At 40.9% G+C, this 71,907-nt stretch overlaps 4 protein-coding genes and 3 non-coding genes across 7 annotated transcripts; all 7 read right to left on the reverse strand.

The window, feature by feature from the left end:
- Nucleotides 1-16,209: 16,209 nt before the first annotated feature.
- RNASE6 (ribonuclease A family member k6) lies at nucleotides 16,210-18,926 on the reverse strand. Its single transcript, XM_036241532.1, has 2 exons — nucleotides 18,681-18,926; nucleotides 16,210-18,310 (listed from the first exon to the last, which is right to left on the reverse strand). The coding sequence occupies exon 2, from the start codon at nucleotides 18,301-18,303 to the stop codon at nucleotides 17,839-17,841; it is 465 nt and encodes a 154-aa protein (XP_036097425.1). The 5' UTR covers nucleotides 18,304-18,310; nucleotides 18,681-18,926; the 3' UTR covers nucleotides 16,210-17,838.
- Nucleotides 18,927-25,920: 6,994 nt separating this feature from the next.
- On the reverse strand, nucleotides 25,921-28,254 carry EDDM3B (epididymal protein 3B). Its single transcript, XM_036241364.1, is given in 2 exon segments — nucleotides 25,921-26,387; nucleotides 28,152-28,254. Coding segments are annotated over 2 exon segments (570 nt in total).
- Nucleotides 28,255-29,208: 954 nt separating this feature from the next.
- On the reverse strand, nucleotides 29,209-47,830 carry RNASE4 (ribonuclease A family member 4). The gene is made up of 2 exons (XM_036243353.1): nucleotides 47,720-47,830; nucleotides 29,209-30,152 (listed from the first exon to the last, which is right to left on the reverse strand). The coding sequence occupies exon 2, from the start codon at nucleotides 30,133-30,135 to the stop codon at nucleotides 29,698-29,700; it is 438 nt and encodes a 145-aa protein (XP_036099246.1). The 5' UTR covers nucleotides 30,136-30,152; nucleotides 47,720-47,830; the 3' UTR covers nucleotides 29,209-29,697.
- Nucleotides 36,219-47,829, reverse strand: ANG (angiogenin). The gene is made up of 2 exons (XM_036243367.1): nucleotides 47,720-47,829; nucleotides 36,219-36,799 (listed from the first exon to the last, which is right to left on the reverse strand). The coding sequence occupies exon 2, from the start codon at nucleotides 36,779-36,781 to the stop codon at nucleotides 36,347-36,349; it is 435 nt and encodes a 144-aa protein (XP_036099260.1). The 5' UTR covers nucleotides 36,782-36,799; nucleotides 47,720-47,829; the 3' UTR covers nucleotides 36,219-36,346.
- Nucleotides 47,831-48,306: 476 nt separating the features above from the next.
- On the reverse strand, nucleotides 48,307-48,378 carry TRNAP-UGG. Its single transcript has one exon. It is a non-coding gene; the product is annotated as a tRNA-Pro (tRNA).
- Nucleotides 48,379-49,443: 1,065 nt separating this feature from the next.
- TRNAY-GUA lies at nucleotides 49,444-49,533 on the reverse strand. Its single transcript is given in 2 exon segments — nucleotides 49,444-49,479; nucleotides 49,497-49,533. It is a non-coding gene; the product is annotated as a tRNA-Tyr (tRNA).
- A 1,065-nt stretch (nucleotides 49,534-50,598) lies between these two features.
- Nucleotides 50,599-50,671, reverse strand: TRNAT-UGU. Its single transcript has one exon. It is a non-coding gene; the product is annotated as a tRNA-Thr (tRNA).
- Between the last annotated feature and the right edge of the window lie 21,236 nt (nucleotides 50,672-71,907).

A 71,907-nucleotide genomic window follows, 5' to 3' on the forward strand; every position in this document is an offset into this window, starting at 1 on the left:
GACTTTCTAACTAAACTTGAGCTTGTATTTGAGTTTCTTGGCTCTGAATTTTTTCTTAGCTGAACTCAGGAACTGAGGTCTAATGTCTGGTGCTGTTTACTGTTTACATGTGGACAATCCTACTGTCTTCTTCCTCTTCTGGCCTGCCGATTTTCTCCTGCCTCTCTTTGTGGTAACTTTTTCCCTCAGTTCCAGCAATCAATAGTCGCCTGGTCCAGTACTGCATTAACAATTAAAATGGGTCCTTCGATTAACAGTAAATGATAATCATATCAGTTTTCCTTCCAAGAGCTGCCTCATCAGTATTTGCATGTTGAGCTTTCTCTCTCTGGAATGAAGTCCTGTTCCCAATCCCCACAATCACCTCCTTAGACTGATTCAGACAACTCACAGCAAATGGGATTGCTAGGGGCTCTTAATCTATTCACTCATGTCATAAAGCACTTTAATATTGCTTTTGGGAATTTATCATAAAAGTCAACTCTCCACATACATAATTCATGATTTATGATGGAGGTCCTACCTGGAAGGTATGTTACTGATATGTTTGTGTGAATCTGTGCTTAAAAAAAAAAAAAGAAAGAAAGAAAGAAAAAGAAAAAGAAAAAAGGCCAATATTCAAAATGTCAAAGTTTGAAGTAAAAAAACTGTTAATTGACCAGGAATGTCTAGCTCAAGAAGAATGGGGATGGGGTACCTCATGGCTTCTGCAAATCCATGGTAAGAAAAGCCAGAATTTAGGTGTCTATAGCTAGGCATGACAGGCATCAAAGGAAGAGCAAGAAATTTCTAAATCCCTTTGTTCTCATCAGTTCGCTGACCCCACTAAATTGAGTCCAGTCTGGAGACTCCTGTAAATCTTTGATAAAGTCTCATTACTTTGTACATATTTCCCCACTCCTTTGGGAAAGGATCCTAACTAGGGGCTGCTCTTGTAAAAACTCAGGCCTCAAGCAGAATTCCTGTAGTTAATTAGCATATCTATAGCAGGATCTGTTAGCCTGAAGGCCAAGGGAGAAATGCAGGAGGCTAGAATTAAGATAGTCAGAAAGTGCAAGCATTTCATTCTATATCAGGTACAGAATGAAAGTGTAGCTCCTGAAGACTAGACAGTGGCACACTTGAAAGCATCTCAACACTGTTTCCCAGAAGCCGTGTTCTGGGGGTCAAATCCCATAATAGCTCTTTAAATCATTCAGTGAATTCACATGTACTTTGTGGCTTGCAGGAAGTATAGGTGGAAAGGTATTTTCTTACCTTCCTCCCTCCATGCTTATCTTCCTTATTAGCAATTAACAACAAATAAGGCATTATTCATCAGAATGGACAGTCTCACTGTTACCACCTTAAATGTCAGGTTCTTGAGTCTCAATGTCACAGAAATAAGCACTGAACTCACTACAAGTACAAGCAGATAGATTTTACTGCAAACAGATTTTGGGCAAGGGAGTGGACCAAAAAAAGAGAAGTTGAGTTCTCCGAGGGGTTCTTGTGGTTTATTTGAGCCTTGGTGTGAGTTTAGGACTTGGGAATGAGGATGATCCTGGGGAGTCATAAGATGTTTTTCATGGTCAGTGGACCACTCAAAGAGCCTGTAAATAATGCTTGCATAAATATTCTAGTTACTGAGGCAGGTCTCAAGACTGTGACCCACTTGGGTTCTTTGCTTCATGTAGGAAAGAATTCAAATTCAAGCATAAAGTTTAAAGTGAGTTTACTAGTGAAACAGTGAGACAGAATGGACTATTCCATAGACTGAGCAGCCCAGAGCCCCTTTAGAGGAATTAGCTTTCTTTATTGAGGTTCATTTATTCTGGAGATAGGTGTATTCAAGTAAGGGGAAAATATTAAGGATCTTTCCAGGAAAGGGATGGAGATTTCTGAAGATGAAGGACCCTGCTCTCTCTATCACTCTCTTGAGCATGCCCACACCTGTCCTTCCCCCTTCTTCCTTAAGATGCATTATCTTTGTTTTCTTTCTCCTAAACCCTGTCAGCCATTTTGTGTACTTTATGGGCTTTCCATTTCTGACTACATGGCTGGGGGCATGTCATTTAGCCTGCTAATGTATGATAATGAGCGTATAATGAGGCTGAGATTACGGTTAAGTGAAATTAGTCACCATGTTGAACTCTGTCAGTTTTAAACCGTAAATCTGGTGGAGGGTGGTCTTACTATCTTCTTGACAGTTCTTGTAGGTCTTATTGATTATAGCTATTGCACCACATACCCTATCTCATCACCATTTAATTGACAAAACAACTATTGTGCAGAACATGGTGTTAAAAAAAAAAAAGATGTTATTGTTGTACACTCTTTTTGTTAGAGGCTCAAGGTTCATGTGCTCAATGTTTCAAAAGAAAAGCCTATATTCAATAAATCAGAGTTTGGAGCAGGGAAAGATTTATTGATCAAGGAGGTCTATCTCCAGAACTTATTCTCAAATCATTCTTAAAAGAGTCTGAAATCCAGGCATCTTATATTGTCAAGGGGAGGGAGGAAGGGTAAGACAAGGGGTGGGTGCTGGCCTTAGACTGATAGGCAGCTAAAGGGATTCTCGAAAGAGTGTGAAATGTCTCAGTCCCTGTGTTCCAGTTGGTCTGATCCCACTGATGTGAGTCCAGTCTGAAGAGTCCTGTGAATCTTTGCAAAACAGTCATTACTTTGTGCATATTTCCACACCTTTTTGCTGATGAGGGGGCTGCTCTAGTCTCAAGCAGAATTCCTCTTGTTAACTGAGTTAACTATATCAGGAGCTATTAGCCTGCAGACCATCAGAGAGAGGAAGCATTTTATCCTGTTACACTTTAAGGATGCAGTTAGGTTAATTTTAACTATGGAATTTTACTGCAAGCGAAGAGTCATAGTCAGGCCTCTAAGATGGAGTTCTTTCAGTCAAGATGGAGCCTAGATGTTACCCCTGTACTGTCTCATCACTAGGCATGTTTTATAAGTGACTGTGGTGACTGTACTTTAAAGCTCATCACTACTATATGTCATTCTCTAGTTTCTTCTTGCTACCTGTCTGGGCAAAGAGACTCTCAAGGTCAATTTCCATCCTTTTCTGCATTCCCTGACTATGCAGCGGGTGGGTTATTGTATAATATTTTTATTGTGGTGATTGTTATGAGTGTATAGATATGTCACAACTTATCAGATTTCACACTTTAAACATATATGTTTGAAAATATGAGAATTAGCCCGGCGGGTGTGGCTCAGTGGATTGAGCATCAACCCATAAACTGAGACGTCCCAGTTCTATTCCCAGTCAGGGCACAAGCCTGGGTTGTGGGCTAGATCCCCAGTAGGGGACATGCAGGAGGCAGTTGATTAATGTTTCTCTCTCACATCAATGTTTCTTTTTCTTTCTCTCTAAAAAAATCAATAAAAACACATTAAAAAAATAAAATATGACAATTAAATCTCAAAAAAACTATTTTTTAATTAATTAATTTATTTTCTTACAGATGTTTCTCCTTTTACAAAAAAAACTATTTTTTAAATGTGCTTCCTAAACCAGACCTCATCCCCTCCTCCACCAAGGGAAAAATTAGTTTCCTCTATGTGTATTTAGACGTTTCATAGTTGCTCAGAATGCAAGACCAGGATTGATAATAAATAAGAGAACGTCAAGAGAAAAACATTATTTAGAAGGAACTAATTCAAAATGCTCGGTTACCACAGCAGTTTTTGTAAAGGCAAAGTAGCTCAATTCCTTGGGGAGAGAGGGGTCTATGACTACAGACTATAGGGAAAACCCTGAGCTCCTCTGCTTCTCTCCTTCCAGATGATTGTGGCCGGCTCCCCACTCTGGCTCCTTGTCTGCCACTCCAGAGTCCAGTGTTGCCATCCTTCAACTCTCAGTCTGAACACAGTGCAGGAATGTCTGTGGCATTGGCCACTTGACACAAAGCACATTGGCTTCTAGCCAGCAACAGGGGTACTGACTGTTCTCTGATCTCTTTGGAGGGGTGTTAAGCAATGGTTGCAACATTGATATTTTACACAGATCTACCGAAGAAGTGCTGTGGCAAGTCACTGTCTCAGGGTGAAAAACAAGAAGTTGGGAACTGGCTAGAAACTGGGCTACTTGAGAATGTTTGGTTTTGAAGGAATCAAGTAACTTTCCTCAAAGTTTGTAATCATTCAAGGGGAGATAAAACTAACTTTATGATGTACCAAAATTTTTATTAAGCCCAATTTATATCTATACTAATTCATTTAGGTCTTGAAACTGCCCTGCGCTGGCCGGTTTTCTCAGTGGTTAGAGCGTCAGCCCACGGACCAGAGAGTCCCGGGTTCAGTTCCCACTAAGGGCAGTACCTCGGTTGCAGTTTGTCCTCGGCCACAGTTGGGGTCGTGTGGGTGGCAACCACTTGATGTGTCTCTCTCACATCCATATTTCTCTCTCTCCCTCCCACTGTCGGGTGAGGATAAAAACAAAACAAAACAAAAAAAACTGCCCTGACAATTAACACTAATCACTCTTTATTGAAAATTCCAGTTTTCTTATTTGTCTTTTGCACTAAATAGAAAGCTGTTAAGAGAACAGAAACCAGGCCTTCTTACCCTTGTATGACTGGTGATTTGTACGGTGCCAGACTAAGTAGAATTTAGCAGATTTAATCAATCAACACGAGTAGGTATAATGTCCTGTACTTAATGAGGCAGGATATCTGCAAAGCTAAGTAACTTGCACAGGTAGTAAATGTCTCACAATACGCCAGAGGCGCAATGGCCATTGTAATGACATGGTATCTTCAGACTGAAGAACGATGCAGGCAACTCCATAGAATAGCACAGAATTTATTAAAGGGTAATTGACTTACATGTTGGATCGCAGCAGACAGTAGTTTTGCACAAATTATTCAGACCACTTTTATAATACTTTCTTAATAGTATAATTCAGGTACTAATGATTAACAAGACAAAGGGACAAAGAATGTAGTACTCAGCAGGGGCCATACTTCCTGATGGTCTTGTGAAAGATGATTGTTTCTCATGGCTACCATTACCAGCTTGATACTTGTTTTGTTTTTATGCCATTTTGTGCATTACCAATAAAGGGATGAAACTTTTGCCCCCGTAAGCTGCCTTTTTGGGATATTGATTTTAAGATGTTTATTAAGAAACAAAAGACTCACCTGGTCACTGTGGCTCAGTGGATTGAGCATCGTCCCATGGTCTGAGAAGTCCCAGTTTGATTCCTGGTCAGGGCACATGCCCGGGGTTGTTGGCTCGATCCCCAGTAGGGGGCGTGTGGGAGGCAGCTGATCAGTGTTTCTCACATCAATATTTCTCTCTCTCTCTCCCTTCCTCTCTCTCTAAAAGAAATCAATGAAAACATAATAAAATTAAAAGAAAGAAAAGAAACAAAAGACTCAGAAAGAACCTTTGACCATTTCCCTTTTCCATCCCAAAAGATTCAGATTGAGAAACTTGCTTCAGAAAGGAGATCTTAGGATGCTGATTTGACTTAATTTGAATTCAGTGTAGCAACCAAGGGAGCTTCAGACCAGGAGCTGTTAGCTAGATTCCCGCTGTGTCTCCTTGTTCTGAGTTGCTCACAAGGATTTCCATACCATGTATGTTCTGTTCTTCCTAAACTACCCGCAAATCACTCATTCTCACTTCTCAAATCTAATATCCTGTTCCCCCTTTTCTTTCTTGTCCAAAAAATGTCTTATATATGCAATGTTACCTCACTGTCTTTGGAATTGTTATGCCTATGTGAATTCCCCATGCACATGGATTGACCTTAGATTTTCTCCTGCTATCTATCTCTGTTAATTTGGTTATTAGTCCAGCCAGAAGAACTTAGAAAGTAAGAAGAAAAGTATTTGTATTTTTTTACCCCTACTATTTGGTGAACCAGCCAGAATTACTGGCTGGGACATTGCTGACTTCCTGGACAGCTGCAGCTGAGAGGTCATGGGTGTCTGACCACAGCCTCTCTGATCTCTTGTCTGCAGGGTTCGGTGAAAGTTGGAAGTGGTAGTCTTTTTCTCTCTTCTAAATTTAGATTGGAAGGAGAAAATATTTGTGAACCTAGCTTCTTGGGGTTAATGATTCTTGGGGATTTTTAATTAAATTAACTTTTTTATTGATTCTTGCCTCCCAGAGATCGTTATTTTGTTTTTCTATGTCTATGTCTTTTATGTCATTTTGTCATAAAAAAGAAATAGCATTAGGTTAGAACACAGGCATAGACTCCCAATAAGCCTGTTCTTTGAGCTGGATTCACAGGTTGGGGAATTAAGTGGTTCTCTCCAGACTGGTGTCTGTCCAGACAAACATTGCTGTGAGTCCTTATGTAAAAATCAGATGAGGTTTTATTGTCCATCTGATTTTATGTGCTAATAGATTTGCTTGTGACTGGCGGAAATATTTTCTCTGGTCTGCCTGGTGCCACAAATGAGTGGGTTTGTGGCTGGAGGCATCTCACATTTTGTAGGAAACTGGAGATACAAAGTGCACGCTTCCATTCTGACCACCTGTGTAATGAAGGTCTGTGCTTTCTCTGACTTGCTTTGAGAGTGATCTTTTGCATCTATGAGAGCTGCATCTTTTGCTCTCTCTTTGTGTAAGCCTTTCTGCTTCCTTGGTTAAGCTGTAAAAGGCTTATTGTTGGGGTGACTATTAAAATCCTATTGTCACTGACTAGGTGGTTGATGTTTTGAATTGAAAAATGTTTAAATGAATAATTTTAGAGATCTCTCACACCGAAATAATAACTAGCCATTAAAATACCCTGGCAGGTGTGACTCATTGGTTAGAGCACCGGCCCATGTACTGAAGGGTGGTGGGTTCAATTTCCAGTCAAGGATACGTACCTGCATTACAAGCTGGATCCCTGATCCCCAGGGGGCCACATGTGAAAGGCAACCAATTGATGTATCTCTCTCACATTGATGTTTCTCTCTCTCTCTCTCCCCTTCTCTTCATCCCTCTCTCTCTAAAAATCAACGGAAAAAATATCTTTGGGTGAGGATTAAGAACAAAGCCACAAAAGTTATTAAGACAAAAGATTATGAGAAGAGGTACATTTGAACAGGTTTTAAATGTTTTAATAACTGATCAGAAACTTGAGAAAATTGGAAGCTAATTTTTCAAAAACCAATAGGAATATTTAGAAAGTCTCAAGAGGTCTTCCTTCTGGGTAGTCAGAAATGTAAACACAGCTCCTTAACCTGAAGCTGAGGAAACTGAAGGAAAAAACCTGGCACTTTTAAAAACTAGTGGCTAGAGTCACCATGCCTGATACTCTCCCTCTTCTCAAGGTCTCTTAAAGTTATCAAGCACAAGTGAAAAATCTTGTGTCTTCTCTACAATTATTAGTAATTCCATTTATGTGTATGATCTGTTTGTGATATCTGTTATATGGCGTGTGTTTTCTGCTTCTGGATGATATTACTAGTGTTTTACAGAGTCAAATAATCTAAAAAATATTTTATATTAAAGCTAGTTTAAGTTTGGTTTAATTAGATATTTATTTTAGAGTTATTAACATCGAATATGGTATTTTTTATGTGTGTTTACAAAAATAAGTCGTGTTTGTTATATAGTTTGTCAAGAAAATAGCTTGGGTGATAATTCACTTTGAAATCACATAGAGTTGTTAAAAACTAATAAATAGATATAAATAATATAAAAGGTTTTTAGGTAAAACTTTTTAGTAATAATGGATACACATTTTAAAATAGTGTTTTATCCCTGGCTGATGTGGCTCAGTTGGTTAGAGCGTTGTCCCATGCACCGAAGACTTATTGGTTCAATTCCTCATCAGGGTATATACCAGGTTGCAGGTTCGATCCCCAGTGAGGCTTATACGGGAGGCAGTAGATCAATGTGTCTCTGTCACATCAATGTTTCTCATTCTCTCTCTCCTTTCTTCTTCTCTTCCACTCTCTCTGGAAACCAATGAACAAAATATCCTTGGGTGAGGATTAATTAATAAATAAATAAGTAAATAAGCAAATAAGTAAATAAAATAGTGTTCTAGATGTCTTAGATAATTTGAAACTATAAAGTTGTCTTGGCTAGATTGAACAATAAATGGTCATAGAATGCCTAGATTATCTCTCGTTGAGATGAAATACTGAAATATGGATTATGGATTGCTAGATAAGACTTAAGTTTATCTAGTTTTGGCTTCTTATTACAGAGAAATTAAAAGATATATTTGGATCTGTTTATTAATATGTCTTATATTTTATTAAACAATTGTGAACATATTCACCAATGAAAGAACCTATATTTCTATAAGTTATAATATGTATTCATAAATTTGCCAATCTGATCAATACTAATTGCTTACTTTTTAGTTGTCACTAGAAACTGAGGTTTCTAGAGGTTAAAAATTCTACTTAAGATGGAAAAAAATCTTATGTTTTTGGTAACAGAAGGTATAAGGTATGGAGATACATATAAATAAAATTAAAGAAAATTAGTTTTGTCCTAAGTTGGTTATTTTTGAATAAAAAGAAACAGGCTAAGAGGGACTAAGAAAGCTGTACAACTTTAAAAAAAAATCGTGAGAGAAAATTTTATGTATAGTGAAGCGAAACAAAATTAAGTAAATTAATTTAAATACCTAACGTAAGTTAATACAGAATTGGAGTTTGATTTTTTTTTTTTAAATCTGTTCTAAGGACAAAGTTTTTCCTGTATTTATTATACTATTCCAGATAAGATTTATGAAAATTTTCTACCTAGAAAGCAGAGATTCTATGTTTTATTAAAATAGCTCTGTGTCATATTTTCTTAATTATGTCTTTGATTATGTAAGAAAATCTTTTTAATGCTTAGAATAAAAGTTTTGCTCACCTGTATTTGTTTTATACATTTTACTGTCATTTTAAATAAATGAATACTTTAATATAGTTTTATCATGATATAGAATCTTTTTGGTCAAGTAAGTTTGATGACCTTCCCAGAGTTTTTCATAACCTGGAAATGTCTTTGGGTCATTCCAGTGGGTCCCTGAAATACCTCAACTATTTGTTCTCTCTCTCCATATAAAGGAGAAGTTTAAAGCTCACTAGGCCTATTGGATGTGCTTAAATTACATGAGAAGTTTTGTCAAATAAAGAAATAATATTTATGTTGTAATATATAATATATATATTTATTCTTGTTACTAAAATGGATGTTGTAGTAATATAAAAATCTCCAAGAATCTGGATTCTTCTTCAGAGTTTCCTAAAATCTCTCAACCAAGCAGCATCTGGTCTCAGCGAGCCCTATACCTCTCTTTAAGTGACCCAGGCCTGGCACTAGGAGCAGCCAGACTTGGTTCACAATTTAGCTTTCCCTGGGCACCTCCAAACCCAGCACAAGAAGCAGCCATCTACAGATCACTTTGGAGCTTATGCTGGGTGGCCCAGAGAGAACATAGGCAGTGGCTGATTTTGGCCCAGAGTCAGCACACCCAGTGAACAGCTTCAGTCCATGTCGAAGCACCACCACCCTACTACCTCCACAAGTGACATACTCAATGAATGGACTCAGTGGGTACCAGCGCCCTGATGAAGTGAGCCTTGCTCTGTGTGGTTGACCCGTACACAGCTAATCCTCCAAGGTAGTCAGAGGCTAGTGGTCAGTGCGCACAGCCAGTCCTTGTAGCTGATCAGCCTGAGTAAAACTCTCCCATTGATGTACCACACAACAGAGGCTGTACAGACCACACTAGGGGTATATCTTGAGGGCCCTGCTGTGCCACTGGATCCTACAGGACAATTACAACAATAGGCTACCCTACGAAGCCTAGGAGACACAGCAACTCTACCTAATACACAGAAATAATCACAGGGAAGCAGCCAAAATGAAGAGACAAAGAAACATGTCCCAAATGAAAGAAAAGAACAAAACTGCAGGAAAAGAACTAAACAAAATGGAGATAAGCAGTCAATCAGATGCAGAGTTCAAACCACAGGTTATAAAGTTGCTCATGGAACTTGGTGAGACATTCAAGGAACTTAGTGAGACCTTCAAGGAACTTAAGAAGACCTCCAAAAAACTTAGTTAGAACATCAACAACATAAAAAAGGACCAGTCATAAATGAAGGATGCACTAACTGAAATAAAGGATAATTTACAGAAAGTCAATAGTAGAGTTGGTAAAGCCAAGAAGCAAACCATTGATTTAGAATATAAGGAAGCAGAAAACACCCAATCAGAACAGCAAAAATAAAAAAGAAGAAAAAAAAAAATGAGGATAGTGTAAGGAGCCTGTGGGACAACTTCCAGCACACCAACATTTGCATCATAGGGGTGCCAGAAGGAGAAGAGAGCAAGCAAGAAATTGAAAACCTATTTGAATCAATAATGACAGAAAACGTTCCTAACTGGGTGAAGGAAACAGACATACAAGTCCAGGAAGCACAGAGAGTCCCAAACAAGATGAACCCAAAGAGGTCCACACCAAGACACATCATCATCAAATGCCAAAGGTTAAATACAAAGAGAGAATCTTAAAAGCAGCAAGAGAAAAGCAGTTTGTAACCTACAAAGGAGTTCCCATAAGACTGTCAGCTGATTTCTCAAAAGAAACTTTGCAGGCCAGAAAGGAGTAGCAAGAGATATTCAAGGTAATGAAAAGCAGTGACCTACAACCAAGATTATTCTATCCTGCAAAGGTATCATTTAGAATCATTGGACATACCAAGAGTTTCCCAGAAAAGAAAAAGCTAAAGGAGTTCATCACCACCAAACCAGTATTGTATGAAATGTGGAAGGTATTCTTGAAGAAGAACAAAAATATAAACAATAAAGTGGCTATTAATACATATCCATCAGCAATTGAATCTACAAACCAAATGAACAAGCAGAACAGAAACAGACTCCTAGATACAGAGAACTTTTTGTTACTTGCCAGATGGGCAGGGACTGGGGAGATGGGTGAAAAAGATGAAGGAATTAAGAAGTACAAATTGGTTGTTAGATTGATAAACCTCAAAGGGAAGTGGGGAGGGAGGTGCAATGAGATAAACCAAAGAACTTCTGTGCATATATACATAACCAATGGACACCTACAAGAGTGTGGGGAAGGCAGGAGGGGGTCAGGACTGGGTCTGAGGGGGTCAATGGGGAAAAATGGGGGGACAGCTGTAATACATTCAACAATAAAGATGAGTTAGATTAATTTTTAAAAATTCTCCAAGAATGTACAAACTTCTGATATAATTTCATTTGTAGTTCTAATTGTTATCTTGAAATGTTATGCTATGGGAAAAGCAGTTGTCAGTTGCGTTACAGTCAGATCGATAGCCATATTATAAGTTTTTTGTCATTTACAGACAGTCATTGTTTTACTCTGATGATTTTGCAAATATATTTTATCCTGAGAAAGATCCATGAAAAGAACTCTGATTTATTTTGAAATAGAGTGTCTGAGAATAAATATTCAGGTCAAGCTTTTAAACTGGATGAAGGTTCATATAATTCTAAGTAATAACTGCATTCATAAAACATTGGCAGAAGATCAGGATAAATAAGAATTGATTATGGGACTGAATGGACTGAGAATGATGGCAATTTTTATAACTTTTTGTTCAAAATATCACTGACCTTTAAACCTTTTTTTGCTGTAGATGTAAGGAAACTTGTGTTTCTTAGAACAATTTGGTAAATTATGTCATTGTAAACAATATTGAAGCATTTACATTTTTCTCACTACCAGATCCCTTTAGAATTCGAAAACTCTTAATGAGTATGACTATTTTCATGGCAATATAATTGTCTGTGTAAATTCAGTAAGAACCTTTTTATAACAGAGCTCAGTTGGAAAGCGGTTTGATTAATGAAGACTTTGACTAGGATACCACATTTGAGAGACATACATAGATTTGAATGTCACCTGAAAGCTTCAAGGGCTTAAGATTGACTTTAGAAGCCAATCAAAGCCCCATGGAAAAACAGTCTGGTACCTTGCTTATATGGTTCACAGCAGTCTTTCTAGGTAAGAAACAAAGGTTGCTTTCTTGGGAGATGGCCAAAAACAACCTTGACATTTTTGGGGACCTCAAAACTAAGGAATTTACCCACATTTAGAGGTATTACAGGCAAAGTCTGGCAACTACGTGGCCTTGCTTCTTAGTTCAGGGAGGCTAATTAAAGTTCAATCTGGCCTGGCTGGTGTGGCTCAGTGGTTGAGCATTGACCCATGCACCAAGAGGTCCCTGGTTCGATTCCTGATCAGGGCACATGCCCAGGTTATGGGCTCAATACCCAGTGGGGGATATGCGGGAGGCGGCCAAATGATGTTCTCTCTTATCGATGTTTCTGTCTCTCTCTCCCTCTCCCTTCCTCTCACTCTAAAATCAATAAAGAATTTAAAATACTGTTCAATCTGGAGATTCCTTATGAAATTCCAGCAAAGCAGATTTAAGAAAGCGTGTATGATCAATTATTATTGTGTTTATTCAAATAATCTGACCTAATTTATTAAAACTAGACTTATGTAGTAAATGTTCTTAATTTGACTATCTGAGAAAAATAAGGGTGATTCTGGAGAGAAAAATTGTTTCAATAATATACAGTTATAGATATTAGATTCTGGTTGTTAATTGTCTTTAAAGTTTCATTTTTCACTTGTGAACTGGATCCTGATTTTTTCTAGTTTTCTTAGATATTTGGCTACAACCTTTTGAACTAATATTTTATTTTCTCCCTTTCTTTGACCTGAAATTATTGAGAACTGAAAAATTTTTTCTGAGCCTTGGCAAATTTCATCTGAAGGACATGACATAAACTTGAGAAATCACCAAAGCACCTCCTGCTTAAAAAATCTCAGTGACTGAGGCTGTGTAAGCCATGCAGAATTTACCTGAACACCTGATGACATTACTGGAGGCATTCAAATTGCAGACCAGGAGAATCTATCAGAGAGACACTGTCTGCCCTCATTCTGGCAAAAAAAATTTTGAGCCTTACATTGGAAATCTTCTCGACTGAGAGCCTTATAAACTCCGTAACTGGTTAATAATTTGCTGTGATCATTCACTTAGTTTTTTTTTCTTCTGTTTTTATGGTCTTACAGCTTATTAAATACCTAATTGCTTGCTGCACAATGTAGGCCTCACATTGGGAGCCCATCTATATCCATGACTCTTGAAATGAGACTCAACAATTTAACTAAACATTTATTTTCAGGACTAAATGATTGTATTAATAAAATATGGTGCAATGTAGAATGTGAAACTTAATTATTTAAAGTTTCAAAGGTGGGACTGAAGAGACCAAAATTCTATCACCCTGAAGCTGCTCTTTTGGGATAATGACTTTAAGCTCTTTATTAAGAAACAAGATTCAGAAGGAGGTTTGAGCCTCCCCTATTTCCTGTCCAGGAGATTCTGACAGAGAAAGCTTCTTTAGGAAGGAGATCTTAGCATGTTCTCCTTAGCCTAATTTGAATTAAGTATGATAAATAAGAGGGCTTCAGGTGGATGCTCTTGTCACTTAGGAATTCACAAGGATTTTAGGATCTTTGTGCCAAAATGGAGGTGGGGAGCAGAAATATATATATTCTAGTTATTGATCTTCTTCTAGTCATTGATATTTTTCTAAAAATCCCCACGTGATTTAATATGAAACCAGAGTTGAGAGCTGCTAGAACATTTGCTGAATTTGTTTATATGCTTTGCCTACCTTTGGGAGCATTCATAATATCTGTTATGTTATTTAAGCTGATTTAGAGATACAGCCAAATGAATTCCTACTTTAGTCAGTTATCTTGACTCTCTCGGGATACGTTAATTACATGTAGAAAAGAAAACAAATCTGAGATTGTCTCCATGTCAGTGTAGTTCATTTTTTTAAAAACTAATGCCTTCTGAGAGTTTGGGCATAAAAGATTGTCCTAGTTACCCTCATTCTTACTCCCTCCTGGATCAGAGACAAAAAGTGACTACAAGTGTTGGAGGAGGGAGGAGTTGGGACAGGAGGATTAGGTCTTGCAAAAAATGGCACTCATAATTTTGTTTTAATTTTTTCTTGAAATATGTTTGCAATGATTTTAAGGTCACTAAAAAAGATGAAACAGAATGTCAATGTCACACTTAATTTTGCTACTTCAAAGTAATATTATATGTTCTCTAATATTTCTAAGAATTCAAAACTTCTGTAGCACATATTGCTTCAATCCATGGGTTTCTTTTAATAATAAGAATGAAATTGAATTGTTTTATTAAAGGAAATTTAGACTTTTACCAGCTTACTTTCTCCAAGAATCTCTGGAAATGTCCAGGTAATACTTATGTGGCATATAAAGCCATTCTGATTGTCACTCAGGTCAAAGCATGCCATCTGCAGACCCATTCTGAAGGTGCTGCTAGTTTCCTACACTGGTTCACAGCAAACATGAGCAAAGGTCCTTCTTAACACTCTCCACAAACTTTACTTGAAGACTCTGATATTGTAATATGTCAATGCAGAGCAGTTTTACAGGTAGGTACTATTAAGAGTTGTTCTAAATTGGAGAACTCAAGTCACCTCATAGAGTTTTTCCTGATATTGTTGTAATTAGCTCATTGTTCTCCCCTGATATCACTGTAATTAGCTAGTTGTTAATAAAAGAAAAGGAGCTAAGGGAAGGCCAGACATTATAGGCATGTTCCCTGCAAAACACTTGGGGAGGGAACTACATGGGGAAGATGCCCCATGCTCAGTAAAGCAGGGATGACAAGGGGAAGCTACTTTCCTGACAGTCACACCTGGGCACAGAGGTCGTTGCCAGAATGGGCATGGCCATTGCAAGGGCATGTAGATTTGGGATATATAATCCCCTACACAAAGAAGTTCACTCTCTTGGTTCCTCTTGGGACACTTGGTTCCTGGATCCCGCTTGGCTTCCTGGCACTCTCCCATGTGGCCCTCGGCCATGCAGACCCCACACACGATGGACTAATGGACTGCAACTAGCATGATGCTGTACTGGACCTGGCTCCAACATGGAAGGGAAATTCTGAACAGTGGCTCAGATTTCAGTTCTACTGAAACCCCAGCTACACTTCTTTTATGACTGGACTAAAGGAAATGGCACTTTGGAAACCCAGAGGTATAATTCCATGGGCAAAAAGTCACTCATTCTCCTGTTCGAGGTTCAGAATATTGCTTTTCTCAGGATATTGCAAGGAATCCACCTCCAGAAACAACAGGGGAGATTACCCATGCTCTTTTTCAGTATCACCCCTACTGCGTACCTACCTTCTCAGGTGCCAAGTTGCCCTGTCTGCCTTTTTCTTCCCAATTCGAGGGCCCAGAATATCCACCACCCTTGGAATCCAGGCTCCTGAAACCTAAAAGGTCATATTTTATTCTTTGTTTCTGAGACATAACATAAATGTGTTGTATAAAACAAGGTTGATCTAGCCCCCTTGGCTAAGTAGACCAAGCAACTCTATTTTTATTGGCCATGGACCTTCCTAGGTATATTTCCAATAATAGGCTGATTGCCCTTAGAAATAAACAAACTTTATCTAAGGTTATGGTTGACCTACATAACAGGATGCATCTTGCATAAACTCACCCTAATGGTTTCTGAATAACAGGAACTGAATAGCCCAGTGACTAATGCTTATCTTGGCTTCTGTAACAATCATTTGCACAGGATAGTTCCTTCTTCAGGTCCAAGAAGGATGCAGCTTTGCCTTTAAAAGCTTGCCCCTCAGCTCAGTTGGGACTGTGAGATTTGGAGAGCATATGCCCTCTTGCAGTTGCAGACTTTTGCGATAAAGACTCTTTCATTTGTACCTGTGGCGTCCTCTGTTTGGCTCCTTGTTGCTTTTGCAATAAAGACTCCTTATTTGAACCTGTGGTGTCCTCTGTCCGGCTTACTGTTCCAACACAACAAGGTGAACCCAAGTAAGACATCTATTAAAAGAACAGTCTGGTTTGGGAAGAACCATTCTGTAAGCACTGGTCATTGACAGACTTGTAACTACTTCAATATTGGGCCTTTCCAATATGCATTGTCTTTGGCTGCTACTCAAAGACTGACCACTCTACAAAGCACTTGGACTTATATTGGTTTTTGGCCAATAACTCTAGAGGTTGACAAAGAAACTGAAACTCCCTCTGTGAAAGTGACCTGTGAAAGGAAGCAGAATATGCTACCCCAAAATATACCTCTTTGGCATACAAATTATTTTGAGGAGCTGAAGACACAGAAGAAGCTCTGAAAAGAGAGTGGAAGTTACTCTTTTTAATAAGGAAAATTTACATTAAAAGAGTGCCTCTATCAGGAAGAAAGTTATTATCAGAGATCGCTTTTTCTTTGGAGAGACTTATCTTCATGGCAGGGCAACCTTTGTTTGCCAAACATTTACTCTTCATCTTCCTGTGAATTACTTTCCACCCCTTGTTGCCCCACCTGTATCCAGTTCCCTAGCTCAGGATGGTATATAAGGCGCAATGCTTTGCCCCCTCTTGTGTCCCATATGTTGTGGGGCTCCCACATGTACCCATGTAATAAACATGGTTTTCTCTTATTAATCTGTCTTCTATACATAGGGTTCTCAGCCAAGAACCTGTAAGAATAGAGAAAAACGTATTTTCTTCCCCTACACCTAGGGCTAACATTGTTCTCCTTGGAAAACTGGCAAATGCAAGCCAGGTCTCCCTAGGCTGGCAGTGGTGTGGAAGTATTGGAGTAGCAGTTAGTTAGATAATAACAAAAGACAGGGGAACGAATGGAACAATCACCCTGGGGAGTATCCATCATTCTTCCAAACACAGCAAAACATCCTGCTTAGTTGACTAGGCAGCAAGGATAGCTTTACAGCCACCCAGAAGGTTAACTGCATCATTTTGCTACATTAATGAGGGAAGGGAGAAAGCTACAAGGGGGAATTTCTCCTACATGGTGCAAGCGCAGTAGAAGCCAAGTGACAAAACAGAATAGCGAGGCATGTGTGCTAGGAGCCAAATGGCAACCATACAGCGGGGAGGGCAATAGCCTGGAAAAATCTGGGGAAAGGATTGGATTGGAGAAAGGCACAGGGCCTGGAGATTACAAAAAAGAGTGGATAGCGGGATGGCACTAGCACAAGCCTGGGAAAAGCCAGGGAGTGGGTGGTCTGAAAGAAACCTGCTCTCCCCCAAACCCAAGAACATGTATGGAAACTAGACAAAGAACACAGCACACGCCCTCCTGGAGCCCGCCTGTGCCCTTCCTTCTTTCAGGCCCGAATATTTGCCTTCTTTCCTCCTAAACTCTAAGGGTCCCCACAACACGGGAGCAGCGAGCAGCAGCAGAAGACCCTCCTTTTGCCTCTGTAACTTCCTTTCCTGAGTCCAGGCAGCTGCTACCCTGCAGCCTGACTGCTGTCTTGGCCTCTCAGAGTGTACTGTCACTTGTCACTCGCTCTAATAAATCTTGCCTCTATCACTAAACTCCTTCTACGTGAGTGTACCGGAAGTCCTTTTCCCATGACACCACAGAGGTGCCCATTTCATTTCCTAACCGTGCCAGGGCAGACCAGCCTTGGTACCAGTCCTCTTCTGGTAACAAACGGGTTCTCAAACACATTAAAATGCAGCAGAAAGTGGTTTTATTGCTGTTAATGCAGTGCAACAAAGCTTCGCTGAAGTTCCAAGTTAGAAATACGGAGGTCTGGACCCTTCTTTGCCCTCTTTCGTATTGCCTTCCTTTGAAACACACAGAGCTCCAAAGCAGAAACGAATTTTTTTCTGTTTGTCCCAATCGGGTCGGGTGTCCTTGACCCTTTAATTCTCCCAATAGCTTCCTTTTTCTTCTGTGGGAACCAAGAAAACCAACAAAAGAAAAGGCAGAAGAGCTCATAAGAGAACCTGTACCAAGTGAGAGGAAAAGTGATAACTTTAAATAGTCTTATCTAAGTGTACAGGAACCAACTTATAAGGAGGATCTGTCTTCTGAGGGGGGTCACAGGCAATGACAAAGAACTTGTATTGGGCAGCATCTTTGTAGCGGCAGTTAGGATACTTCCCTCCAGTGAGATTGCAGTTGGTCATGGTAACAGGCTTTGAGCTCTGGTGGCAATTGTTCTGGCCATTCTTGCAGACAGTCGTGGGCATCTTACAGGCAGCAGTCACATTCTGTAAGGAGTCATGCAGAAAGGTGTTTAGAGGCTTACAGTGCTGAGTATACTTATTGACACCATTCATTGCCTTGTTGCATTGGAGAGGGCTTGGCTGTATATGCTGAATTTCAAACCACTTTGCTTTGGTGAGATTCCGGGGCAAAGCACAAAGTGCACACACTGGCCCCCATAGTCCCAGCAGCAATAGGAGGAGAGGAAAGCGTTCCAGGAGTTCTAGCGCCATCTTTTCTCTGTAGAAAGATGGAAGATAACAGTAGTAGTAGAAGCAATAAAAGCAAAATTATTATTATAACCATTTAGATTTTTATTGTGCCGTTTAAGATTTCATAGCTCTTTTTCTTTTCCTAACCATCTTCTTTGTCACTTGAGTCTTACAATTCTATGACCAATCTGAAGCCCAGTGAGGAGGAATATGAAGTAAGACCTTTCCTGTTATTGGCAAATCTGATTCGCCTCTTTGTCCTGTACTCATGTGTTTGACGGCCCCCGTGTCAGAAACCTTGTCTTTTAATTTCCTCCTGAACTATGTACCCTCCATCTGACCTGGACCTCCCAGCCATCTTCCCTGTCCCTGTCTTCCCAGCCCGGAGGTTCTCTTACCAGGTCTCCACACTGGGGCTCCCGCTGGAAACAGAAGCAGTAGATGGTCCCAGGCCCAGAGGCTTCTGCAGGCTGTTTCTTCCCCAGGCCGCCCAGAGCTGCACGCCTGTGGCAGAGGAGTTCTCAGCCCTGAGCAAAGGGTCACATAGGGCTTGGAAGATAAACTTCTTGCACACACTTTTGATGAGATGTTTACACCTTCAAACTTCCTGTTTAAAATCGTATCAATATCACTACAGACACAGGAAGAGTAAGGTTACTTAAAAAAACAGTGTAACTCAAAACTCAGTTTTAAGGAAGTGATCACTTCCTGATATAGGATGAGTGCTTCCTTGCTGATCTGAAGCTTCAGTTTTTTGAAGCCCTATGATTTCAGTTTCTTAAAAGAAAATATACCAAGCAAACCTGAAACAATAGCTGCTATATACTTGGTAGTGTTGTCAGTTCCAACAGAAGACTTTCAAAAATTATTCATTTATGTGTACTTTTATTAGACCACATACTGTGCTACTCAGATTCAGGAGCTCGTGATCTAGTGAAAGAGACGAATACATTATACATTAACAAGTATAAATAGCACTTCCAGTTCTGATGGAGAAAACAGAAGGGGAGGGCGAGGACAGAGGAGAGAGGAGAAATCATTGGAGGGCACAACACCTGAACTGAGATTTGATAATTAACTAGGAGCTAGGTGAAGAGGATGGTAAGGGCATCCTCAGAAAGAAACTCAGTGAGAAAAGACCCATATGCATGAAGAAGAAGAGAAAATGTGGGGTATTTTCCTACTGAATCTATTCTTACCTTTCCATTGGTGCTGCAAATACCCCTTTTCAGAATCTCCTTGTCTCATGGAGGGCTCACAAGAAAGCCTCCCACATGGACTCCCTACCTCTAGACTCTTTCCTTTCAACCCATTCTACATATTACCTGCAGATCAGTCCCTTCAGCATAAATATAGTAGTGGAACACTCTTGGCTAATGCTTTTAATGGCTTTGATTATCTACAGGATAAAAAATGATGTCTGTTTATAACAAAGTTTCAGGAGACAAGGTTAATATACCAAAACCAATTGTTTTCTTACATATCAACGTTGAAAATTGGAATTAAAACAAACAAGCAAAACACCCCACAAACATTTACATTAGCACCAAAGAAAAATGAAATAGCCCAGCTGGTGTGGCTCAGTGGTTGAGCATCAACCCATGCACCAAAAGCACGCCAGTTTGACTCAGGTGAAGGCACATGCCCAGGTGGTGGGCCTGATCCCCAGTGGGGGGCATACAGGAGGTGGCCAATTGATGTTTCTATCTCTCTCTCCCCCTCTCACTTCTTCACTCTCTAAAATCAATAAAGGGAAAAATAAATAAATTTAAAAAAAAAGAAAAATTAAATACTTAGGTATAAATCTAATAAAATATATACAAGTTCACTCAAGGAAAGCTATAAAATGCTGATAGAAGAAATAAAAATAGGTGGAAATAAATGGAGAGATATTTTATGTTTATTCTGAAGGAAACCAGAATATATCACCCCAGAATATCGTTCTTTGACATAAAAATTATTTTGTGCCGAAAGTAATTAAGAATCAGTAAATGCTGAAAAAGCTCCCCAACCCCCCTTTTCAACCTAAAGGCAGGAAATAAATTCTTTTACTGAAGACAGACTCTTATTCAGCCCAGAGAACATACCAGAGGAATCTTCAAACCAACCCTCATCTTTACCATTTTCTACTCATGGGTCAAACCCCTTTATTTTGTCAATTTTTCAAATTTTTTTTCCCTGAAAGGTATAAAAACTTCCTGCTCTGGTCACTTTTTTGGGTCTTTATTCTGTCATGAAGACTCCTATCTACATGTAAGAATTTAATAAAATTTGTACACTTTTTTCCTATTGATCTGTATTTGTTATTTTAATTTTTAGAACCAGCCAGGGACCCAAAGACAGTCACAGAAAACTTTCCTCCCCTATAATTCATAGGAAGAATCTAGATCTGATATCATAGGATTTTAGCACAAATGACACAATTTTGGGGCTATTGGTTTTGTTTGTTTGTTCTTTAAGAATACCAACATTTGAATGGCATAATCATGCTTGTGATCATGAAAATCACAAATGTTGTGGATAGAGTTTATTCGTTAGAGTTTTTGGTTGCAAGTAAGCCAAACCAATTTGAGCTAACTTAAGGGAAAAATATTATAAATGATGGTGAGATTAGGGTGGGGATATTGAAAGAATCTGGGAAAGATTACAGTATATATAAAAAAAATACAGCAGAAGAATTGGTCTTTGGAAACAGCTGGAACCTAATGAGTTTAGGTGAACTGGAGATCAGAGTGTAATGGACATAAATCCACTTCATTTTTTAAAAAAAATCCTGCATCACTACTTGAAATTCAGACTCTGAAGACATTATAGGGGAGAAAAAATATTTTTCTTTTATCATTCTAGGTTCTTAGCTAAACCCTCTGTAACAAAAGGCAGATTAACAAGAGAAAAACAAACAAGTCGTTAGCATGAGTATCTCTTACATACATGAGAAAAACTCAGAGAGAGTAACTCAAAGAAGTGGTTGGAACTTGGGCTTACATACCATCTTCAGCTAAACAAAGGAAGAAGAGTATGGGAGAGGCAAGTTATGGAAAGGTGACCAGGCAAAGCACAGTAAACCCGGGTAAAGTTTTTTATGCAGATGTAACTCTTTGCATTATCCATTAATAAGAGTTTCTTGTGACCTAGAGTCATCTTTTTCTTCCTGGTACAGAGAGAGAAACACACTTACAAATAGAGAATTTTTTTTTTTTTTTGTAACTAAATTTACCCTACAGAAGTGTCTATTTACATTTACTGGTGGAGAATTTTTATAAGAGTTTATTTGAGCCAAACTGACAACATATGCTGGGGGACAAGATCTAAAATATCTGGAGAGTAACAACTTCCTTTATACATTTGAAATTAAAGAAGGAAAGTAAGGAAGAGGTAGGAGAAAACAAGGTAGGGATTGGGTTACAGAATAGTTAACAGGATTATGTGCCCTTCTGAGGGTGGTTACTGCTTATTTTAAAGGTAGAAGCATATACCAAAAAAATGGACAGGGCTTACTTAGGTGACTTTTTCTAAAAAGATAATGCCTGGGGCTGACTACCCACCATGACCTGCTCAGTTAGAAATTTATGATCAGATCATCTTAAGAGGTTGCTCTCCATAGAACCTCTTTTATCCCCCCATCTACAAAAGGGTAATTTATTCTCTCCTTTCAGACATTCTCCTATGTCTACTGTTTCTCAAAATAATTTTTAAACTAAAGAGGCTTACTTTAGGGTGGAATATTCTGGTCTTCTATAAGAGTGTCTAGATAGTTTAGCTTGACTCTCATGACGATCACTTGGCTCTGTAGAGGATATTGGGAACCTTAATGGACTGTTCATGGAAAGAGAAAGGATAGTTCCCTAAAGGAGTGAATATGCAGCTATCCAAATAGGGGTAAATAGATATGAGAAAGCTCAAGCAACAACACATAATATTTATACTAAATACACTTAAATCCATTTTGCTCCTATACTGTTTTGAACCATCTTTAAACCCTTTAATAAAAGCAACTTTTAAAGAGTTTTTAAAATGAGGTATTTGTGAAAACTTAACATAGGAGACCAGAATAGACCACCCTAAAATATGACTGTAGAAGAACAAAGTATGTCACCCCAAAATATGTTACTACATTTTGAAACAGCATTTATTAAGTGAAAAAAACAATCAGTATTCTCCATATGTAAATTGATCATTGATGAAGAACTACTGGGTTAACACTGATCTCTTGTGAGTTTGGTTGGTATAGGTCACCATCTCCCTGATGTCTGCTCAGCCCCAGGTGCACTGAAAAACTGCAAAGCTAAGGAGCTGCCTTGGAACCATTATAACCACGCTACATTCTTTGGCTACTCATTGAGGCCTGAGTTGTAGGTAGATGTGCAGTTACCTAATTGAAAATGTTAATACCATGGCCTTTTCTCTAATTGTTTCCAGGCTGGAGTCACTCAGCAATACAGGAAGCTGAAGAACACAAAGTACTATACTTTAATGTTTGGTATTTCTTCTCCTCATACCTGCCTTAGGCAAAATTATATGAAGCGAATATTCCTCTTACTTTGTGTCTCCCCCATTTAGCAAACAGAATTCTGATGGACTCTACTTACTTGTGCCCTCAATATTTCATCCTCCAATTTACTTCCTTTTCCCTCCAACAAAGTCTAAGTCTTGAGCCTCATTCTTTTTTTTTTCCCCATTATTCCAATATTTTCTTTAATGAGTTTGCATAAATATGAACATACCTACATAAAAGTTTTTTTGGGCACAAGTGGGATAATCCTTTATGGGTATATGTGACTTCAGAGATCTTCCACGACAGTTCATACAGATCTCCTTCCTCCTCTGTATTAAATGCCTAGAAGCCCCCACTACCAATGCACCCTGTTAACCAGCCCCCCACCCCTGCCACCAACAGGGGTCACTGAGGTTGTTTTTTTTTTTTTCTATCCCAAATGATGCTGCAATGAATATTCTTGCATCTTTTTGTGCATGTGTGTGAGCAATTGTCTCAAGTCAGGTACCTGGAAGTAGAAATGCTAGGTCAAAGGAACACAAGTTTTACAATCTTCTGGCTCTGGACATGTCTAATGTATACCCTACCCCATTGTGCATGAGAAACTGAGGTGTCTGTCTGTCTCAGCCCACCAACACCAGCTCTATCTGGGTGTGGCCTCACGGGGTAACTTCTCTATGGCCGAAGCTGCCTACGTCTGTAGAGACCCCCACCTAACATAACTATACATACATGGAAGGCCACCAACTCCTACTTAATAGTGGCTCTCAGGCCATTTCAAAAACCCACTGCAATAGCAGTTGTGAAATACAAAAGGGAACAAATCTGTAACAGCTACAGGAATAAGAGTGGGAGGGAGCAGACTGAGAGACTGTAACCCATGTAACCCATTTCCCAAAGTTAAGGGGTGGGAGGCAGCATGTGAATGGAGGAGATAACACTCAAGGAAGCTTAGGCCCAGAGCAGGTGACGGGCTATGTGGAGGGAAAACCAGCAGCCTGCCTGGTCCGTGTGGCAAAGTAGATTGAGCGCCACCCTGTGGACTGAGAGGATTCTGGGTCAGGGCGCATGCGGGTGGGGTGGGGGTGGGGGTGGGGGTGGTTAGGGCTCGATCCCCAGCAGGGAGCGTGGAGCAGGGAGCGTGCAGGAGGCAGCTGATTGATGTTTCTTTTTTTTTTCACCTGAGGACATTTTTCCATTTTTTGTTCAGATAGAGTGGGGGTAGGGGGGGGGGGGAGAAACATCGACGCGAAAGGGGACACATCTGCAACCGAGGTCCATGCCCCCGAACCCGGGTCTCCCTGGACCGCAGGCCGATGCTCTAACCGCTGAGCCAAACCAGCGAGGGCCGCCTGGCGTTTCTGTTTCCGTTTCTCTCCTCTGCCTCTCGGGAAGCGGTGACGCCCGTCTAGGCGGAAGGAGGCCTGAGAACCAGCCGTCCAGCCTGGAGCAGCAGGAGGCAGCCTCGCTCGGTGGCCTCAGAGGAACATGCGCTGGGGGCTGTAATTTCATCGGAGAACTGCCACCGGAGTTCAGGCTGCCCACCAGGGGCTGGGCCACCTGTTCCGCCCGGAGTGGTGTCTTCTCCAGGATCACAAAGGCGTCCCTCGTCCGCCTGGCCGTGTAGGTACAGGATCTTGTCCCGCAAGGACTCCCTCGGCGCTTTTCACTCTAAAGCCGGAGAAAAGAAAGTGGGCAGGGGCGGACGTGCCGTTTCCAGTGCCGGCTACCTTGGCTGCCTTGTCCTCGGGCCGGAGGCTTCCGTGGCCGTGGCTGCCAATTCACGTTTTCTCGAGCTCGCGGAGGGGCCGCGGCCGCCACGTCGCACGCGGGAGTGTGCGCCTGCGCAGCTTGAGCCTCCTTCCTGAGAACAGGTGCCTTTTCAAGTTCTCTAACCCCACCCTATTCCTCTGCCAAGTAAAAATGATTATTATCAGATAAACTCAATTGTGCTCATATCTTCTACATAATGTATTATTCCTCAGGAAACATAAGGCCTTAAGCCAGCTAAAATGAATTGGCCTCCTTAGATACTCTTTTTAAAATTTATTGATTGATTTCAGAGAGAGGAAGGGAGAGGGAGAGAGATATAGAAACATCCAGGAGAGAGAAACAGTTATTGACTGACTCCTGCATGCCCCCTACTGGGGATGGAACCTGCAACCCCGGCATGTGCCCTGACCTGGAGTTAAACCTAGTGTATGGGATGATGACCAACCAACTGAACCAGAGCAGTTGGGCTCCTTAGAGATATTCTTAACAAATGAGTCCAGTAGGAACCTCTGTCATTCTATAGCTGATGGAGAAGTTTCTTTATAATCCTGGGAACTTACAGCTTTCATACAGATGACAGCCTACTGTATTTTTATATTAGAAACCTCTATCTTCTCAAGCAAGGGAGAGGAGATGATTGATGGGCACTTGTGATATTGGTTTTATAAAAGTCAAAATTAAAGTACCAAGCCAAAGAATGGGAAAGGAAGAAAACCAATGTTGACTGAGCACGTGCTATGAGTCAGGAGACCATACTACATGTTATACTAAATCAGCTCTGCCCACACCCCCCAATCTGAGTGAAATTCAGCATGTCAACACAATCAATGCCTAGGTCACAACTTTTCCCCAGCTTAGCACATAAACATTTACATTCTCATCATACACATAAGCATATCACACACATATAACACCCACTTTAAACTTACACACAGTACAAATCACATCCAAGCATAACTCATATCACACACACCTCTAACACTTATTCACACATAACATATATAAATGTCACACACATTGGAATGATATAGTTTATTTAGGGAAGGGAAAATTATTCGGCTTGGGTAAGGTAAGGAGTCAATATCAGGAAAATTCCTGGGTTAGTAAAAAAAAAAGTCATGTGAGCTGAATCTTAAAAAAAAAAAAAAAAAGTAACTCTAAAGCAGGTGAATGAGGAGGGAAGGATTTTCCAGGCAGAGAACCAACACAGGTAAAGTTATGATATCAAGAAACCATGTGATACATAACTCCAAGTAGTTGGAAAACATTGGCGGCACCTAAATGCTAAGTAAGGATTTATAAGGTCTATTGATTTGAGCAGAGCCCACCACTAACAACTCTACTAAAATCTGAAAGTGTGGGTAAACATTCTAGTTGCTGATAACCTCTATCAACCGGATGTCCTCTATGCTGTCAACAAATCCATTCATGCCACAGTGAAATTCAATGTAGCTGTAGCTCCTGTGCTCTTTGTAGCTCTTTTTGTTATTCTTTGGGTAGCACTTGAGTACTTTGAAGGGATACTGGGCCCATATGTAAACATTTCTGTATCGATCTCTCCAGTTCCTGATGCATATGTGCTCGATTTTGTGCCATAAAGTATAGATGAAGATGTGATCATTCCTGTCTGTCGGAGCCTCTCTTTTTCTCATGAGATCATTGCATCTGTACTCACTGAAATCCCAGCTTGTGCTCAGGTGGTGCTGTTTCATGAATTCCCTCCAGGAAAGGTTCTGGCTGTGTACAAGGAGCCCACATAAGGGAAACAACAGGAACAAGAGAGGGCCTAGGACTTTTAGAGAGCATGACATCTCAGTCACCAGGGTCACTTGCTGGTCTACATGGAAGAGAGAGGAAAGCATTATTGAAACACTACCCTAAGAGCTGAGCTCCATCTTAAAATTCCTTTCCTTGCCAAAGGAGACACTTAGGCCCATTTTACCATTTGATTCCAGAGTAGATGTTAAGTCTCACTAGATACTAAAATTTATAAGAACTAAAAATATGCTAGAGCCTGAGTGAGACAAGAACAAAATTGTAGAATATAAACGAACTTCATGTTGAGAATTTCAAACACCTCCTTTCTGCCTTCTCTTCTGTCCAAACCAAGGAGTGCTCTGATTAGTTCTGTTTTACAGTCTAGATGGGTTCTCATAAGAGAGTGTTTCTGAAAGAGACTGGTATTTTAAGTTTTATGTCCGTGAAGTAGATGAGTAGACTTGGGAGACATTTTCCAAGTAGGAAGGCTTTGGTTCCCTGAAATCCCAGGCTGCGAATAAAACTGACTCTGCAGATGGTGCTCATCTAAGCTAGTCTTCCTTATATCACTTCCTCCAGACCTATGTGAAACATGTGATCCCTTCTGACTACCCAAGTCCCTTCTCAGAGGCCATTTCCCTAATCATCATTCCGATGAATGGTCTTTATTTGCCATTAAGAATACCATATCATAAGAGAAATCCAGTTTTGAGATATTGTTCTAACCAACCAAGTGCCAAGATCAAAACTGCCCTTACGGGAGCTACTCTGGTCAAAATCAGGGCCTAGAGATGTTTGAAAAAGTCTCCCCTTTAAACCAGCTCTCTGTCCTGTTGCCACGAGGAGTCCTACGGAAACTCTAACCTGATTCTCGACTATCTTAGAGTTGGCATCCTCAAATGAGCCAAATAATAGCTCCCTTAGAGACCTGTGAGGGTCTAATGATATTTGTGTGAGAGCACTTTTGAGGGTGTCAAGTGCTACATCAGACACAGAACAAGGGATGGACACTTTCTCATTTCTGACTATCCCTAGCTCAAATGGCCTAAACAGGATGAGAAGACCAGGATTCAGTCTGCTTCAATGTATTATGCTCGAAAATATTGGGGAGGAAGGGAGGTGTGAATCAGTGAGATTAATACTGAGTTAAATTCAGGTCTTTGCTTCTTACAAGTAGGATCACCTTGCCTTCTGAACTCTACCATTTAGAAATCCAGTCAAGTGTTCCTGAGCTTTTCCCCAACCATCCTCAGTACCAAACCTTCCAACTCTATTCAGATCAATACTCACATTCACTGGCCGTGGTGGGGATCAGTATGTGAATCTAAAGAAGAGTCTGTGTCCTTTTCCTTCTCTTAGAGCCAAGACGTCTGTAGCAGTGAAGAAAAGAATAAATATAGGAGGTGCAGTGTTCCAACTGATTGGCAGTGGTGGTGGTGGTCGGGGGTGGGGTGGGGGGGGTTGAGAGCATCACCTATGTGAACCTGTTTCTCTGACTTCTCATCCAGAACGCTTGGGTTCACTCTGAGAACAGCCTGGAGCAAAGGTGCCATAGATCAAAGACAGTCTTCTAGGTACAAAGGAATGGCAAGGTTCTGGGGGCAGGTGTTAAAGAACAAAATTCAACCAAATGTGAAGATCTAATTGGCTATATTAAGCAATTCAGGAATCGGGCAGCATCCCATCTAACAACTAGAAAGGTGCTCCAGTGAGTTGTACAAAATGGAAGATTTTTATAGGCAGAAAGAGGGTAGGACTAAGAAGTTAAAAGAGAGGATTATTTTAAGTAAAGACACCTTCATTCAGGGGAAGGCAGGGGGTCTTGCCAGGCAGATTACCTCACCAGTGCTGATCAGGAAATTCTAGATTAGGCGGTTCAACATTCCGCTTCTGGAAGAGGCTGAAACTGAGAGTTGGTTAGGCATTAAGTTTTGGTTTAGAGACATGGCTTACCAAAAGTGACTCACAATTCTATTTATGATTTTTTATGCTTATGATTTTTTGACTTTACAATGATGCGAAAGCAACATGCATTCAGTAGAAACTGGTTGGGCTGAGCTATGATATTCAGTAGTGTTGAAAACAGTCCAAAATGGAGTCACATTTGGTAACCATGTGAGGTAATAGATACACGAATTAGCTTGATTGTAGTGATTCTTTCACAATGCATGAGTAAACTGAATCAGGTCGCACACTTTAAATATAAACAATGTATATCTGCTATAATTCAAATGCTTTTAGCTTAGTCCTTTTACACACACACACACACACACACACACACACTCACACACACTCACACACATACTTCCCTTCTTTAGCTGATGGCATCTTCACATGTCTCTGTTCCCCAATTTGTTTTAAAACATTCAAAGGGAGAAGGGAGGGGTGTGAGAATGTTTTTAGTAAATGACACAAATGTTTCTGTGTCATGGCCATCGATCCGATAGGCTTTTGTCATGGACCAGAGTTTATGAGGGTATTAAGGTTTTGGTGCAAGTTTATAAACTAGAGAAGAATTACAAGAGAATAGAATTTTTTAAAAAAAGCCCCCCACACAAGAACCATAGCACTGTCTTCACAGATACCTGCAGTTTGAATTCTTTATTATAAGGAAAACATAAAAAATCTTTCAGTCAGGAAGAGTGACTAAGTCTTAATGATCTAGTACATTGGTAATACTCTCACTTACTATAGTGATTCAAAAGTTTAGGAAGAGCAAAAGAAAATTCTTTGCATCATTTCTTAATCTCATTAGACCCAACATAACAAGGTTGCCAAATTATACAGATAGAGCTCTCATTTTGCCAATACAGAGTTCCAAATTTTTAATGCTTTCTCAGCAGTTGACTTTTGGGAATATAAAAAAGCACATACTTTCAAAACACTCCTTGTGATGAAGTAAAAAAAAAAAAAGCTCTAGATTAATAACCAGTTGAAGTGGATTTTGTGCTCCATTTTTCCATTAACTTCATGGTCTTTAGCAAATCCCTTAACTTTGGGCTCCTATATATAACAACATCAGCATCACAGGGGTGCTGTGGTATTAAAATGAGATAACTGAGATGAAAGTACCTTGAAATACTTAAAATGCTATAAAAATATAATGACTAAATTACAGAGGATAGGATCTGAGAGAGCTAAGCTGACCAGTATTATTAAAGGAAGCAGAAGAGTTTACTGAAATGTTTATTACAGAAGAGCCCAGTCCCATTATAGGTTTATGTCTCCATTTCTCTTTGATGCATTTAACAGAATGGATTATACAGAGATAAACAAGTAGACATAAGCAGAGGAGACAGAGCCTGGGAGAGCTTAAATGTATTACTCATTGCTATTCAAGAAGCAAATTAAAGGTCAACCACGGGGCCATATCCCCTGCAAGGTAGCATCTATCTGTCAAAGTGCACAGGCATCGGTGGGTTACCCTCACAGGCTATGACAATACGCCTAGTGCTGGCCATGGACCGATATCTGCAGTTGGGGGCCCTGGAATTTCCTGTCTCTTTGCAGTCTGTGACGTTCACTACACCCTCATGGCAGTTCATCTTGCCGTTCTTGCACTGGATATTGGTGGTGCTGCAGATACTACGAATGCTCCAGATGTCTTCATGGATGAAGGTATTGAATTGCTTGCAATGAAACCCAGTCATCTTCCGTCTATGCATCATCAAGTTGCAGTAGCTGTCATCGCCACCTGTCGCCAAAGGGTCCACATGTTGTCGCAGGAATCGTTGGTACATGCGATTCTGGCCATAGGAGGGCTGCACCAGCCCCAGCAGGGTCAGCAGCAAGAGCAGAAGCAATGAAAGGGTCTTCTGGAGAGCCATCACTACTTTGGAGGTGCCTGGAGAGAAACCAAGGGGCGGGAGAAAGGAAGGTAACAAATGGGCACCAGGGAGAGGTGTTGAGAATGGCAAGCTGACATTTCTTCAACTTTATAGTCTATTCTTCCCTCCCCACTCTTCTCTGCTCACAATTTTTCTCATCACTGCTTCCCCAAGAATAAAGTTTGCAAACATGATCTTCTCTGAAAACAAGAGCCTTTTTAAAAAAAAAAAAAAATAGAGAAGCTGCTGCAGCCAGTACAGTGTCAGGGCAGAGACTGACCGGGTGGATGTCTAGGAATATATGTCCTGTATGGTCAGGGTGTGAAAAGGGAGAAAAGGCAGATCTAAATGAAATTGGAGTTGTCTGTCTCTTGAGGGAATTCTCTAGTCATGTGATGTTTGGAGAGTGTTTGGTTCCCTGGAGACTCTGATTTTCAAAAGTTTAGGTCAATGAAAGCTTATGAACTGAATTTAATTCCTGACATCTGGGAACTGAGGAAAGTGCAGAAAAAGGACAGAGTATGTTTAGGTTTAGCCTTTCCTCTCATGTGTCTATTCTTTTTTTTAAATTAAAAAAATTTCAATTACAGTTGACATATAATATTATATTAGTTTTAGGTGTACAACATAGTGATTAGACATTTATATACCTTAGGAAGTGATCACCCCAATAAATCTGGTACCCATCCAACACCATACATAGTTATTACAATGTTATTGACTATATTCCCTGTGTTTACTTGACATCCCCATGAATGTTATTAAAACTGGCAATTTGGCCCTGGCCAGTTTGGCTCAGCCGTTAGAATGTCAGCCCACGAGCCAGAGAGACCCCGGTTCGGTTCCCGCTAAGGGAACATACCTCGGTTGCAGTTTGTCCCCTGCTTGGTTAGGGTTGTGTGGGTGGCAGCCACTCAATGTGTCTCTCTCACACCAATGTTTCTCTCTCTCTTTCTCTCTCTCTTGCTCTATCTGAAGATGAATGCAAAAAATGTCTTCGGGTGAGGATTTCAGACAAAAACAAAAAACTGGAAATTTGTACATCTTAATTCCTTCACTCTTTTCACCCATGTGGCTATTCTGTTAATGGTATTACAATCAGGTCCTTTTGCAAACCTTGTTACTCCTATAAAAAAAATAAAAAATAAAAAACAGAGTACCCAGCCATAGTGCTTCGAAGATAGTAAATATTGGCTGAGTGAACTCATAAACAAAATGAGTGAGCTAATAAACAAATCAAATAAAATGAAATGAGTATAGAGAATGAAGGTGTTTCCCAGGCTTGTGGGATTGACTGATAAAGAAATTAAAAAATAAATCTTGTCCTGGCTGGTTTTCTCAGTGGTTAGAGCATTGGCCTGCAGACCAGAGAGTCCTGGGTTCGGTTTCTGCTAAGGTCATGTACCTCAGTTGCAGTTTGTCCCCAGCCCTGGTTGGGTCGTGTGGGTGGCAGCCACTTGATATGTCTCTCTCACATTGATGTTTCTCTCTCTCTTTCTCCTTCTCTACCTTCCGCTCTATCTGAAGATAAGTGCAGAAATGTCTTCGGGTGAGGATAAAAAAAAAAAGAGAGAGAAAGAGGAAAAAAAAAATCTCAACAGCACAGTCTCCACAAAAGAGGACTTGGACTGTGTCTTTTTTCCTTGCTGTTTCTATGCAAAACCTGAAAACGAGGCCTTGGCGACATGTTCCATCATCACACGTCTATCCTTGATGGTCTGTCTGTCTTGTAAACAGTTGTTGGTAGTTGTTAGTCTTCTCTAGTTATAGAATCTTTTGTTGGCACTTTTGGCAGTGGAAAATAAACATATGTTTTACAGAGTCAAAAAATAAACAAAAACCTTTAGAGCCACAACGAAGACAGCATTGCCATATATTCCAGAACATTGCTTCTGTTGACCAAGTAAAGAAAGGAATCCAGAGCTATCTGACTCTAAAATCTGTGCTTTTCCACATCTTCTACTGCCTCTCTCATTCTACTCCCCCAAATATTCAGGATATTAAAGACATTTAGGTTCAGAGTTGCTTCTCTCTAGCAACAGAGTTTAATCAGGGGTGGAATAGGGCTGGAGTGGAAGTAGGAACTACTCACCAACACTACGCTAACTAGATGCTGCCATCTGGTGGCCACCTCTGGGATTGGCATAAACTCATGAACTGAGACTCTATTTGACCCTGGTAGTAAGGGAGGCCTGACTCACTAGAGCAGCGATTTTCAACCTTTTTCATCCCATGGTACACATAAATTAGTTACTAAAATTCTGCAGCACACCAAAAAATATATTATATTATTTGCCAATCTGACAAGATAAAATAGGCATTTTGATTCATTCACATTGGGCGGCTATTATGTTGAGTGTTGTCATTTTTTTATTTGACAATCTAAGGTTGAAAATCGCTGCACTACAGCAAAGAAAAATCATCTCTGATTCAACAGGAAGTGAGCAACCCAAAACAGAAAGGACAATGTTTTGACAGTCATACAGGCACATTTCTACATATGCAGCTCAAGGGCTGGCCTCAGCTGAACTCCTGGCACCACTGTCCTTTGTTTTCAATGGTGCTGCTTCACGGTGGCAGGTCCCACGGCATGACTGAAATGGCTGATGAGAGACCTGCAGACTAGCATCAAACATAACTTCATTCTTTCAAATGCTACCTCCTTTATTCACAGCTACCTTTTGCTTGTGCATAGAAAGCTAGAAAGCTCTATGTCACATTCCAGTGCCTACTGCTGTAGTTATGAGATACGGCGTTAGGAAGAGAAAGAAGCAAACAGTTGTGGAAAGGAGAGTAGCATGGAGACATGATGCTTGATTTATTCCTCCCCCCAAGACGAGTGGGTAGAACTTCTGAAGGTAAAGTCAGCACTTGGGTGATAGCTTCATCACAACAATGTACTTTGGGTTATTTTCCCCAAATCTCATCTTGCATGGTTAATCTTGAACCTCTGATTTTGCGCGGTTCTGTCTACTTTTTCTCATCCTGCTTCTTTGTGCCCAAGATATGATTTAATAAGATAACTGGCTACAGAGAAGACCTAAACTATTCATGCAACAGCAAACCCGTGGCCCCAGTCACACTAATCAACTGATTTAGCAAGTCATTGACAAATATTTGCGAACCGAAGTCCAATGTACACATCAATGGGTGTATCTCAAGGCTCTAGCTACAACAGAAAAAAAGAATGATCTCCAAATCATTCCAACACATACTTTTTGGTCAGAGCTTGCCCCAAAGGCTTTTCCCACTGTACCACATTGATTCTCAATAAGAACTTCTTTGGAAGCTGTGATCCCAAAGACCTAGCTCTGCCACATTAACTATATGATCTTGGGGAAATTACTTAACCTCTCTCAGCATATTTCTTCATAAGTAAGTATAATACTGACCTCTTAGGGATCTTATGAAGACTAAGTGATAAAATCAATGTTAAGTGCTTGTCACAATGCCTAGTACATGGTAAATGCTCAGTAAATATTGGCAATGATCATTTTTGCAATTTTCATTTTTCTTTGTTTCCTTTGCTTCCTTCGATCTGGATAAAACAATGAATGACTACACCAAGTTGCAAATATTATTGCTCCCTTCACCTTTATTTTGTAGCGTACTTGTATTCCTTCAAGATTAGAAGGCTGTTTTTAAGGTGAAATATCTCAGCTACTAGAATTTATGCTGTATCCCTATAGAAAATTTTTCTTTTCACATTGGAGTGGAATTTTCTTCCTTGTTTGTTACCATTCTTCAAAGGTCTTGGCATGTTGAGATTTTTGTTTTCTTTTCCTTGCAAAGCCAACAAAGCACGGCTGACCAGGACTTGAATTCCTCAAATGATTCGCTTGAGATAAAGACTGACTTGCCTGTCACATGATATATTTTTTTTTGAGAATTTTTTTATTAACTTTTTTTTTGTTACAGATGTTTTCCCTCCCCCCCCCCCATTGACTCCCTCCTCCCTATACCCTCCCACCCCGTCCCCAGCTTTGTTGTCTATGTTCATTGGTCATGCATACATGCATATAAGTTCTGTGGTTTATCCCTCTCTCCCCCCTTCTGAGGAATGTCAGTCTGTACCCTACTTCTATGTCTCTGGGTCTGTTTTGTTCATCAGTTTGTTTAGTTCTTTATATTCCAGAAATAAGTGAGATCATGTGATATTTGTCTTTCTCTGCTTGGCTTGTTTCACTTAGGATAATACTTTCCAGGTCCCTCCATGTCATCTCAAAGGATAAGAGATCTTTCTTTCTTACAGCTGTATAGTACTCCATTGTGTACATGTACTACAGCTTTTTTATCCATTCGTCTACTGATGGGCACTTGGGCTGTTTCCAGATCTTAGCTGTTGTAAATAGTGCTGCTATGAACATAAGGGTACATATATTCTTTCTGATTGGTGTTTCAGGCTTCTTAGGGTATATTCCTAGAAGTGGGATCACTGGGTCAAATGGGATCACTGGGTCAAATGGGATTTCAAACAGCTTATGTGTGAGAGAACAAGAGACCCAGAGCAAAAAGTGCCAGGATTGGCTACCCAGCTGCCAGCTCCTTCAGCAGGTCAAAAAGCAGCCCTATCCCATTGCCGTGTGACTTCCTAGGAAACAGTCATTTGCCCTAACACCAGACCAGAGTATGCAATGATGATGCTTTAAGTAGATGTTTGGAAATGTGCGTTTTCACAGCTATGGCATACTCAATATAACAATGGTCCATACCTTTGGCCTTTCCCATCAAGGCCTTGAGTAGGTCATTGATCTGTATGGAAGTCACCTTGCCTTATATCAAGGAGATAGTATAGGTTGGAGAATCTGGGAAGAGGGCCCAACTAGTCTACAAAAAATTGGACCTTTCTCACTTCCTAAGGGGTTTTTGAGATTTTACAATAAGGCAAATTTTCCATTAAGAGAGGTTTGAAAAACTCTTCTCCCTACTTTCTTAGGAAATGACAGTGATTTCAACTTTAAAATAGAGTAACTCAAGGTAGAAAGATTCATGTGTTGAGTGTGCACCAGTAATTTACTTCTCCATCTCTTCTTCCATAAATTTAAATACTTTCAGAGAGGCTGGACTCTCCCAGGTGGCACCTGGACACTGATATATAACCTGGGTATTGAGGAAGCTTTTTTCCCATTTCAGGGTAATGTAGGCAGCAGAAGAGGCCACCATTGGGGATACTATGACCACCGCAGTCTCATATTCACAAGACAGTAAAACTAGATATTTATAACTGTAATTTATTAAAACTACTGTAATTTATTAACAGCTACTTTCTAAATAAAATATCCAAGCACCTGTTGATAGAAATTGGGTAACAGGAGGTTAACCACTAAATCTGTTAATTGATTGGTATATTTTATAAAGAGAGTGTCTGTTCACCTCAGTTTGTGTTTACTTGAAAACAAATCTAGCTGAAGAAGAATAAGAGATAAGCTTGGAATCTTTCTATGAATTCTCAAAGATCTCACAGTTGCCAGACATCAGTTGATAAAAGATTAAAAAATAAAAACAATGTGAAACAATCAAATTTTTTATCTTTATATAAAATGACCACAAGAATTCTAGTCAAAGCAACTCAAAATTACCTCCTGCCTAAGACAAGAGGTGCCTACCAAGAATGAGTTTTGATATTCATGCAGGAGCGTGTGTGTGTGTGTGTGTGTGTGTGTGTGTGTATGTTGGAGAGGGAGAGAGAGGTAGAGAGAAAGTTTAATTAATCTGTTAATATTTAGTCCTAAACACTATTTCTCAAAGTTTAACATTTGTAAAAGTAAAATGGCCTATTTGACAGCAAGAAACAATTTGCCCCTCCTGAGAATTCTGCTTAGCAGCCACGAGCCCTGGAATTTTGCCAGCTTTCTCTGTAAGATGAATTTAACATCCTTACACTCACTGAAAGGTAATGTCTACCTCCCTATTGATGGAAAGGAACTAACTAATAGGGAAAAAGGCATTTGTATTCCATCCAATCCTCTCAGGGGACAGTTGAGTAAAGAAAATGGGGAAAAGGCAATAGGCCAAGAATTGGTGAGAAGACTTTGATTCTTACTGATTTTAGAGACATTTTTATTTATTCACATGTTTTAAAACAGAAAACAAAAGATTCAGGCTCTTTTTCTGGGCCCCTGGCAGTGAATGTTGCCACCGCCGTTCTGGAGTGTGTAGGGGAAATGCAAGGAGTGGAGGGCAGAGCCAGCTCTGGCCAGCGGCCTGCTGGTTATGGACGATAATAGGACTCATCAAAGTGGACAGGCAAGCCATGTTCACAGGCAATAACAATGTTTCTGGACCCTCTTGTGGCTCTGTATCGGCACCGCCGGGGGGAACCTCCACTAAGCCTGCAAATGGTGACCTGGAAAGGAGACTTGCTTATTCTTAAATTTCCTTCGTGAGGTATTCCATTCTTGTCTCCACAGACGGCATCGATGTGGTTCCTGATGCCATGAATGAAGGTGTTTTTGTCTTTGCAGGGTGAAGTCAGGTCTCGCTGCTTCATAATCTCGTTGCAGTATATGTCCTTCCGACCTCTTGGGTTGGCATCATAGTGCTGTTTCAGGAAGTGTGTGTACCTCTCATCCTGAGCTAGGGTAGGCGGGGTCAGACCCACACACAGCATGAAGACCAACAACAGGGGACCCAGGCCCATCATCATCTCTTCCAACAAAGGCTCCTGCCAAGGGCAAAAGGAGGTATGGTAGGGCAAATTAGGCTAAAAGGGCAAATTAGGCTAAAAGGACAGGGGCTTTTCTCTCTGATAGGGCATCATGAGTCAGGTATCCTCAGTCACCTAATTGTATCTTTTATTTTCTCTTCCTCATTAATCTCACATGTCTTGTCAATCCATTCCTTTGGAAAATCCATCTAAGTTTCCTGAACACAACTTCCAGGCCCAACCATTCTTTCCTATCCCTCAAGACTCACTAAATACCTGCCTTTCTATCAGCCATAGCATTATAATATCCATTCATGCTCTTTAATTCATTTATTAATGAATTTAATAACAAATATTACATAAGCCCCTACTGGGCACCAAGCAGTGTGCTAGGTCCTAGAAAACACAGACTATTAAGACACACCAAATGCCTCCCTAAGATAGGAGGTGGGAGCTACGAAGAAGAAGAACTTTTAGGGAACCCTGAGCCCAGGGTAGGGTCAGTCAGAGGATTGTTGAAGACAGAATTCCGGGTACTCAAGTCAATATATCAGCTGACTATGAGGAGAGCAGTTGAGAGAAGTTTTAACTTGAGGTGAAGGGAGACAGACCTAATTCCCCCAAAATTAGCTGGTTTGTGGCCAAAGGTGGAATTATTGTGTACTATTTAGATAAAACAGAAACATGGAAGAATTGATGCAATGCTTGGAAGAGGGTCTGGGGTCAACTTTTATGGAAGACTGGAGGAAGAAGAATTCAAGCTGTTCTTAGGAGCTTCTCACATTAGGAACAATGTGGATTATTCTGGGAGAATATTTTCTCCTTTCCCCTACAAATGTACCCAGACTGTTATACAACAGGCAAATGATGTTACTATGTGATTAAAACACAAACAAAGAAAACCTCCTTAGAACTTTTCATTATGTCAAAGTTTTTACTATCTGCTGTAATGATTTCTTAACATCCTCCTCAAAAGAATAAGAAAGAGAAGAAGAACCTACTACAACCAAGACTACTCTATCCTGCAAAGCTGTCATTTAGAATCGATGGCCATATAAAGAGTTTCCCAGACAAGGAAAAGCTAAAGGAGTTCATCACCACCAAACCGTTATTATATGAAATGTTGAAGGGTCTTCTTGAAGAAAAAGATAAAAAAATATGAACAAACAAAAATGGCAATGAATACATAGCTCACAGAAACATTCTCATAGATGCAGAGAACATTTTTTTTGGTTGCCAGATGGGAGGGGGAATGGGGATGGGGAAATGGATGAAAAAGGTGAAGGGATTAAGAAGAACAAATTGGTTGCTAGACTGACAAACCTCAAAGAGAAGGGGGTTGGGGGGTGGGAAGAAATAAACCAAAGAACTTATATGCAAAAACCAATGGACGCAGACAACAGTGTGGGGAAAGGCAGGAGGGGGGCAGTAGTGGTGAGGAGGGAGTCAATGGGGGAAAAATGAGGAACATCTGTAATACATTCAACAATAAAGATAAAAGAAAGAAAGAAAGAGAAGAGGTTTGCTCCCATATTCTCTCAGGAGCTTTCAGTTTACACTGAACTCACACTTCCCGGGGGCAGTGTGTCACAGACAAACACACCCATAAAGTAAATATAATGCTTCTTCCTGCAGTATGATTTCAACTCAATGACAGATCATTAAAAACAGAGTTAAATAACCATAGATTATAACAAAATAGAAAACAAATTTCTTATGAACTTTGAAAACGTTATGCCTTAAGAAATTTGACAATGTCAAAATTGAAAAATATTTAGTATTTGTAGCAGGTAGTTTCTTACAATATTTTTTGTTCTTTGGAGAAAAATTTAAAGAACATTCAGAGCCTTTAAAAACCATCATAGTCCTACCTCACATTATATCAAATAGATATACTCCCCACATTCAATAATAAAAATGACTTTTCACTATACATTTGAAACCGATTTCTATAATTTTGCTTTTCATGTTTGTGTATGAGTAACTCATTTACTCTATGATTGGCTCTGATTTCTTTCTTTTTTGTTTTTTTCAATCCTCATCCGAGGACACTATTGCATTTATCTTCAGATACAGCGGAAAGGAGAGAGGGAGAAAGAGAGAGAAACATCAATATGAGAGAGACACATAGAGTGGCTGCCACCCACACGCCCCCAACCAGGGCCGGGGACAAACTGCAACCGAGGTACATGCCCTTAGCGGAAACCGAACCCAGGACTCTCTGGTCCTCAGGCCGACGCTCTAACCGCTGAGCCAAACCAGCCAGGGCAGCTCTGGTTTCTTAGCAGTAATCACACATATTGAGAAATTCTTACAATGGGTGTAAAATTTGACCGTCAAGGTATTCTTAAGTGTGATGTAATCCTAAATTTAAGAAACAAATAGTACATTTTCACAGACATTAAATTGATTATTAATTTTTATTTTGTACTTTTCTTGTGTGTAAGTCAATAAACATCATTTTCATGTTAAATGTTTTTACAGCCGTTAAAGATGCCACAGGTTCTATCACTAAGCCTGTAGTGTTACTGAACAGCCCTGGGTGTGAATGTAGAAACACCAGGAAATCCAGTGTTCTGATAATCACATGGGAAGGCATGTGACTGAGTGAGCCAAGTGTCCACTCTTTCTCATCATCATTTGATCCACGTTGGCATTGATCCTCCTTGTCTATTTCATAATAACGACAGACAAATTTGGTACACTGCTGAAGAATACCAAATTATATATGCACTAAGAAAAATTTTGGTCATTCCACCATACTGAAATAAATAGCAGCTGAAAAAATTCCCAGTAAGAACACAGATTATGATTTATTATAGAATCAAGTGAAAGCATGTTCTTGAGAGTTGAGTAAAAATGTGGTACATGACTGAAGAGGGAAGAGCTACCCCTAAAAGAATAACAAGTATTCAGGTAGGGCCCCTGCTTCAACACAGCTGCTGGCCTGCCCTGCTCCCCATTTGCTAAGCTCTTTACATTTACACTGTGCTCTTTAGTCTTCTGGATGTGTTTTCTATTTCTAGTTTTTTGGAAGATTCATTTAGGTCTCTTGCTCTTTGATGGACAAATATTGCCTTCTAACGTCAAAGGCAATTGTAAAATCGCAGGCTCCCAACATGGAACAGGACCTTAGAGGTCACAGAGTCAATACCTCTCTGCTTGGGGCCAGAATCCCTGAGTTCAAAATCAGGAAGTAGAGTCAAAGCTGCTAGTTGCCAAAAGAGTCATTAGGTGGCAGTGGTGGATAGAAATGTTGTCTTCCATGCAGTAGAGGAGACTGTGGATCCTTGTAAAAGGTGCCAGTGCTGTACACAGGATGTCAGGAGACTGTTGTTCACAGAAGAGAGTCTGAGCTGGTAGGCCTACCTGGAGTCTCTGTCCAAACACTCTATGCTTATATATTAAGACCAAGGACCAAGGACACCCCATTAGATACATTAGACACAAAGTTCAGGATCTACCCACAAGGATATTGCAAAATAAAGGTATACCTGTTGTCAGTTTTCATGGGTGCCATTTCCAAGCCTTTATTCATGCACTCTTGGGCAAACAACTACCTGTTTACTTGCTGTACTTCCTACTGGGGTATAAACTACAGGAGGGCAGAGCCCATATTATTCACCTTGAATCACAGTAGTCTCTCTCTCTCTGTCTCTCTCTCTCTCTCTCTCAATCACATATATATGGTGATTGACTTCATTTTCCTCTCCAGGCTTAAGTTTGTTCATCTATAAAATGAGAGAGTTGCTAATGCTAAAGTCTGAAATTACATGGTTTTTATTAAGCACAAGAGAATCTTTTCTAGTTTGACTAGCAAAAGTCAAGTGGGATTACAGAGACAGGTTTGTGTACATTTAGTTGGTGGCAGAGGCACCAGGTAAAAGAAACAGATGAAAAGAAGACCTGTGACCCACTCTCATGGAGGTGTATCATTGCTTATGGCTCAGCATATAAGCCCACAGACCACCTGTAATTAAGGTCCTGGACTGATGCTACACAAGGCTTCACATCCTATAAAGCCACTTGCAATTTGGAGGCTGAAGGCCTCCCATCCCAGTCTGGAGAGGTAAAGGAGAATCTTTGTTTCTAATTTTCAGAATTTACCCATTAATTCTGTAAGAACTCAGCTAAATTTTGCTCAGGCTTCTTGTAATCTTGACTCCTTAAGACATCCAGAAACCAAATTCCAGCCAGTGCACACCATGGCCACCAGTATCGAATATCTGCTTCCCCACTCACAACTTGCTCACTCATATATTCAATCTTAGATTTCCCAAAAAGAGGTCAAATGAATTTAGGAGAAAGCAAGTATGAGACAGATCATTTGTGGTGTGGAAGCGAATTAGCCTAGGCCAAGGGTGCAGAGCCTCCATCTGCTGGTCAAATTCAATTCACACATATTTTTCCATATTCAAGCACATAACTGTCAGTCAGCCTTTTGTTAGTGAAATTTGGCCCCGCTGTTCTTTAGACTAACTTTATCATGTCTCAAACAATCCTTTAGTCTTCACAAGAATCAATATTGTCTTCCTCTCTCCACGGGCAATGTTTTGTATTCGAGAGAACCATCCAACTTTATGTACCAGGGAGTTAATCTGACAGTCTATGATGAGTGTCTATGGTTATACTTTCCATAAATGTAGCTTCACACTTTTATATATTCTAGGGCAATATCCCCCGAAGTGAAAGCAAAACACCCAATGCACATCCATCCCTTTATCTCTTTTCCTTCTTTCTTCCCTTCAACCTGTCAGTGGACTTTTTTTTTTCATCTTAGGATGTGTTCCATCTGTCTCTTAAAGAGCAATCAAAACTTTTTTTTAAGGGGAAAAAATTAGTAGGGAAGATTAAAAGAAAACAGAGCTAAAAACATACTTTTTGTTTCTTTCCTTGCTCTGCCACATGTAGTGCTTGTGCCCAAGGGGCATCCGGATGCCCTTTAGCAAATGCCTTCCCCAGGTCTTGGAGGATTTTATCACAACTCAGGAATCCCTCCTAAACCTTCCCTTGCTCCGGTCTCATTAATTTCCCTTCATCCACATAGAGGTGATCCCCAAAGAAATGTGTTTTCATTTTAAACTTTAGAATCTGATTCATTTTTTTTTTTTTTTAATTCATAAGTGTGGACCCAGAGGCTTTAAATGGGGAAAATGGTTTCATTGAAATGGATAGATGGCTAGAAATAGTATGTAGATATATGTAAAAATAGAGTAATAGATTACCCACGGGTAAGAATCTTACAAAATCTGGAAGATTCCCTTCAACTGAAGATGACTTCTGGCTGTTTGTTCCTGGAGACGGGTTCCAGCTGCGTGAGCTGAGGCCCTCTGGTTCTGATTATATAGTGATCAAATGAACTGGGTGGGGCAATTCCTAATCCTGGCAAAGATACAGTAACCAAGGCCACCGTTTTCGGACAAACAAGGAGAGTCAGTCACCTCTTCCCTGGGCATGAGTGGGTCAAATATTAACCCACTGAAATGAATTAAAGATTTGTTCTGGAAGGCAAAGTTTGGTACTGATAAGCATGACCCTTTGTCCCAAAGATGCCCTTTTCCTGATGTCCAACATTCTTACTCTTGCCCATGACAGGAACGAGATTTTATTGTCCACATATAATAATCTGGATCCAGAAGGTGTTGTTTCTGATCTATGGGCCAACTCCAAGAACTGCCTTGGGAGAAGCCTGCAGAGTAAATTTGGTCTTCCAGCAGAATACTGTTCCCCTGTACCGTCTATTTGCCCACATAATTTGGTTTCATGAAAGAATACCATGCCAATAAGTAGGTTATTCCATAGATTTCACAGAACCAGGGAAACACTTCTAGAGAAAATTATGTAACAGCTATTAGTACTCACCGCCCTTATCCTCAACCTCCCAGCTACTAACTCTCAGAAACATTCTTGCTATAGTTCCTGGCCTTCTTACTTTCATTCTCAGCTGTTCACAAGACATTAACCCTGAGCCCTCAACCCCTGAGCCCTCAACCTTCTGTTGCTTGTAGCACAGTTACAAAAATGTTTATCTGAACCATCACTGCAACACTGATAACCACTACTCCTTTGATGGCTAATTAATCTCATTTTTCTCCATCTGATAGAACACTTTGAGAGAAGAATAATTGTCTTATTCATCTCTACAGTCTTAGTTTCTAAACCAGTGACTGACGCTTAGCCTCCAAGTGCTGTTTGTTATCCCTCATGGCCTACGAATGCATTCTCTGATCTCACTTTGGAGACCCTAACCATGAAAATTCTCTTGGCGTCTTTTAAGGCTCACCAATACAGTTGGGTTTAGTAGTGGTCACCAAACGAGGCAGGTAGAGTAGAAAGGCTTCCAAGGGTCCCAGAAAAGCTCTGATTCTAACTTACGGATAAATCCTAAAAAAAACCCACTGATATACCTTCACATTTGAGGTATTGATCCCAGTTCCAATGCAATCTCTCCTAGGAGAGATTAACTCTTTAAACAGCTGTCAGTGAGTTACACATGCCTGGGAAGGTGCTCTAGAGACTACCTTAAGAACAGTTTTTGGTAAGTAGAAGGGCCTGAGGATTTAAGGTGGATGAGGCAGATTAATAAAAAAAATAGGGAAATTCCCTGGCAAGTGGCACGAGGAAAATGAAGACAAAATAGTTAAACAAATGGCTGATCAGTTAACAGCCAGCTAATAAATCATAACACCTTATCTTCCCTAACCAAGGACACTTAGGAAGAGATGGTTTACGACTCTCCTTCCCAAACAGAGAGCGAGTAGCTTAAATAAACCTGGTCAGGGAGACAGATAACAGAAACCCAGTTAGTGCCATGAGTGGCAGCCAAACCCAAGAATGGATAAAGTCAGGGGACTAAATAACAAACAAACAAACAAACAAAAAACAAATAGAGCCAGGCAAATCCAAGATGGAGATAAAGAGGACCAGAGAATGATCCCAAACCCCACTGTACACTCATTTGACACATAAGCATGGGAAAAGACATGCCTAAAAAGCTGATGAGCCCTGGCCAGTTTGGCTCAGCGGTTAGAGCGTCGGCCTGTGGTCCCGAGAGACCCAGGTTCGGTTCCTGCTAAGGGCATGTACCTCGGTTGCAGTTTGTCCCCGGCCCTGGTTGGTCGTGCGGGTGGCAGCCACTCGATGTGTCCCTTTCACATCGATGTTTCTCTCTCTCTTCCTCTCTCCCCCTCCCACTCTACCTGAACAAAAAATGGAAAAATGTCCTCAGGTGAGGATAAAAAAAAAAAAAAAAAAAAAGCTGATGAATATTCTAATTGAGACATCCCCTAAAATTCCCACTTACAGAAAACAGATAAAACCCTCAAGACAAAAGACCCAGTGCATGCTCTCTCTGAGCTCACCTGTGCCTCCCCTTCCTCAGGCATGTAATTGTAATTTTACTTTCTTTCTCCTAAGCTGCCAGGGCCCTCCCCTTGCCTAACTTTCCAGTCAGCCCGCAGCAGCTCCCCTTGGCTCACTTCTGTCACAGAGACGTTTACTTCTCAGTGAGTCCAGCATTTCAGTCTGGGTTCACTTCTGTTCCCATGACTTCCTTTCCTGAGTTGAGGCAGCCCAGCCTAGGCTCACTTCTGTTACTGTGATTTTGCTTTTTCTATCCTACACCTTTCCTTTGTTTCACGGTCCCAAACTTTAATAAACATGCTCTTAAATTCACCCAGGCTTGTCTCTTGAATTCTTTCCCACATGAAGTCAAGAACTCACACATCCCAGACTGTCCCCGGGCAGACCTGCCTCGGCTCAGTACTTGTCCTGTGACATGGGCAGCATGGAGAACCCCAAAAAGGACAAACTTCACCTGCTTTCCAGTTGTGTTGGGACACAGTGCTGCCTGAGCTTCACTTTCCCACCCTCTCCTGTCCCTTCTTCCCTACCTCCCCAACCAAATCCTGAGCTGAAAGGAAAAACGTTGGGAGTAGTGAGAAGAGGACCGAGCAAACTGCCATAGACAGCCTTTCCCTTAGTACCCAGTACCTCAGGGTTACTGAAGCCTCTGGAAAGGAAGGGTCAGGCATCTCTCCGACCAGTACTTTTGTTCTGCCAAACACTCAAGTCCAACGTCTTTTAGGAGCAAAGAGAGGTAACAGGACATGGGGTCCATAGAGTGGGGCCTCTGCTGGCATCTAGCAGAGTGCCCAAATCCTCACTTTCCTTTTGTGGGCAGACAAGCTATTTGAGAGTGGTGCCTATTTTAAATTAATCATACATCATTTTTTAAAGAGACACTGAAGAAGTGGGTTCTAAAAAGTTATCAGTCAGTCATTTGTTAGAGAAATGGCTGCCAGGCCCATTCCCACACCCCGATTGCCTTATCGGTCCTGGACTCCCATAGCGTTTGGGGATCAAGACGACTTGAGCGACACAACCCTTTTCTGATAAATTGCCCAACAACAGAGACAAGGTACTCCACTCCAATATCACATTCACACACGCAGTCCCATGGCCTGAAACACCAATTTAAGCACCAACTCACACAGACAGATCGGCCTCTAATTTTGGAATTATGCAGTGATGCTGGGGAGCAGCCTCCAGCCTCTGCACACAGCCACATTCCTTCTCTGCCTCTAGGACTTCACTGAGCAACCTTGGGAAAATCCACAACCTCCTACACAGCGGATGAAGCAAAGAGTCAGGTGAACAATGAATGGATGCTTTCATTCTAATTGTTTTTATTTTCAGCTTGGCACAATGAGGTTTTGATGAAACAGAAAATAAGGTTATGGGGAGAAAAAGTTATACGATTTTATTAAAATGCATCTAAGTGCTTACCCATTTGTGTTTCAAAATACAAGAAATTATAGTCTATGATTAATGAACATTATATGTTTGTCAGTAATTTTAACAGGTGTGAAGCAATTGCCAATTGAAAAATATATTCATGTATTTAAAATATATGAACTTGAAAGCTATTCCCCTTTTTCTAAAATGTTTTCCTATGTCTCTTCTTCAAGTCAATCGTTTCCCTGCACAAAGACATGGGAAGCTTAGGTTCTCCTTCTAAGGACTCTAGTGCTGGTTTAATTCCCTGTTTATACAGAGTACACACGTTTTATTCTGTCCTTAAGACACTCATTATAAAATTGTGTGATGGAGGGAAGGGGTTAATCTCTAAATTTCTTTATAACTGTTACATAATTTTGGTCTATAAGCATGAAACTTATGTAGTAACAGAAGTAATTGTTAGAAGAGGAAGAAGCTCATGTGAAAAGAAGGATCATGCCTCCACTTCCAGGAAGGGGAGACAGTATTGATAGAAGGAGAATGGGGACACACACCTGCTGACGTGGCTCTGTTTCCAAACAGACAAAAATTAATCATTCACTTTTCAGCAAACTCTTACCCAAATATTTCAAGGTGTTCTTCTGAGAATAACTGTTTACAGAGATTGCTTTTTGCTCAAATACAGTATAACAAAAACTCCTAAAGAGGGACTTTGCCAGCCTGCTTTGGTCCATTTCTTAGCCATCTTCTTTAATTTTTGAATCACAATGATAAATACTTCCAACAATAACTTGACCTTTGCCTGCTTATAAGCTGACATCTGCACTTTCGACAAAAGCCAGAGCCATTCCTCTTTTCCTGGAATTGTTTATCCTATCTTCTTTGCCAAATGATAGTATTTCTCATTGCTAGAGTACCTTCTTTACTTACGATTCCTGTTAAAATACTTGGCCACTCCATGCAGTCATAGAATAAGAAAGAGAGGAACCTCAGAGACCATCTGTTAACTCCTCATTTTACAGATGAGGAAACCAAGGAACAGAGAAAGAGAACATATGTATGGCCGAAGGAACATCTAACATTCCTAGGAGTAGAAGCTTTGCAATGCACCACACAGCTTACATATTCTATACTAGTAATTTCTAGAAAAATCAAAGCTAATGTTAAAGGTGCATGTGAAAGTTGCTGTAGAAGGGAAACCTACTTTGAATATTTTCATAAATTAAAAAATATTTTATTCCCCTTTTGTCTGTGAAAAATAAGTTGCCTGAAATAAAGTAACACGATTATCATTCTGTGTTAACTAAATAGTAGCTGTGCAGTTAAGTAGCTCTTTGAATACTTGAGGCTGTTTTGGGGAAGCTGGCCATCTGCTGTTCAGATAATTATATCACTTGGGTTTCTAGTGATTACATTTATGACTTCATTATAAGGTTCTTAATGACACAAAGGGAGGGTCTTGACTAATTTAAGATTTCCCTAGTTCCCACATGGTGCTGAAACGGTTTTTACTGTCCTTCAGAAACAAAGATGTCCTGTTAATGTCCATGTGCTGTTATCATTTGGTGTGCTTTCTCCGAGTAAGAAAGCCGAGGATCCCACCGCTCCAGTAAGAACGCTTAAAGAAGGGGCAACATGTTGGCAGCGTCTCTAAGATTTTCACAGCACTGGCTGTGAGTGGGTTAAGGGTGAGGAGACATAAGTGAGCAAACAAAATAAAAACACCACTCCCCAAATGCCAGTTCCAGTAGCAAAAACCTAACAAGTCCTGCTTCGTAAATCTGGCGATCAACTGGAGTACCAGGCAAAGAATCCCTAGTTTGAGCAAGCGCGGGCCTCCCCTGGTTTCGCCCACACAGTGGTCCCTTCGAATTCTACATTCCAGGCAATAGGCATGGTGCTGCCTTCTCTGCCCAGCCATGCAAAGTAAACACGGGTGGGAGTGTAGAATCTCTACCTTGCAAAAACTGCATGTTTACCTTCCTTCCCATTCCTCAGCTCCTCCAGTCGGGTCCCGCAAACTTCTCCCGAAGGAGCCCCCCACACTGCCTCTGCCAAGAAAGGGCTCCCGCGGCCAGGGAGCCCCTGGTAAAGTTACGGACACCAAGGAGGAGGAACAGAAGTGTGAACCCATCTCGGCCTTGGAACAATGCAGCAGAAAAGGGCAGGGTAGTGGAAAGAGAAGTTTTCGTTTCTCACCCGCTTCTTCCTCCTTTGTATGCTGATGGAGAGCTGGTAGAAAACGCTAAGATGTTGTTTGAACTCTTGCTTTGGATCTGCGTGTGGTCAGCGTGCGTGTGTGTACACGGGCCGGACGGGGCTGCAGCGAGGAGGGGAGAGCGGGCGAGCCCTTGGGAAGTTCGTAGAACGCCCAGCTTTTCGGAGGGGGCCCCACCCCAAGCCCCGCGGACCCGCCTCTGGAGCAGGCGCCACAGCAGCCCCCACCCCGGCGCAGCGGGAGAGTCCCCCTGCCCTCGAGAGACCCTGGAGGTCTGAGTTCGAGACACACCGTCAGCGAAGGCGCAGCCCTCTCGAATAGCAAAACGGGGGACACCCACCCCGGCTCCCAGAAGCCAGGCACTACACGGGCCGCTGCTCCCAGGAGCGACCAGGCCCCTAGTGTCCAGGAAGCGAGGCAATCCCGTCCCTCACAAGTCATCAGGCCGCATCTGCGGCGCGTTCTTTCGGTGTTCTTTGCAGAACAGTTCGGAACGCGAGAAAGTCTGTATGGGACAGAACTCTTTGCTCTAGCTCCTAGAGAAAGTAAAATAGAATTTTAAAAGTACGGGCTCGTCCGGGATTTGAACCCGGGACCTCTCGCACCCAAAGCGAGAATCATACCCCTAGACCAACGAGCCACGACAGAAACTGCCTCCCTTCTATCTCCTGTGAATTTCATTTTCCCACCAGGCTCTTCCTTACTTTTGTTCACTGTAGTGGCTAATACTTTCTGCCTGTCCTAATTTTCCTCCCCATCTTTATGAAGTCTCATGTCTGACTCTGACCCTAACCTCGGTTATTCTTCCCGATGCACGTCCTGGACCCTTCCAGACGCCAGATGGGGTGAGGACAGGCAGTCTTGCAGACTCCTGGCCACATTTCTGACTCCCATCGAGCCCGGCTGGGGTGGATCTAGCCGTGAGCTTGAGTCTGGAGGGAAACGGGCTGGAGCCCGAGGGCCCGAGCGGAACTCGCTTGCAAGGCTGTAGGATCTTCAGCCCCAGGACAGACGCGCGGGAAGTGTATCTACCGCGTTGCTACCACCTCGCGCGTGCATAATTCCTAGGGACAGGAGCTGGTTGGTGGGAAGCCAGTCTGGCTCGTGTTGGGATGTTTCAGACCCCTTGCAGTTTCCCTAAATGAGAGTCAGGTACTCCCCGCCTTTGAATAAATTGTTTTCTTGCTTGGGAAATCGTTCTCGGTCTCATCCCGAGTCACCCCAAATCCTATTCTTCCTTCATGCTCTGGCTCAAAATCTTTTCATGGAATTATATATAGATGTATATACAGCTACATTTAATTTAATATATATAAATTAAAAGGCCCTCTTTATGCATGGACGTGTGTACAGAATGGGGTCAGACACTCGGGCTGAAGGTCACAGTTAAGGGATTTGTTCCGCAAATTAATGTTCGTAAGGCCGCAGAGCATATTCGTACATTTATACAATATTCTGTACCAAAGAGTGGTATTCGGTCTCCGACATTTGGTTCTCAGGGAGCAACCTAGGATCAACCAGAAGTCGAAAAGAAATCACATCTCAGAAAGGATAACTCAGAACCTTTCCAGTTGGTTAGTTGGATTAGTTCACACTCCTCTTTTCACTGTTTAACAAACCATATGAGACAAGATGTATTTTTGAAGATGTCATACATGAAACTTAATGTCCTTAGAATAAGCGGCTAGCTCAAAACAAGAGCCTCTCCTTCGAGCCGGAATCGAACCAGCGACCTAAGGATGACCAGACAGGAAATGACTACAGTCCTCCGCTCTACCAGCTGAGCTATCGAAGGAAGCACGTGAAGGCCTGCTTTAGAATTAGCTATTCAAGATCGAGCTAAGCACAGGCGGTAGGACTTGATCCTTTGATTACTGGTGAATGGACATCATACAGTAAGCATCTTGGGAGAATGTCCTACACCCACAGTTTTGGGGACAACTCTTCTAGAGCTGGATTCTCCAGCTTCATTTGAGGGGCTTCCAAGCAGGGCCAACCGGCGCTCTTCACGGACGCGAGCGGCTAGAACACTTGCATCCCGAGGTCTCCCGCAGAGGGTGGGGGAGGGGCTCTTGTTTTCTCTTAGCGCCCGGGCCCGGGGGCTCCCTGGCACGAAGTGTGTCAAGATCGGGAGCAGCCACCCGGGCAGCAGAGAAGTAGGGACGGAGGCAGTGGGTCACATAATTCTCACAGCGCAACTACGAGCCAGGGAGAGGGGTGCGGGCCTCCTCATTTCCTCACTTCTTGCTCTCGCCTCCCAACCCTGGCGCGTGGGCACAGGCCGGCTGCAGCTTCTTTCCGCTCGCGCGTCCGTAGGCTCGGGGATGGAGAGGGTGTGGAATAGAGAGAATACGGGTAAGCGCAGTGTTATTGTGAGAACTGACTTTTGGTGAAAATATTTTAAAGTTTTCCAAAGAGAAAGCAACACTTTCTTTAAGTCAATGACAAATTCGGTGACCCTCGTCCGGACCTGAATTTCCCCTGCTGAGATACTGCAGTGTTCGAAAACCCCCCGACACGGGAAACCTTGCCTCACCCGGGAGGCTGACGCTGGCAGGAGGACCTGGTTCTGGGATCCAAGCCTGCCCAGGGCGGCTGTGAAAGCTGGATCCCGTTCCCTTTCTGCACCGCCCCATCCGGCTCCCGTGCGGCCACCCTCCAAGCTCTCGCGCAGTTTGCAATGGACTCCGCCACAACCCAGGTAGCAAAAGCAGCACTTGCGCAGTGGCACAGGAACCTAAGAGGAAGCCGTTGAGCTCCGTGAGGTTTATTCCGGAGGTCTGGACTGCGGAGACGAAGCACAGGGAGCCGGACCGAGGTTATGGCTAATAAGAATTAAAAACAGTGAATAATACTGGTCAGGCCCCAGCGAGATTTGAACTCGCGACCCCTGGTTTACAAGACCAGTGCTCTAACCCCTGAGCTATAGGGCCTCACACTTCAGCAGTGACCTTATTTCTAGTAAAGGAAGATTTTTTTGCTGGGCCTTTACTAGAGCAAAAAGCAGATAAAATCTGAATGCCATTTTAATTTGGTTTCCAACTATTGCAGTTCAGCTGCAGACTCTTGCTGGGGATAGTGCAATATGGGGATCAGTGACAGAGACCGCTACTATATTAAGACTTGAAATATATGCCCAACCCAACACAGTCTAACAGTTGAAAGACTTTTTTCTTTTTCGCAGCTGCAGATTGTCAAAATTAAGAAAGGAAACCCTGCATAGAAGAAAATTTGCCTGCCTGCCACAGTTCTCTCAGCTGAAAACGGGACATCTGCACTCGTTTTTCTGCTTAGGACATCCACCGACCTACAACTGCCTGCCTTTAAATTCCTTAGATCTAGGGACCTTTCTCACAGCTTGAGTCTCAGCGCCAGAGCAGGCATTCATTAATTCGCTATTTAATTCATCCCTTTATTCAACAAGCACTTAATTCCGATTTTTGTGATAGGCTCTGCCTTAGGAGCAAGGCATCCAGATATGGTCTTTACCTTGAAGTCACTGTCATAATTTTGTGGAATAAAAGAACTTTGGTTTTCATGAAGGTGAACAATAAAAAGTAGTTGTGCCTGGTGTGAGAGGGAGAAGAGACTGCTAAGTTTCACTAACTTAAAGAGTGAGTCATCACTGATGCAGGCCCACTGCAGGGGATGGGCCTGAGCAGCAGCACTTTGAAGGGAGATTAAGACACAAGTTTAGGGACTGGGTGATCTCTGGTAGAAGAAAAGTTAGGAGCAAAGTCTGAGAGAAATACTGAGGTGTTTAAGGGTCCAAGGCAGAGCACTGGCTTATCCAAGAAAAACGTTCTTCATCTTCCTTCCCCTGTTGCTAGTGGGAGTGGGTTTCTTGGGGTACCACTGGAATAAGCATTTCCAGAGGCCCCCACAGGAGGATGAGATAGGGTAAAAGGTCTATTTCCGTGGAATTTCCAAAGTCCCATTTCCCTCAGTCCAATCATGAAAAAAGTGTAGCTGGGGTTTCAGTAGAGCTAAAATCAGAGTCAATGTCCAGAGTTTCCCTTCATATTGGAGCGGGGTCCAGTTCAGCACGAGGCTAGCTGCAGTCTATTAGTCCACTGTGGTTGCCAAGGATTGGGGGAGGGAGGGTTGAATAAGCAGAACCCTAAAGTTTTTTAGAGCAGTAAAGCTATTCTATTTGATACAGTGGATAGATGTCATTATACATTTGTCAAAACCCATAGAACGTGCAACACCAAAAGTGAACCTTAATGTAAATTTTGGTTTGGGGTGATAATAATGTGTCAGCTCTGGTGTGGGATGTTGCTGGTGGAGGAGGTTGTGCGTGTATGGAGGCAGGAGGTATACGGGAACTCTACTTTCTACTCAATTTTGCTGTGAACCTAAAATTGCTCTACAGATAAATTCTATTTAAAAACCCCATACTATTTCTGAATTTTTGGTCTGTAATAATCTAACTTCAAAATATAAAAAGCGAAAGTTGACAGAACCAGGAGGAGAAATAGAAAAATGCACAATCAGCATTGGATATTTGAACAATCCTCTCTCGGTAAATGTTAAACAAGTAGGCAAAAATATCAGTAAAATATTGAAGATTTTACCAACACAGTAACCAATTTCTAGTATTGAGAGATAATTGGATAGATTCTTAAAGAAATTTTGCATGCAGTTTCTTATGCATTCTTCCATAGCTCAGTTGATAGAGTGGGAGACAGTAGGATACATATCCTGATAGATAATCTTATGTCTCTAATTAAGAAGAATACAAGTCTTTTGTATCCCAATTACTGTCTAGGTTATGGACTCCACTTTGTCTAAGCCCATAAAATGGACATGATAAAACTTAGACTGCCCTGGCCGGTATGACTCAATCAGTGGGAGCATTGTCCCCGTACATAGAAGAGTCATAAATTAATTTCTTGGTCTGAGCACATGCCTAGGTTGCAGGTTCAATCCCAGCCCCAATGGAGACCCAATTGGGGCACAGGTGGCCAATCAATGTTTCTCTCTCACACTGATGTTTCTCTCTCTCTCTCTCTCTCTCTCTCTCTCTGTCTCTCTCTCTCTGTCTCTCTCTCTCTCTCTCTCCTCTTTGCCTTTCCCTCTCTCTAAAAATCAATGAAAATGTCCTCAAGTAAGGATTTATAAAAATACACTTGGACTTAGAAAATCAAATAAGACAGACTGTAAATATAAACTCTGTCTATAATTTGTTTGGTATAATTTGCTCAGTATCTTCTGAATACTGAACACAATGGCAGGATTTCTGCCCACAGGGTCATAGAGAGGTCTACTGCAAGTCTCTAAATTGGGAGACAAAGTATTTGAGTCAAACAAGAAAGAAGCCACACAGTAATGGATGAGATTCCCAGTCTTGGACTGACATCTTGCAGGTGCATTGTTCCTAGACCTCAGATTTCCCAGGCTTCAAGTCCCTGAATTTCTTTCACAGATGAGAAAGATCCCTGGCAGTAAGGTTCCCGGTGACTTCGGCTGCTTATTTTGGATATGTGTGGAGCTTTCCCTGTGGCCTAGGAGAGGGAAGGGCAGCAAAAGCATTTCTTGTACATTCCCCTGAATACTCACTTGTCATTATATCATGCCCAATAGGACAAATAAACGTGGCCAGAGACATCAGAAGGCAGCATCATTGGATTCCATTTTTGTGTAGTTTATCTGAGACCTCTAGTGTTTCTAGAGCTGGGCATCCTTGAGTCGACTGTCTGTCTATGTAGTATGGATCGTAAAGCAGCCGCTACAGTGCCCCAGTATTGGAAGGCCCATTTCCCTATCTTTAATAGTAGGCTTTACATTTTGTTAGGCTTTTCCCTTCTCATTTATAAATAAGAACTCTAATTTATTCCTACTGCTACCACAATGAGCACATATCTCTTCCCCAGACACTACTCTCAAGAGGTCTGCAGGCCTTTGACTCCTTCAATTCTCCTTCTTCACTTCTATCAGAATTCCAAAATACAAGACTGAACTTTACTGCAGAGTGCTCAAAGCATGGTCCCAGGATCAATAGCACCAGCATCACCTAACAACCTGTTCGAAATGACAATCCTGCAGCCCCAAGCTTACTAACTTAGAAATTCCAGAAGTTGAGTCTAGCAATGTCTTTTGGCAAACCAGGTGATGCTAGTTTGAGAGCCACTGCTCACCTGCTTTTGTAATCTCTAGTAATCTCTCTCCATACCCCAAGGGAGCTTCAGTCACAATATGCCTATGCCTATATGCTTGAAATGCATTGGGGTTCTTTTTTCAAAGAAACCACAGATTGTAACAGGGAATAAAGACTTTATACTACTCTGACTAACCATGAAATGGAATTAGAATAAAATATACTAGCAAACTGGTAAAAGGAACTCACATACTGACAGTTTCCTTATAAGCATATTGCAGGCATCAGCAGTTCCAGTTCCTGCTTGTACAGGAAACAGCTTTGACCATGACTTTGGTTGACGAAGATTGCCCAGCTGCAGGAATTTGGCTGGCACTGACCAGTTCCAGTACGCTGACATTAACAATCCATATCAGGACTAACAAGGGTGAACTGCCTGCACACCCACAGCACCTCCCCTGGTCTCTTCTCATCTTTATCTCTCCATTGTCATCAAGCAGCTGTATTCATTTTTTCCCCCCCACATTGAGATTTCCTCAGTGGTAGAGTTAATTTGAATATCTTATTATGTGATTCCCAGAAGCTTCCTCATTTGCTTTCCATGATAGAAAATCCTGGATTCTTTACATGGAATATGTCACATCTGGTTATCTTAGAAGAAACTGTGGGCATTTTGTCTTCCAGTATAGCAGGTCTCCTGTCATTAGCCCACGATGTGATAAGTCATGCCGAGCCCTCATCTTTCTTGAACAATGTTGAAATGTGTTAGGCCCATAAATAATTTAACATGTGCTGGGTGTCTTTCTTGTGCAAGGCACAGTGCAAGGTGATGATGATATCAAAATGAATAGGGCATGGCCCCAGACTTCAAGGAGCTCACTCCTCAAGAGGACGTTAAAGTATAAAAGTATAAGTATAATGTAATAGGTGGAAAGATAAAAGTCAAAAAGAAGTATGAAAGAGTCAAAGACGAGGAGAACCAAACCTAAGCAAAACAAGCCAAGCAGAGAAAGACAAATATCACATGATCTCACTTATATGTGGAATATAATGAACATAACAGTCTGAGGAACAGGGTAGTCCCAGAGACATGGAAGTGGGGTACAGAATGACGATTCCCCAGAGAAAGGGGTGGGGGGAGAGATAGAACACAGAACTTATATGCATGTGTGCATGAACAATGGACATGGACAACAAAGCTGGGGACAGGGCAGGGAGGGAGGAAGGGAGGGTGTCAGTGGAAGAAAAAGGAGAAACATCTGTAACCAAAATAAATTAATTAATTAAAAAATAAAAAATTAACTCTTTGACAAGAGAATTCTTGTCTTTCACAATCCCCCCCCCCCCAAAAAAAACTTAGAAAGCTAGGAAGAGGTTTTGGTAGAAGGTGATTCTGAAAAGAGTTAGAGAAAATGGGAAGGAATTTGATAGGAAAAAAAAAAAAAAGAGGTGGCAGAGTGATCAACGCATAGTGAGTGCCTTGTTATCATCTGGTGTTTGTAAGCCCAGGGAACAGCACATTTTGACTGAGGGAAAGAATTTGGGTGGAGATGGGAGTGGGTCAATGGAATTGATTAAGCTGGTTACTTCAATAGTGACCCTCTCTGAACCTCCAATATTTTCAATAAAATATTAACGTGGGAAGGAGAAAAAGCCGACCTGTAAAAAGAGCAATACTTCCCATCTTCTGGGACAGTGTTGGCCTCCCATTGAGGGTGGGTCATGCTGTAGGATAGAGAGGCAGGGACTCTCGCCTTTTTGTGTGACTGAGATTCCTGCCTTATTATCCGACATAGTGAGAGACAACGAAGCTGCAACAATGGGGGAAACTCATGGGAACAAAAGGAGCCCTGCCTAGTGAGAATCTGCTTTTTTTTTTTTAAGGCTTTCATTCTAGGCTTTTTTCTCAGATGCTCTTGTGTCTCCTAAAAAAAAAAAAAGCCAGGGCCAGGGTGGGGTTCTAATCTTGAGGAGGCTGAATTCCCATGTTATTCATTGTGACTACCAGCTTCTAAGACATCACCCTCCCCTCTGTTAGAGAGTTGTATTTATCTAAAAAGTGCTCAATGATTTTGGCTTTAAATAAGAGGACTTTGTCACAAAATATCCCAACATTATTTCAATCTATGTAACAATATGCAGCTGGCTGGCAAAAGGTGAACTCGAAAGGTTATACCTCTTTTCTTCCACCTGTAAAAGACTCTATGACAATTATCTATACTCCCTTTAACCACTAGTGATTGAAAAAGTGTTTCATTTGTATCCAGGTCTTATGTTTCTTATTGATCGATTTTATGTACAAATAGTCATTTTACCAGTCTTGGACCACATTCTTCTTGATTGCTGGTATTCAGTAAAGTTGCAAGATACAAAATCAATACACAAAAATTAGTTGTGTTCTTTCCATTGAACATGAACTACTAGGAAGAGAAATTAGCAAAACTATCCAATTTACAATTATAGTAAAAAAGAATAAAATACTAAGAATAAATGTAACCAAGGAGATGAAAGACCTGTATATTAAAAACTACAAAATGTTTATGAATGGATTTGAAGAAGGCATAAATAAAAAAATATATATTCTGTGCTCATAAATTAGAAGAATTAATATTGTTAAAATTTCATACTCTAAAACAATATATAGATTCCATGCAATCCCTTCAAAAATTCCAATGATATTTTTTACAGAAATAGAACAAACAATCCTAAAATTTATATGGAAGCATAAAAGATCCTAGATAGCAATTTTGAGAAATAAGAGCAAAGCTGGAGGCATCATATATCCTGATTTAAACTATGTACAAAGTTATAATAATTTTTTCTTTTATTTCTTTTTTTCTTTTTTTTGGTATGTGCCCCTAGCGGGAGCTGAACCCAGGATTCTCTGGTCCTCAGGCCAATGTTCCAACCGCTAAGCCAAACCAGCCAGGGCCAAAGTTATAATAATTAAAACAGTATGGCATTAATATGCAAACAGACATAAAGACCAATAGAACAGAATTACAGCTCAGAAATAAATAAAAAATATAAATATGGTCAATTAATTTATGACAAAGGAGACAAGAATATACAATGGGGAAAGAACAGTCTCTTCATTAAATGGTGTCGGGGAAATTGGACAGCCATATGCAAAAGAATAAAACTAGATCACTATCTTACACCGTACATGAAAATTAACTTAAAATTTATTAAACACTTGAAGTAAGAACTAAAACCATAAAACTCCCCCAAAATAGGTGGTAGGCTCCTTGCAATAAGTCTTAGTGATAATTTTTTTTTCCAGCGGAGCATATTTTTTCTCTTTTTTTGGTTCAGATAGAGTGGGAGGGAGAGAGAGAGAGAGAGAAACATCGACATGAAAGGGACACATCAAAGGGACACATCCAGTGGTTGCCACCTGCACGACCAACCAGGGCCGGGGACAAACTGCAACTGAGGTACGCGCCCCTAGCGGGAACCGAACCCAGGTCTCTCTGGACCGCAAGCCGATGCTCTAACCACTGAGCAAAATCCACCAGGGCAATTTCGGAACCTGACACCAAAAGCAAAAGCAACTAAAGCAAATATCAATCAGTGGGAGTATCTCAAACTAAAAAGCTTCTGCACAGCAAAGAAAACTATCAACAAAATGAAAAGGCAACCTACTGAATGGGAAAAAATATTTGCAAATCATATAACTGATAAGAGGCTATTATCCAAAATATATAAAGAACTCATACAACTCCATAGCAAAAAGATTAACCGTCTGATTAAAAAATGGGCAAAAGATCTGAGGAAATATTTTTCAAAAGAAGATATACAATTGGCAAACACATACATGAAAAGATGCTCTGTATCATCAAACATCTGGGAAATGCCAATGAAAACCAAAATGAGATATCACCTTATACCTCTTAGAATGACTGTTATCAATAAAATGAGAACTAACAAGTGTTGGTGAGGATGTGGAGAAAAGAAAACCCTTGTGCACTGCTGGTAGGAGTGTAAACTGATGCAACCACTATGGAAACTAGTATGGGGATTTCTCAAAAATTTTAAAATAGAACTACCAATATGATCCTGCAATTCCATTTGTAAATATTTACCTGAAGAAAATAAAAACCTAACTAATATATATATATATATATATATATATATATATATATATCCACACACACACTCCATTTTTTTTTGTAGCATTATTTGAATTGGCCAAGATATAGAAACAATGTAAGTGTCCATTGATGGATCAATGCGTGAAGATGTGGTATGTATATATATATATATATATATATATATATATATATATATATACACACACACACACACAGTGAGTATTATTCAGCCATGTTTGTGACAGTAGAGATGAAACTTAAGGGAATTATGTTAAATAAAATAAGTCAAAAAGAGAAAGACAAATACCATATATTCTTTCTTATATGTAATATCTAAAACAAACAAACAAACTAGCTCTTAGATACAGAGAACAGACTGGTGGTTACCAGAGGCAGCAGTTAGAGGGGTCATGGGAAAAATGGGTGAATGTTTTTGTTTATAGTTCAAACAAATTTTTGAAAATAAAACACATTCAAAAAATTTTTAATTGAACTATAAGGATTGAGGCTACAGCAGAAAGGGATGAGATCAAAGTCAGGTGATTTTTTAAAGTTACATAGCTATTTGTCCAACTGACATATTTTTGGGTGTCAGTTTATAGTACATTCTAATAGATTGATCATAAGAACATCCTAGTTTTTGCATAAAACAGAGCATGTTAGAATAAAATATTTTATTTTCAAAATATAAAACATACATGACTCCAAAATGAAAATATAAGAAGTTATAGGTGAGAAAATCCTAGTCCCCAATTTTTATCCATACCACATTCCCTTCTCTAATTAACCATTTCAATTATTTTATTGTGTATCTTTCCAGTGATTTGTGTGTGTGTGTGTGTGTGTGTGTGTATAGGTAAGTCAAAATGCTTATTTATTTATTTACCTGTGACTTTCTTTTCTTTTCTTTTTTATCCTCACCCAAGGACATTTTTGCATTAATCTTCAGATAGAGTGGGAGGGAGAGAGGGAGGAAGAGAGAGAGAAATATCTATGTGAGGGAGACACATCAACTGGCTGCCACCCACACTATCCCTACCGGGGCTGGGGAGAAACTGCAACCAAGGTACATGCCCTTAGAAGGAAAGGAACCTGGATCTCTCTGGTCTGCGGGCCGATGCTTCAACTGCTGAGCCAAACTGACCAGCGTGACTTGTGACTTTCTTATGCTGTTCTACACCTTGGTTCTTGGTCTCAGGATACCCTAGAAATCTTTCCTTTTCTGTACATGGAGAGCAGAAGAAAAATATTGAAAATAAGGAGACTACTAGTTTGATAAATCTGTTGAATGAGTGGATTGTAACATTCTTGAATTATACTTCAGCTCTAACCATTGTTTGATATCTCTTTAACTTCGGAATTTCTCATCAATAAAAATCCTTTTGTGGTAGAAATCGCATCAAATATTTAATTATCAATCTGTAATTAAAACAAGTTGTAGGAAAATTGTATGATATCTGGAAGTTGCTTCAAAGTAGAGTGAGTGGGGGTATAGATCAAATTAGCTTGGGTATGTATTAGTAATTCATCAAACTATGCATTGGTTACACTGTGATTCATTATACTGTTGTATTTTTAGTATGTTCACAATTTTTTATAATGAAAAGCCTCAGAAATATGTATCAGGTATCTATATAGACTCCAAGTTTTTAGGAATACAGTGCATGATTTCTTCAGTAAAAGTTAATGAAAGTCAGAATATTTCCCTAAAGATGGCAACTCTAATTCCACAAAATTTACTATCCAGCCACCAGAGAATGTCAAATACCATGTTGGCTACTCAGGGCCAGGAAATATAAAACTATAATGAACTACTGACTCCAAGAGAAAATCAACCCTCTCAGCAACAACCTGCTTTTTGGTCCCAAAGGAGTGGAGGCAACATAGAAACACACAAACACACAGAATCACAGTTCAAAATAAGGAAATTGAATAAAATAATTCACAGAGAGCAAAAGCCTACAAATTTCTTAAAGTAAAATCCTTTTTTTCATCTTTTTCCCTTTTCATATTTTAAGAGTAAGTATATAACAACATAGGAAAACAAGATTCTATCACCAAATCTTTACATAAAAGGAACTTCTAAGAGAAAAACAAAACAAACAAACAGACAAATATAATTGAATTAAGAACAGAGAAATACAGTGAAAACTAAAATATAAATAAGAGTTATCTACTCCATAGTCCTTAATTCATACATTTTAAAAAAATTCTCACCTGAGTACTTTTTTTCATTTATCATCAGATAGAGTGGGAGGGAGGGAGCGAGAGAAAGAGAGAGGCAGAGAGAAGGAGAAACATCAATGTGAGAGAGACACATCAGCTGGTTGCCTCCAGCACAACCCGACCAGGGCCAGGGGCTGAATTGCAACCTCAACCGGACCGGAACCCAAGACTCATCAGTCCGCAGGTAGATGTTCTGATTGCTGAGCCAAACCAGCCAGGGTCTTAATTTACACATTTTAACTGACATAATTTTATACATTTTGAAAAAAATATTTACTGAATGACACAATAAGGTTCAAATAGTGGTCTAACAATTACAAAATTGCCAAACGTGTTTGTTTTTGCAACAGGTAATTATTGGATTTAAAAATAAACAAATGAAATTTACCTTTTAATGTGAAACCCGGATTTGAGTTTGCTACACTGGTACTCAATTATGAGTCAAACTTGAGATAAGCATACATAAATCTCATTTTTAACTGACATGAGATGCTTTGCCTTTGCTATTTATCCTTTTAAAAACAGAATAAACTTGTTCAAATATGTAAGAAATTGATAAGTCAACAAAATATTGATGAGTTTCCTGTATGTATGAAAAATTCAGAACTTTCCTAGGGGCAGATCAATAAATCTCATCTCGTGTGTACAACAGGACAGTGGCTCACTGTCAAATTCTCAGACTGAATAGAAATTCAGAGAAAAGGTCCCTCATCCAAATACTTGTTCAGAAAAGAAAGAAAAATAATTTAATTTTATTCTGCAGTTTATCCAGATGGTTTTCAGTGAAGGATGATATTCTTACCAAATTTTAAGCCCAAGCAGCAGTAGAAACTTTTAAAGATGCCCTGTACAACATGATTTTCCCAAAGATTCAGTTCCCTTTTAAACTTAACAATCTTATTACGTGAAACCAAAACATTTTCTCTAGGGCCTTCCAGAGTTGTTCAACTAATTCATTAGATAAAAATGATCTGCTATGTCAGTTTTTTCCCTTCTTTTCTTTCTTTCTTTTCCTGCAGTTACCTTCATTATCCAATCACATGGCAAATTCTGACTTAATGTTTTCTGGATATTGCTATCACAATCATCTTTTTGTTCAAATGCTATTAAAACTTTATCAAACTACAAGATTTACATGCAACAAGAGATTTACACACTCTGTCCAGGATTTCACACAATTTAAACATTTCCTCAAATGAACTGATCTTTATTTGATAAAGGTAACCAATTTTAGCATTATCCATAACTTTCTACATAACTCCCTTAGACATTAGAACCACTCTGGAAGAAAACAGTGTCTTTTAGCGCTGGCCAGTTTGGCTCAGCAGTTGAGTGTTAGCCTGTGGACCAGAGAGCCTCAGGTTTGGTTCCTGCTAGGGGCACGTACCACAAAAAAACAAAGTGTTCTAAAAAGTCAGATTTTTTTTTTTTTTTTTTAACAAAAGGCCCAGCCTTACCTGGGGACACCATGGAGAAAACACCATCATTACAAATACAAAGATTTTTGCCTCATGATAGACTTTTTTTTCTTTAATCCTCACCCAAGGATATTTTTCTATTTATCTCAGATAGAGTGGGAAGGAGAGAGAGAGAGAGAGAGAGAGAGAGAGAGAGAAACATCAATGTGAGAGGGACACATCTACTGGTTGCCTCCCGCACAACCCCGACCCGGCTGGGAACAAACCACAACCAAGGTACGTGCCCTTGACCAGAACTGAACCTGTGACTCATTGGTCCACAGGCTGACGCTCTAACTGTTGTAACCCAGGAGAGTCATCCTCACTCAGACATCAAGTAATTTTGAATATTAGGAGCTTTATTACCTGCGCAGGGACTGCAGCCAACCTACACAGAGGAGAACTGCAGCCCCGAGCTCAGGGGGAGGGTTGCTTATATAGGACATGGGTTACTCAAGAGTTTAGCAGAGCAAGCAAGCTGCATGTACAGAAGCAGATATCAGCAGTTAGTAACTGCACAAGTTGTTTGTTTTATATTTCTTAACATTTATTAGACCCCCAGCCTTGAATGCCTCATTGTCCCGTCTGGCATCTCCTGATTAGTTAAGCTCATGGTCATGGCTGATGCATACCTTCCTCTTCAAGAGTTTTTGCAAAAACAACTCGGGTTCAAGGAACCCAGGAGAGGTTCCTTCTTCTAGCAGATGGGGAATTACTGGGTTATAACACTAACCACTGAGCAAAACCAGCCAGGGTGAGGACAGACTTCTTTGATTCCAAATATGAAGACAGAATATTATACTTTTTGATATATAAAGATTTCATTTATTTTTGAAGATTTGATTTTATTGTCCAAAGTAATTTCTTTTTCTCTAAATATGAATTATCCTCCTAATTAGTTAAGAGAATATGAGGACAGAAGGCATCCTGAGCGGTAAAAGCCCTCAGGCATGTGGAGTCCTGTTCCACCATAGTGGTGGGGATTCCCTTCATCTCTTTCCTACACTGGAGTGTACTATCCCTTTGTTTTCTGTCTTCCTCTTTCTTTGTTTAGATCATCCAGTAATTTAATGAGAATGTGTAGGAAGTAAATTTTTGAGACCTTGCCTTGTAATTTTTGTGGTAATTTTTTTGTAGTGTTTACCCCAAAATGTACTTTTTGTAACCTTTCAGACCTTTTAGAATGTCTGAAAGTGTATTCTACACTACTGCTTCACTGGGAATTTGACTGGTTGTAGAAGTCTAAGTTAGTCAATATTTTCCTTCAGTGTTTTGAAGCATTTTCTTACTTGTCTTCTAGCTTTCAGAGTTGTTATTGAGAAGTCCTAAGCCAATATGATTCTCGATATCTTATGACTTGATATTTTTTGCCTCTGTGGAAAGAGGCAGGTAAATTCACCCATAACTGAGTAACAGTCTCCTTTGAACTGGCATCAGACTGGTGATCTAGGATGTCCATCACAGATGTCAGAGGGCACCTCAGCTGACGGAAGACTAGTTTCTTCTTAGTGGAGACGTAAACTCCAAAGGCGGTATTTTGTATTAGAAGACTAAGTGGAGAATTCCCAGTCTGTGAAAGGTAGCTGTTGCCCCACCTAAGTTAAAGCTTGAAGTCATGGAGTTCAAACTCAGCCTAAGAATCACCTGAGGAATTAAAGATATCTATATATCTTAGATCATACACTTTAGATTTTCTGGTTAAACAGGTCCCACTCAGGAGCCCAGTTCAGGTGATCCACAGGTGCTTTGGAGGTACCCGATTAGGGCTTTCCAGGGGCTAGCTTATGATCTTCTTCCCTTCCCTCAGCTGTTCCAGCTTCAAGGACCTGCACCTGACCAGGCCAGGATCCCAGCTTGCCCAGGGGATAAAGGACACTGCCCTCTCCGACCTGCTCTCTTAGAAGCAGGACCCCAAACCCCAAATCCTGACTCATAATTGCTGAATCCTGTGTTGCCCTGGCAACCCTTATGTTGAAAGCAGGAGCCCAGTAGATCAACAGAGGGTCAGGGCCTGTGAGGGCTCCCTTATCTTCAGGGGCAGTTGGGAGCCCCAGGCAGAGGTGGTCCTTGTGCCCAGGTAGGCCTTGACTTCCAACCTCTCTGCGAGCAGCTGTTCTTACAAATCCCATATGGCTCTGGGTGCACATTTTTCTTCTGCATCGCAGGCCTCCTTCTTTATTCTTCTTTTCTCTTAATTGTTCTCATTTCCATTTTGTATGTCTCCAGTGTCTCAGCTTTGTCTGGAAAGCCCAGGAAGATTTGGTCTTGACCATCTTTTTGGGAGCAGTTAGATGCCACCCCAGCCCCACGGAGGACACCTGTAGGTGTATTAGCAGAAGCACAGCAATGTGATGGGGGTCAGGGTTAGTACAAGAAGTCTCAGAGAGTTACCCGTTTTGACACTAAGAGGGTCATTGTCTGCCAAAGGTGCGTTTTTGGAGAGGAGCTGGTGGGTGTGGCAGGAGGCCGGGCTCCAAATCCCTGTGTTTGCTACTCCTCCAGCTCAGGAGAGACAGTGTGACCCCACCCATTGGAAAAAGCCAAGCTACTAGGATCAGTTGGCACCAGCGGTAGTGCCTTGGACACCTGATAGGGCAGAGCTAGTGAGCCCTTTGGATGATTCCCACAATTCTGCCCCTCCACCCTTCTGCAAACTATTTTACCTGTGGTTGGTTTGTGGTGTGAGTTTCCAACTCCTTGACCCCTACTCTGTTGTAGCTGACCTCACCATACAATTTCCATAGGATCTTGGGCCCCTGCAAGAGGTCGTCCTCTGTGACTTCAGAAAAAGTTTCCTACCCCTTCCACAGACCTGGTTTTCCTTCTACTTCCCCAGAAAATTATCCTTGCCTGTGCCCCAGGGATGACAGGGCTTACTGCACCTAGTGACTTAGGCTTTTTCTTGTCTGGAGGGAAGGGTCTGGGGGCTTTGTGTTTGTCCCCCAGCAGCATGTGTTCACCTGGAGCTCACCTCAACCACCGAGGACAGCTCCAGATTCCTACCATGCCCTCAATCTTTAGACTCATGGGGAGCCCAGTGGAGCCCAATGGAAATGAGCTCATCAGTGAGGGCAAATTCTCCTCCAGCTATTCCAAATTGACATGCTAGCCTCCCCTTGGCCTTTAAGAATTCCCTAACTTTTAGCTGATTTTCTTTTATTGGCTTTTATGGCAGGTACCTCTTTTTTTCTGAGCTCTGCCAAAGGTGAAACAGTTTGTGTGTTCATCTGTCTTTGGAGGAAGCTGATTGACTGGACTTGGCTGTCTTGAAACCTCACCTTTCTGATTAGCTGAAATTATGATTTTGTAAATTATCTGGTTGTTGTTCTTGATAGGTAAGGCTGATGTTCTATGCTTTTTTCTACTTCAGTAATAATCCATTTAAAAACGTATTTTTCACTTATTAAATATAGTCCATGACAGATACTCCTTTCCATGTGTAGAAGTCAGGCCATTCCAGTCCTTTTTTCTTTAGATTTTTAGTTGTTTAAAAAAATTTTTTTTTAAATTTGTTGTTGACACTATTATAGATGTCCCCCATTTCCACTTCCCTTTACCTACCTCTCCCCAGCCCTCACCCCTCCTGCCTCAACCATTTAAAATAAGGCTCAGGATTCAGGATAAATGACTTTTTATAACAGTACAAAAGTATTTCTCCCTCAGCTCTGAGCACAGGTTTATGGACTCCGGCTTTCATTGTCAAGCAGCATTAAAAGCCCTGCTCAGAAGACTCACGGACAGAGGGGACAGGGGCACGTCTCATGCTCAGTGTTGGGTGGAGAATGTCCCTGCAGACAAACAGAAGGGTCTAGGATGGGAACGAGCGATTTCCCATGTCCACAATGAGAATCCTGCCTTGGCCAAATAATATTTTAGAGAAAAATCCACTTTTACCGATTCTGAAATTAACTGTTCTTTCTCCTCCCTCCAACATGGTGCTCATCTCCCCTTCCTGAGTGCCACGTCTTGCTTTCTCACAGGCTGCTGAGGCCTCAGCTCCAGTGTTCTTTCTAGGGCTTATACTGAGCCTTTTGCTCCTGATGAGTAGACACTCAGCACCTTTTAAATTTTTTACAGGCCTAAGGCATTTCAACATCCACTGAAGAAAAGATGTGATGAATGAATCATCAAAGCCTAAAGTAATTAGTCAAGATCTGACATATTAGAAGACAATAAAGACCCACAATGTCTTCTAAGATCACAACCAGAGGTGACATATTCTGTGTAAAGAACCCATGGTTTTCTCTGATGAAAAGCAAATGAGGAAGCTTCTGGGAATTACACAGTAAGGTGTTCAAATAAACTCTGCCATTGAGGAAATCAGAATGTGGGAAAAAATAGGAAAACATCTACTTGATGACAATGGAGAGAGAACAAAGGTGAGAAGAGTTATTAAAAAAAGAAAGAGGTGGCAATCCAGAGTGATAGTACTGAGAAAATGCCCACATTTATGGTAATTACTTATTTATTAAGCATATATATATAAATATATATTTATATATATATTTTTATCCTCACTTGAGGACAATTTTTTCGATATTTTGTTCAGATAGAGTAGGAGGGAGAGAGAGAGAGAGAAACATTGACGTGAAAGGGACACATCGAGTGGTTGCCACATGCACGACCCAACCAGGGCCGGGAGGTACATGCCCTTAGCGGGAACCGAACCCGGGTCTCTCTGGACCACAGGCTGACGCTCTAACTGCTGAGCCAAACTGGCCAGGGTGCCAATATATATTTTGTATATCAAAAGCAGATAAAGATGTTAAGAAAAGGAATTAGAGGCCAGTCTTATTCATGAATATGGATATAAAAATTCCCAACAAAAATTAGCAAATCAAATAGGACCATACATACAAAATATAACATATTTTTTAAAAATGTATAACATATTTTTTTAAAATGGAGCTACTGGATAAAAGTAGAATTGATTTAACATTAGAAAAATCAATGTACTTCACTACCACTAGAAGACAAAGAAGAAAATAATGAAAATAATTAATAAATGAAGAAAATTCATTTAATAAATTCAGTATTTATCATAATAAAAAAATATTTGTCAACCAGGAATCAAAGGAATATGATGAAGTGTATCTATAAAAAAAGTCTCGTATGTTATATCTAACAACATATTTAATGGTGAAATGATGCTAGATGTCTATTTGGGATTGACACAGTGTGAGGATGCCCGCTATCTCCTATTCACTATTATACTGGAAATTTCCATTACAAGAAATAAAAGTGAGAAATGATGGTGTAAACAAAAAAATTTAAAAAATTTGTATAAAAAAATTATATAAACCCACAAAGAAGAATTCTGTTTTGAAATTAAGATCCAGCCTGGCTGGTGTGGCTCAGTGGTTCAGTGTTGATCCATGTACCAAGGTCACCTGTTCCATTCCCGGTCAGGGCACATGCCCAGGTTGTGGGCCAAATCCCCTGTGGGGGGCATGCAGGAGGTGGCCAATTGATGTTCTCTCTCATTGATGTTTCTATCTCTGTCTCCTCTCTCTTTCTAAAAAAATCAATAAAAAAATTTTTTTTTAATTAAAATTAAGATCCAATGATTGATAAGTGAATTCCTAGATGTTTTTCCCTCTTAGTGGCTCAGATGGATTGTGATGATAATAGTGGTGGTCTCAGGCACCTTCTCTTCTCCTTCATCTCTAGGGTAAGGCTGTGAGGGCTCCCAGTGCCATGCTCCCACCCCTTTCAGCTAGGATGATCAGGTGACCATCATGAGTGGAATTCGCACAAATGGGATAAGTGTCCAGGTACCCCATGCCCTCCTCCATTGCTGCAGCCCACAGGACTGTCATATGAGTGAGAAATGAACCTTCACGGTCTAAAGCCCCCAAAACCCCCACCACAGGTATATTAGTAGAAATGAAAAGTGATTTTTAATAAATCTGCAGTATCAAACATCAATGTTTGAAGATTATTTATATTTCTATGTGCCTTCATCCACTAATTTGAATATTAAAAATTTTTAAATGTTACCTTTATAATAGCATCAAACAATGAAATACCAAACAACACATCTTTTTATTATTTTCAACTTTTATCAATTTATTTTTGCTACAGATGTTTCTCCTTCCCCTCCCCCTAGACACCTTCCTCCCCATACCCTCCCCTCACCCCCACCCCCAAAATTGTTGTTTATATCCATTGGTTAGGCATACATACATCTAAGTTCTTTGGTTTATCTCATCCATCCCCTCCTCCCCCCTCCTCTGAGGTCTGTCATTCTGAACCATACTTCTTCTATGTCTCTGGGTCTATTTTGTTCATCAGCTTATTTTGTTCATTACATTCCACAAATAAGTGAGATCATGTGGTATTTGTCTTTCTCTGATTGGCTTATTTCACTTAGTATAATGCTCTCCAGGTCCATCCATGTCATATCAAAGGATAAGAGATCTTCCTTTCTTACAACTGCATAGTATTCCATTGTGTATATGTAACAGCTTTTTTATCCACTCAACTACTAATGGACACTTGGGCTGTTTCTGTCTCTCTCTCCCTTTCTCTCTCTCTAAAAAAAGCAATAAAACATATTTTTAAAAATAGAGAGACATGAAGATGGAGGCGGGCAGGACGGGAGGGAGGGTGAGTGTGTGAGAAAGTGAGCCAGTGTGTGAGAGAGTGTGAGTGGACGTGAAGGTGGATGACCAAACCTGAGCAGTGCAGAGCTGCGGAGCAGAAAGTTCCTGTGCTGTGGATGGGAGCAGCCGGCTACCACAGTAAGCAGCTCTTCAGGGCGCTTCTCCCTGCACCATGGGGAGGTCCCACCATTTTGGAAGATCCCGGGTCTTCCAGGGAGGAAGCAGTGGCAGCAACTAAGGCCCAGCAACCTGAGCCTACTAGCACACCTGGCACCATCGGACCAGTGGACACTCTGTGTCAACACAGACCGGTGAACAGTATTGGAGCTCCCAAGGTGCTGGCTGTGGAAGCTGCGGACAGCCTGGAGCCCAGCACCATCCCCCATAGTAGCAGCCCTATCAGGGTCGAGATATACCCCCAGCAACAGAGGCTGGGGAGCAGACATCCATCCCCAGGCAACAGAAGCACAGACCAGCATCTGAGACCCATCCCCCAAAACTACAGCAAAAGCTGAGTAGGAGTTGAGCCCCACTGGGCAGCAGCACTCCCCAGCTGCCAGCGGTGGGACCTGGGGCTCCACAGAGGTCTGTGCTGTCCAGTAACCCCTAAGTGCAGTGGGAAGCCAGAGCCCCAGAGAGACTGGTGCAATCCAGCTGCCCTCCCATGGGAGCTTTAGGGTGCAAGGGCACCAAAGAGGCCTGTGCCACACAGCAGGGACTGTGCTATCCAGTTACACCTGGGACCTGCAGGGTCCTGAAACACCAGAGAGGCCTGTGGGACCCAGCAGGGACTGTGCGATCTAGTTACCCGTGGGACCTGCAGGGTGCTGAAACACCAGAGAGGCCTATACAACCCAGCAGGGACTGTGCAATCCAGTTACCCGCAGGGCCTGCAGGGTGCTGGGGCACCAGGAAGGCCTGTGCAACCCAGCTGCGCACAAGATAGGCTTAGAGGATGTGAAAATGAAGGTGGAGTGAATAAAAGCTACACTGACAATCTCCCAGGACCAAGCAGGAATTACAATATAAAGACAAATCCTCAGAAAAAAGCAACAGAAAAGCAGCAGGACAGGACCATATAACAAGGGACACTGGTAGAATCTGCGGAGGCATGAGAGGGTGGTGGGCTGGGAGCCCACAGACAGCAGCAGTCTTAGCTGTGAGCAGCGCCCTTGGGGAATAAAGACCAAGCCCACTCCATAGAGCACAGACCCTGGACAAAGCTCTAAAATAGCCATAGCCACTCACCTGGGGGCTACATCAGAGAGAGGGCAGACTGGGCTGGAACTCAGTGGGGACACCCGGGATTTGGAGGGCACTCAGAGTTTTGCTGAGTTGCGGCCACAAAGGACGGTGGCTAGTGTGCTCCTTCCCCGAGCTCTGGGGAAAAGCAGCCCCCCACCTCGGAGATTCAAACTTCCCCAGGTGAGGCAAAGAAATTCAAATTGAGGCTCATTAATAACCAGCATCTATCCCACCGTCTGGAGATCCTCTTATGCAGAACACCAAGGCTACATTCCAAGGCAGTGAGTAACTGAGACTACTACCCACCAGAAAAAAGCTAGCGGATAACTGAACCTTTCCTGGGCTTGCAAATCTACCCAGGAAAGTAAGACTTCACAGTGGTGTTTAATGTGGGCCCACCAAGGCCCATCCAAACCCAGTAGAGGGAGCCACAAACATCAGAACACCAACACCCACACCCACAGAAAAAATTTGGCAAGCTCCCAAACCCTCTGAGATAGCCAAAATGGTGAAACACAGAAACAAAAACCAAATGAAAGAACAAGAGAACTCTATCTAAGATGAGATAAATGAAATGCACTTAAGCAAATTATCAGAGGTAGGGTCAGAGCCATGATCTTGAGGAAGCTCAACAACATGACTAAGAATATCAACACCATGAGTAAAGATATAGAAATCCTGAAAACCAACCAAGTGGAAATGAAGAATGACATTGCAGAAATTAAGAACACATTGGAAGGATTAACCAGCAGAGTAGAGGAAGCTGAAGACCGGATCAGTGAATTTGAAGACAAGGTAGAAAAAAATCAACCAATCAGAAAACCAAAAGGAAAAAACAATTTAAAAACAGGAAGACAGCTTAAGAGAACTTTGGGACAACTGGAAAGGTAATAACATTTGCATCATAGGAGTCCTCGAAAAGGAAGAAAATGGACAAGGGTTAGAGAATATATTTCAAGAAATAGTGACAGAAAACTTTCCTAACTTGGTGAAGGAAGAAGAGATTCAACATCAAGAAGTACAGAGAGATGCCGTGGCCAGTTTGGCTCAGCATTTAGAGCGTCAGCCTGCACAGAGACCCGGGTTCGGTTGCCGCTAAATCCATGTACCTTGGTTGCAGTTGGCCCACGACCCTGGTTGGGTCGTGTGGGTGGCGGCCACTCGATGTTTCCCTTTCACATCAATGTTTCTCTCTCTCTCCTTCCCGTTCTATCTGAATTAAAAAAATGGAAAAATGTCCTCGGGTGAGGATAAAAAAAAGAAGTACAGAGAGCCCAGAGTGAGAAGAATGCAATCAGGCCCACACCAAGACACATAGTAATCAAAATGCCAAAAATTAAAGACAAAGAGAGAATCCTAAAAACAGCAAAAGATAAGCAACAGGTTACCTACAAAGGAACCCCATAAGGCTCTCAGCTGACTTCTCAACAGAAACACTACAGACCATAAGGGAGTGGCATGAAGTAATCAAGGTCATGAAAAACAAGAATCTGAATCCAAGACTACTCTATCCAGCAGGATGTCATTCAAAATAGAAGGTCAAATAAAGATCTTTCCAGACAAAAAAAGGCTAAGGGAATACATTAGCACCAAACTAGCATGATATGCTAAAAGGACTGCTGTAATTAGTAGAAGAAATAGGAAGAAAAATAGAACCAAACTAAACAAAAATGGCAATAAATAAGTACATATCAATTATCACCTTAAATGTGAATGGTTTGAATGCTCTGATAAAATGACAGAGTAGCTGACTGGGTAAGAAAGCATGACTCACATATATGTTGTTTATAAGAGGCCTCACAACAAAAGACTCACATAGGTTGAAAGTGTAGGGATGGAAAAAAATCTTTCAAGCAAATGGAGATTAAAAAAAAAGCGGGGGTAGCAATACTCATATCTGATAAAGTAGATTTCAAAACGAAGTCCATAACTAGAGACAAAAAAGGCCACTACATAATATTGAAAGGATCTATCCAACAGGAAGCTATAACCTTGGTAAACATATATGCACCTAATTTAGGAGCACCAACATATATTAAAAATCTTTTGGAGGACTTCAAAGGAGAAATCAACAGCAATACAATCATAGTAGGGGACTTGAATACCCCGCTGACATCACTGGATAGATCATCTAGACAAAAAATTAACAAGGAAACACAGACTCTAAATGAAGCGCTAGATCAAATGGATTTAATAGATATCTACAGAGAATTACACCCCAAGAATTCACATTCTTTTCAAGTGCACATGGGACATTCTCAAACATAGACCACATGTTAGGACACAAACTAAGTTTCTACAAGTTCAAGAAGATTGAAATCATATCAAGCATCTTCTTAGATCACAATGGCATGAAACTAGAAATCAATTGCAACAAGAACATGCAAAGACATTTGAACACGTGGAGGCTAAATAGCATGTTATTAAACAATGAATGGGTTA

Source organism: Molossus molossus, unplaced genomic scaffold, assembly GCF_014108415.1.
Source record: "Molossus molossus isolate mMolMol1 unplaced genomic scaffold, mMolMol1.p scaffold_m16_p_1, whole genome shotgun sequence".
NCBI classification, from domain to species: Eukaryota; Metazoa; Chordata; class Mammalia; order Chiroptera; family Molossidae; genus Molossus; species Molossus molossus.

What these genes read in the sequence shown, in the direction of transcription:
- RNASE6 (XM_036241532.1), bottom strand. Translation starts at nt 18,303, where the DNA reads ATGGCGCTAGAACTCCTGGAACGCTTTCCTCTCCTCCTATTGCTGCTG.
- RNASE4 (XM_036243353.1), bottom strand. Translation starts at nt 30,135, where the DNA reads ATGGCTCTCCAGAAGACCCTTTCATTGCTTCTGCTCTTGCTGCTGACC.
- ANG (XM_036243367.1), bottom strand. Translation starts at nt 36,781, where the DNA reads ATGATGATGGGCCTGGGTCCCCTGTTGTTGGTCTTCATGCTGTGTGTG.